Below are 61,352 nucleotides of genomic sequence, written 5' to 3' on the forward strand. Positions count from 1 at the left end.
TTTCGGTGAAGACGAGGACAAGGCGAGTGGCTGGCTACACCTGCGTTCGGAGGTCGCCAAGGATTCGAAAAAAAAGAGACTTTCGTTCCTCGGCAAGGTGGCTGCACTCGATCCGCGTTTCCGAAGCAAGAGGACAATTAAGCCTACAGCGCGAGCAAGCAAGTAAAGTCTCGCATTCGTGCCTTTGAAGTGGCGCGGGTCTTTGAAGTCGAACTGCTCCAAGGTAAAAATTACGCTGCCTTTTTCCTTTGCCCTTGAGTTGTCGTGGACATTGAGAAAGCATTCTGAACTGAACTGTCCGCGATTTAAAGACTTTTTAAGGAAACAAAAAAAGGGAAAGAAAATACTGAAATGAAACCGTGGACATTTTGTACTGCTATTGAATGGTTTTGAAATAATGGCTATTTTTGTTATTTGAAAATGTGTCTTTGTTTGTATCATGGTTGACAAAGGGGTTATGGTTACCGGTGTTTATGGTGTAGGCCTATGTGTTTATAATGGTTGAATGAAAGATGTGTGAATGAAGTTGAAGCACTTGAAATTTTGAAGCACTTTTCTTAAAAGAAAAAAAAAAGAAAATAATAAGAAAATTAAGCCCATCTTCAATTTAATTAATACAAAATTAAATGCTTACTTAATACAAAACACTACACAAACACTAGTCCACCATGATGGATTCACAAGAGACCACCACATTACCCCCTTCCAATGTTGATGCAATTCCTGATCCAGAAGAGGATGTTCTAGTGCCTGCCGAACATGAAGAAGCAAATGAACAAGATGAGGGGGCTCAGCAAGGTCAGCCTCAATCTCAAATTGAAGTTCCTGAAGTCAGAAGAGGTAGCCGCACACGAACCCTCTCAGAGAAAGGAAAAGCACTGCAAAGTGAGAAATTAAACCAATTACTTAAAGCCTTTGGGCGAATTTACAAAAGGTGGAAGTACCATGTAAATGGCTTGAAAAGGTCTCTGAAAGTCAAAGAAGACACTGATTTTATTAAAGAAAAATCATTAATGCCATTAATGCCACAATGAGAGAACTGAGCCAAGTATATGACAAAATCAGAGTGATTGCTGTCCCGGACCTGGAGATCAGAAGGAGAAACGATGCTTGTCTGGCAATCACCAGGACAGCCAATGAAAAGGCCCACTGTTTCATAAATTCAGAAGGCGACCCAGAAGATATTCCGTGGCCAGACTCCGAATCAGTATTCAATGCCACTGTATCTAGTATTACCTCCGCACAATCCATGCATATCTCCAGAGCATCAGGAAGAGCATCGCACAAGTCATCTGTGAAAAAACAACAGTCAGCTGCTGAATCGGCAGCAACGCATGAAGTGCTGAAAATAATGAAGACGCAACATCAGTGTGAGGAGGAAATAAGAGAGCTTGAGGCAGAGGACAAAATAAGGACTGCGGAGAGAGAAGTGGAAGAAAAGCAAATGGAAGCAGAATTTGCAAAGAAAAGAGCTCAGTTTGTGTCTGAAAGTTCTGCAAGAAAAAACAAAATCCAGGAGAAAGTCAAGGAAGTGGAGAGATTGGAGGGACTGAAAGAACACAATGCGGCTCAAGCTAAGCTGAAAGTTTACAGTGAAAGCATCTTTGATGACGAAGATGAAGTTGCTGCTGCTCCTCAAAGCCAACATGGAAATATCCCAACCTCTCTTACTCAGCCTGAAACATACACTGTAAAAAAAACCCTCTTCAACAAACTTGCTTCCACCTGCTCTTACTGCCCACGCCAGCGCACCTTCAGTGGTCATGTCTTCCTCTGCAGCCTCTAATGACCTCGTGAAAACTCTCGCTGAAGCCATAACGGCAAATAGACTCCCCATTCCCGAGCCTGCTGTGTTCTTCGGTGACCCCCTACAGTACACTGACTGGAAGTTATGTTTTCAAACCCTGATAGACCGTAAAAATCTTCCAATACAAGAAAAACTTTTCTTTTTACGCAAATATGTGGGGGGTCCAGCGAAAAAGTCCATCGAAGGGTACTCTTTAGTGGGTACTGAAAGTGCTTACCACGCTGCCTGGCGAACATTGGAAGAACGCTTTGGCAATTCCTTCCTCATAGGCAAGGCCTATCGTGACAAAATACAGGCATGGCACAAAATTTCCAACAAAGACAGCAGAGACCTCCGGGATTTCGTTGATTTCCTGACAAGTGTGGAGTCAGCCATGCCACATGTTCAAGGCCTACAAGTGTTGAGTGATTGTGTGGAAAATCAAAGGATAGTAGCAAAGTTGCCCGAGTGGCTGAGTTCACGATGGAACAGAACCGTCACTACGTTCCAGGAAGCTCATAATGCTTTCCCTGATTTTAAAGCTTTTATTAAGTTCTTAAACAAAGAGGCTAGAATAGCCTGCAATCCAATCACCTCCCTCCAAGCAATAAAGCCAGTCGATCATGATCAATCCAAGCCACACGACTACAGTCAAAAGTTTCAAAGAAATCGCAGTTCAGCTGCTAAGACCTTTACAACTAGCTCCACTGAAAGCCCAAACACTTGCATATTCTGTAAGAGGTATGGCCACACTCTTCATAAGTGTAGAAAGATTATGCAAAACCCAGTGGAAGAAAGAGTTAAGTTTGTACAATCAGAAAGATTGTGTTTCGGATGCCTCAAGCCTGGCCATAATTCTAAAAACTGCACTGCTCGGAGTGTCTGCGAGAAGTGTGGAAAAAGTCACCCAACCTGTTTGCATGCAGAGCGGGAAAGGAAGGACCAAGATCAAAGGCAACCAAAAGCAATACAAGTCGTTCATGGCAAGGTGGCTCCTCCAAGGACTCAGAATGAGACGCCAGAAGCAACATCCCTCAGGGTTGTTCAAGACCAAAAGAGCACTCATACGTCATCCATTCTTCCAGTCTATGTCTCCTCTCAAGCTAATCCAAATGATGAGATCTTGGTGTACGCTTTACTGGACACACAAAGTGACACCACCTTCATTTTAAAGGACGTCGCCAATGGACTGAACATTAAACAAGAACCAGTCAGTCTTCGAATCTCCACAATAACATCTAAAACTAAGGTCGTCTCCAGCCGCAAGTTGCAAGGTTTGCAAATAAGAGGCTTGATGTCAAGGGAAAGGGTTAAACTCCCCATCACATACACCAGAGAGTACATACCCGCAAATCGATCCCACATACCTACCTCTGCCACTGCAAGGAGTTGGCCTCATCTCCAACACCTGGCTGATGAAATGCCTCCTCTGCTGGACTGTGAAGTGGGATTACTGATTGGATATAACTGCCCCCAGGTCTTGCTCCCCAGAGAGGTGTTGAGTGGCGAAGAAAGCCAGCCATTTGCTCAAAAGTCAATTCTGGGTTGGAGCATCATCGGCTACAATAACCTTGCCACTGACCTGGAGGATGAGATCGGCATCAGTCATCGCATAATCTGTAAGCAAGTGGCACCTACCATCAAATCCACTCACAAACTCAAGTCAGAGGTCCACTATGTGCAGCGGAGCAAGGTAAAGGAGATTCTTAGTCCAGCGGATATGGTGAAAGTCTTCGAGTCCGACTTTACAGAGAGGCACGACGAAGAAGATCCCATGTCCCAAGAAGACGTGAGGTTTCTGAAAAGATTGAAGGAAGGCATCAAGCAAAGAGAGGATGGGCACTATGAGATGCCACTGCCGTTCAAGGAAAAGAGACCAACTTTGCCAGATAATAAAGCTTGCGCAGAACACAGACTGAATTGCCTGAAGAAGCGGCTTAAGAAGGATGATCGTTATCTCAAAGACTATGTGACCTTTATGAGTGATATAATTGCAAGAGGCGATGCAGTAAGAGTTCCTAAGCAAGAGCTTTGCAATCAGCCAGCCTGGTATATCCCTCATCATGGCGTTTACCATCCTCACAAGCCTGGAAAGATCAGAGTAGTTTTTGATTGTTCTGCAAGATTTCAAGGAACTTACCTGAATGAACATCTCCTGACAGGCCCGGACCTCACAAATACTCTTGTGGGTGTCTTGTGTCGGTTCCGCAAAGGGCAAGTAGCGTTCATGTGTGACGTGGAGCGCATGTTCCACCAGTTTCATGTCACACAAGAAGACCAAGACTACCTCCGCTTTTTGTGGTGGGAAGATGGTGAATTGGAAAGTCCACCAACTGTGTTCCGAATGAGGGTCCACCTGTTCGGAGCAGCCTCCTCTCCCGGGTGTGCAAACTTTGGCCTGAAGCATCTGGCCACCCAAGGTCAAGACAAGTTCAGTCAAGCTGCTGTGAGCTTTGTTCAACGCAACTTCTACGTCGATGATGGGTTGGCGAGTGTGAAGACAGAAGCAGAGGCCATCGAGCTGGTGAGAGAGGCCAGAGACCTCTGCAGTGCTGGGAAGCTACGCTTGCACAAGTTCATCTCAAACAACAAGAAGGTGGTTGCTACGATTCCAAAGACTGAATGCGCAGAAGGCGCAGCTGACCTTGACCTGGCATTAGGTGAGCCAAAGATCGAACGTGCCCTTGGGATACAGTGGTGCATTAGCTCTGACACATTCCAGTTCCGAGTGATCGTGAAGCAGAATCCCTTTACAAGAAGAGGAATTTTGTCCACGGTGGCCTCAATTTTTGACCCTCTGGGGTTCGTCGCACCCTTCATCTTAGTTGGGAAGAAGATACTGCAAAGCATGTGCCACGACAAGGTGGGCTGGGACGAACCACTTCCTGATGACCTCAGGCCGCATTGGGAAGCATGGCTTCGAGACCTCCCAGGCCTGTCTGCCATGAAGATTCCCCGCTGCTTTGTGCCACCAGACTTTCAAGAGGTACAGCAGCATGAACTACACAATTTTTCTGACGCTAGCCAGACGGGCTACGGCGTATGTTCATACTTAAGAGTCGTGTCCGTATCAGGCGAAGTGCACTGTAGCCTGGTTATGGGAAAAGCCAGGGTTGCTCCGACGAAAGTAACAACCATTCCAAGACTTGAGCTCTCAGCTGCTGTTGTGGCTACCAGGCTCGGCAAGCTGCTCAAGAAAGAGTTGGACCTGGATGGAATGCAAGAGTATTACTGGACGGACTCCAAGGTAGTCCTTGGATACATAAGCAATGAAGCAAGAAGGTTCCATGTCTTTGTGGCCAACAGAGTGGAGCAGATTAAGTCGAGCACACAGCCCAAGCAGTGGCGATATGTAGCAACTGAGCATAACCCAGCAGACCATGCTTCACGTGGACTTAGTGCCAAAGATCTCGGAAACTCCAACTGGTTCACAGGACCCAGTTTCCTATGGGAGAAAGAACTTCCAGAACAGGAGGAGTCTGTAATGGAAGGAATTGACACCGACCCTGAAGTCAAAAGAACACAAGTCCATACCATCAAGGTCAAGGAGCAGAAGTCTCTCCTACAAAGGCTGGAAAAGTTTTCTGACTGGAGGCGAGCGGTGCAGGCCATAGCGAGACTCAAGCGCTGTGCAAGGAGTGTTAAAGGTCTGAAGAAAGGTTGCGAAGACTCAACAACACTTGAAGAGAGGAAGGAAGCTGAGATGTTTATCATTCAGAAAGTACAAGAGGAGATCTTCAGTGGTGAAATAAGGTCTCTAAAGCAAAACAAAGATGTGCAAGCCAATCAGTCGACCAGGCTGTACAAGCTCAGCCCATTTGTCGATGCTCATGGTATCTTGAGGGTGGGAGGGAGACTCACACAAGCAGCACTCCATCCTCATGTCAAACACCCAGCCATCCTTCCAAGAGGTCATCACGTATCTCGTTTACTTGTAAGACACTGTCATGAAAAGGTATGCCATCAAGGTCGTGGAATGACTCAGAATGCAATTCGGTCCAATGGCTTGTGGATTGTAGGATGTAGTTCAGAAGTGTCGAAAGTCATCTACAGATGTGTTAATTGTCGCAAGTACCGTAAGGGTCCTCAAGGCCAGAAAATGGCTGACTTGCCCCCTGAGAGACTAGAGTCCACACCCCCATTCACATACGCAGGAATGGACTGCTTCGGGCCCTTCTACGTGAAGGAGGGTCGTAAGGAGCTGAAGAGATACGGGCTCTTGTTCACATGCATGTGCTCCCGAGCAGTTCATCTTGAAGTGTTGGATGACTTAAGCTCAGACGCCTTCATTAATGCACTGCGGTGCTTAATTGCCATTCGTGGAAATGTGAGACAGCTTTTCAGTGACCAAGGTACCAACTTTGTTGGTGCAAAGAATGAGTTCGCAGAGCTAATGAAGAACTTTGAGCCTGAATGTGTGAAAAAACTGGGCTGCAACTTTGTGATGAATCCACCTGCTTCCAGCCATATGGGTGGGGTCTGGGAGAGGCAGATCCGAAGCATCAGGAGTGTTCTGACATCAATCCTGGATCATTCTGCAAGAAGACTGGACAGTGCTTCATTAAGGACATTCATGTATGAAGCGATGGCAATTGTCAACAGTCGGCCTCTGTCAGTTGAGAACATCAATGATCCATTAGGACCAGAACCATTGACCCCTAACCATATACTTACCATGAAATCTACCATCATTGCACCCCCTCCTGGTGAGTTCAGACAAGAGGACCTCTACCTGCAAAAGAGGTGGAGAAGAGTTCAATTCCTGGCTAACGAGTTCTGGACCAGATGGAAAAAGGAATATCTCCTGAACCTGCAACAGAGGAAAAAGTGGGAAAAGAGCAGAAGGGATGCAAGGATAAATGACATTGTTCTACTCCAAGATGAGCTGGCCCCCCGTAGTCAGTGGAAGCTTGCCAAGGTTGTAGAAGTCTTCCCAGGAGCTGATGACAGGGTCAGAAAAGTGAAACTTCTGGTTAGTGACGCCACACTGAACAGTAAAGGCATACGCACACACAAGCCAGTTTACCTAGAAAGACCCATACACAAGACAATCTTAATACTTGAAAGTGATTAAGCAATTCACAAGTTTGGTTTTAAGGTAGTTTTAAAATAAAGAATTAAAGGTTACGTTTTAAGAGTGTGAATGACTGAGTGTGAGTGTATGAGTACTGTATGCATGAAATGTCTGTGCCCATTAATCACACGTAGTGTGATGGTGGGAGTGTGTTTGTGTTCACAAAGGGTCAAGAGGGAAATAAAAGAAATATTTATTTTTTGTACTTTTCATATTTAACATTTCTAAATCCATAATGTATTTCTATTTTGTGTTCATCCATATGCACTTTATTTTTTCTGTTATTTTGAGTTTCTGTATGGTACCTTTATTTTGACGTCGTCTTGTCTTACATGTTGATATATGTCACTTCCTGTTTGTAAGGAGAGGGATTTTCTGAATGGAAGCGGTAGCGTGCGAGCTTGTTGCTCCACGTTCAAGTTCAAGTTTTTGCTTGTGAAGTTAAGCGCAAGCGTTTTAAGTATCACTTTAAGAGAAGAAGAGTGACCCAAGTGATGAAATCCTTTCGTAGTCAACAAGCGGGAACAGTGGTATGTGTTACTTGTCTTTTGTCAGTTTGATTTTGTTCATGTCTTATTATTTTGGTGTTTGAGTTCATATGATTCAGCATTTGTTTTTGTTTGTCTTTTAGTTCTACGGTGTTTCAACGTCTGCCTATGTATGAATGAGTTGTGAAAATAAAACATCAGTAAACCGGGACCCTCGACTTTGCCTGTTGACTGGGGAAGGCATATATAGAGTTAATTCTTTCTCCCACTCTGCTTTGCATCTGTGCTCAGAAAAGCTGGTACCAGTCTAAGGTACCAGAGACCATACTAACCAACCACTCAGGTCTCTAATCAAGCCTGTCACTGGACTTGCAAATTTCTATACTGATATGTTCTCCAGGTATAAGACCATCATTATGTCCAGTTCATATCTGAATGTGATCTTGACCTTGCCTTTGACCTTCTCTTGGGATTTTATAGTCCCCTTCAAGTGAACCAAACTCAGTCCTCTTTAAATGGACCAAAAAGTGAACCGACAGCAAAAGGACTCAGTTCTTTATTTTGTTATTGTGAGTGTATTACAAAAAGAACTGTCTGCTCTTTCTTGTCCCGTTAGGCTTTCATGGTGTGTCCGTCCTCTTTTTGATCACACCCGGTCCTAGAACTCTCCTTAAGTGAATACACCTTGTCACAAGTGTAATTTGTCAGGAGTCAACCATACTGAGACCACACCAATAAAGGTTTTAATTAACAAGTTAATAAGTTAATTTTGGGCCGCTGTCAGTGCTGTCAGTGATTGGGCTCTTAGAGTCTATAACAAATCCCCCCCCCTCTCCTAGCAGCACCCATGGGTCTGGGTACACATTGGAGCGTTCTATATGCTCAGAAAATGCTGCGTCATAGGTCAGAGTTTGCTTATATGACCGAATGTGACCAGGTGTGAAAACACCTTCTACTTTATGTGACCATGTGTGATTAGACAGGCTGATGACCTTGAAAATCAACCAGAACAAAAAGACTCTTCTGGGTATCAAATCGCTCAGCAATATCTACAACAGACGTCACAGACAGTAGATGATTTTTACGAATTTCCTCTTTTCTGGTGTGAGTAAGGGTTCTGTCACCACTCTTACCGGGTGACTCGCCACTTATGGTGTATTCATTCACACATATTCCTGGAACCCGTCTGCTGATGCCTTCACAGGAAAACTCCATCTCCAAGCTGCCCTCATGATCCCTCTTCTTCAGCAGGATGATGTAAACAGTTACATGTTCCTGTCAGAAGTACAGCAGAACAGACACTTAAAAAAACACATAATTTATCTTTTTCTGAATTTATGGCCCTGAAATTGGTCAGTTTAAGGTACCACTTTCTGTTTCATGCTGAGTACCCTCTTACTGCAGATGGGGTCGCCGGCGGGCCTATTAACTACTTGCTGAAAATACTCAACTACATGACAACAACATTGCTATGACATTACAGAGAGCCGTAGCCTCTTACTGCAGATGGGGTTTCCGGCGGGCCTATTCACTATTTGCTGAAAATACTCATCTACATGATAACAACATTGCTCTGACAGTACAGAGAGCCATTAGTAGCAGATTAAGACATAGCCATTGCAATTTTGGTGACAGTAAGATTATAACATGGGCTCTGTGCTAAACAACACTATCAGAGAAGAAAACAAGACATTGTCATAGAGCAGCTTGTGTGCCTCTGTGCTATCTTCATATGGGTTTATAATGTCTAATTGCAGCCCCGTGTAGCCTATGAAGGTTATTTGCAGCTATCTCTGTCCTCGTTATAGCGCACAGACATGACCCACGGCAACATGTGGTGCAACTACAGGGTCTACAGTCAGCGAAAAAACGAAACCTCCTCGGCTCAGTTTGAGCTTTACCAGAAAATAAGCTATTTTCAAAACAGTATTTCGCACGCATTGTCTAACCAACTGCAGCAACACCCATAGCAAATTACCATAAACTTCCTGATCCAACTAATGCCGAAACTGAAGGAACTGAGTGTCTGATGTGAAAACAAATATCTCTATGGGACAATAAAGAATCTAATCTAATCTAATCTGAACTTCACTTGATTGGGTTTCAGTCTTTTGTTTTTATTTGCAAATCGGATGTTGGCTAACTTTCTTGGAGCTATCAGACTGGCTTGCACACCCAGACAACAGCACAACTCAACTCGTGCTAATAATAGTAAAGTCAGCTTCTCTAAATGTTGTATTTTGGGCAACTGATCTATTTTGCAACAGCAGGCAGGACAGCTTACTCCACTTTCTATCCCAAATGATGTCACCCACCAAAATGAACTGGTCAACAAGATTACAATACCTATACCCTAAAATAACACCCTTGAAAGAAACTTTGCAAAATTTCCCAATGTGTTACAAATTGCAGCTGTGTGTATTGGTCCTCCAGTTACATACCCCACACTGAATCCTCTCTGGCAGCACAGTCACACAAGACTGGAGGTTGGTGTGGGCTGAGACCAGGGGGGTGGTGGTGGTGGTAGAGGCCAAGGCATTGGAAGAGGTCGGGGCAGTAGTAGGCACACAAACAGGGACAGTAGCAGAGGTCGGGGAAATGACAGGCAAAGGTACAGGGACAGTGGCAAAGGTCTGGGCAGGAACCATGGCAGGCACAGGGACAGGGAGAGCAGCGGAGGGCGAGGCAATGGTAGTGGCCTTGACAGTGGCTGTGGCCGCGACACGAGTACTAACACCGTTCTCTTGGATGCTGTCCAGTGAAGAAAAGGCCATATCCTGCTCCGGCTGCTGCACCTCTTCCTCCTCCTCCACTACCTTCACCTCCTCCTCCTCCTCCTCTTCGTCTTCCTCTTCTGCTTGTCCATCAGGGGTCACCTCAGCCAGAGGGCCTGGTGATGGGGCCGAGTCCAAAGGGCTGAGTGGCGGGGGGAAGTCCTCATCTGGCAGAGGGGGCCAGAACTCCTCCTGGCTCAGCTGCACTACTTTGGAGCCTGAAACAGAAACATAAAAAAAACCATCAACTGCTAATATGAAAATGACATTTACCGGTAAGGCAACCAGGCGGACAAGCTTGAGTGGATCTGCTTCCTCCTTCTTCTCTGACTACTCTCGGGAGATTGAAAAAGAGCATTCAGTGATAAAGGGTTAGAAAGATCTACAGCCTCGTCCTCCTGTGATACAAGCATAATTCTCAAAGTTATCAAATCCAATTAATCTTTGTTTTGCTTTGCTACATACACTTAGTGGACCATTGTGCCTTCCTCTGCTACCTTAGTTGGCCAGGCAAACGCCATTACACGCTGAAGAAGGGCTCTGCCCGAAACATTCGTGGGCGAATAAACAAAGAAGAAATCCGAAGAGTGCTGTCCTTCGCTTCATTCGTGCCTTTGGCCAGGAACAGATGTCTTCAGGTGGCGTCCGACCTTCGCTATATGACCATACTAACATTTCATAGATCATCATCTTTCAGTTGAGGCCACATTTCGGTCAAGCTGCAAGCCTTGCTAGTTAGTTTTGAAAAAATGCTTGCATATATTTACGATGCATTACTTATATTTCTCTTAATATTATTATACATTATTATTATTATATTATTAAGCCATTGTTTAGTTTGCCTCTGTATAAGCATTGTCTCTGTGGATTATTATTTTTGGCCAACTGCAGAATAATGAAAAAGAGGAACATGCTTCTTCACGCATCCCTGACCCGCTACTCTGCACAAAAGCTGCTTCCATTTTTGTTTTCTGTTTCAAGTGAAGAATTCAACTCCGGGGCCCCATGCACATGTGACAATAGGATTCTGGACACATTTCTACCACATAAGAAACGGTGGCACATATGGCCAGCTTAAGTCTAAATCTTTGTCAAGAACTTCTCCACTGTACACTGTAGAGTGTAAATGGAGGAGAAGGTGATGAAGTTAGAGATACCAGAAATAAAGATGATTATCAGTCATGTTTAAAAGGGGAAATGAAGGATTGCTTTTAAAGGCTATAGTTTCACACTGTAAAGAATATTTTAAAATGCAGGGCCTACAGTATCAAGGTGTTTCAAACTGGTACAAGGAGCAGGTTTTTACTGAAACACTTTTAGCTATTCCATCAACGAGATTGGCATCAACTTGGAGTGAAATGAGGTAAATATGTTTACTATTGTGAGATTATTAAGGGGAAATGCTGAAGTGTGATCACAGATACATGCCATTTGGTTCTGTGGCCAGTGAACCATACGTGCTCAGCCGCCATGCAGTCCAGTCTTGAACATTTAAAATACAACACACCCTCACAAGTTCAATAATGAATACTGTGTAGGCTATGTGTTCACATCTCTACAAAGTGATTTCCACACACATATACGCACACGCACACACGCACACACACACACACACACACACACACACACACACACACACACACACTCACTAATTGCCTCCTGCACGGTGGAGACGTAAAAGACAGGCTCGTCCTCGACGTGAAGCTTCCTCCAGCTGTCCCAGTACTCAAAGTCGTCCGCGCCGACCTCGTCGTCAAAGACGCCGCACAGGAACACCACCACGGTGCTGGGAGGACTCAGGAGCCGGTGGAACTTCTCGTGAATCCCGGGCTCGCTCTGCAAGTCCAGCAGAACGGTGGACAGCAAGAGTAAAATGCACTTGGTGTCCGAGACGGCGGACAGGTCGAGGTCCGCGGCGGTGACCTTGCTGTCGACCAGGTGCAGGACGACGGAGTTCTTGGGGCACTTCCACGCTGACTGGAGGATGATCTGCAGATAGCTTGCCCACTGAGCAGCTTCGTCGGTGTGGACGATGGTCACCTCACTCATTCTGACAGGCCAGTGGATTTATAATGCTGTGAGTGGATGGAAAAAAACACACAAACAAACAAACAAAATGAACACAATAGACAGACGCACAATAGACACTTCTGTTTTTTCTCCTTTTTAGCACAGAAGTGAAATGCAGATTGTGTTGACCAAAGTCATTTCATTGGCTTGCTTCTGAACTTCCATTGGCCTGACTGACAGCAGCAAATACAGTACAGTCAGATGCAATGCCTCATTACAATAACCATTAACCTCTGGGCGTTTTATTAGCCTTCATAAAAACACAATTAATAACTGTGAATAGAGAAACAACTCGATTATTAACCGTAATCGCATACAACCCTTACAGTAAAGGACAGCTTTGTTCTCCTTAGTGGTTCCACAGTGAGCCACGGCCTTAAGACAACCATAACTGATGACTACGTGACTAATAGGTGAGTTTGTACATTACAAACTACAATGTAATGAATAGGAGGGTTGTTGGGACTGACATGACCTTCAATGGGAGACACACAACTCGGACCCATCTACAGATTAACCAAAATGGCTTTGGTTTCAGTCAACAGTAACACAAGGTCATTGCCCATGTTGTACTGTTTGCCCCTCTGAGTCAAAGGCTTTATCAGCGTCGTCCAGTTTCAGTGTAATTGAATGCAGCAAGTTACAAATGCAGGAGAGCTACTGTATAGGACGACAGCCTTTGGCCTTAACCCCCTTGTGCAGAGGCCATGTTATTATAACATTTCTATCACCACAATTGTGATGGCCAAGTCTTAATCTGTTACGTAACCCCTTGAGACACGGCATTATAAATTAGCTGTTACCAGAATGGCAATGACCAAGTCGTAATGTACTACTAAATGCCCCGTGCACTGTCGTAGTAGTGTAGTACTATAGTGGTTAACTTTCAATGTCTATTACAGCGAGCCACAGGAGGTACGGCGTGCATTAAGGGGCTACGGCTCTCTGTAATGTCATAGCAATGTTGTTATGATGTAGTCTTGTCAGCAATGAGTGACCGGGCCCGCGGGCGGGCCCATCTGCACAAAGAGGCTACTCCATTTCAATTCAGAGGCAGGGCACAACACCCTTCACAATAGCTCGCCTCATGACAACTAGCACGTTGAAATGTAATTACAGTAAGAGGTAGAGCAGTGTTTCCCAACCTTTTCTGACTCGCGTACCCCCTAAGCCTTTTTGTTGTACCATGAGTACCCCCTATCTCTTGCTCTCTATATATTCCTTTATTCCAGTATAACTATACTCTATTCAATTGTTATTATCACATTTTTCCACGTACCCCCTGAGGTGTGCTCGCGTATCCCTAGTGGTACACGTACCCCTGGTTGGGAAACACTGAGGTAGAGAATGAGGAGAAGAACAGGAAGAGGGGGTTGTGGTAGCCAGCAGCTTCCTCCTTCACAATGCAGCTCTCAAAAGCCGACTTCAGAAAGTTCATATCATGTTGAGAGAGACGGTTGCCTTTAACACACAGCCAGACAGTGTGACAGCCAGCAGGTCAAGTATTATCATTTCCATACTGGAAAAAAAGAAAGAAAAAAATCCTCACAACAACTTCAGTGGTGAGCATCTTTCTGCACTTTCACAAGTAAAATTAGTAAAATTGTTTTTTTTTTAAGTGTGTACATAGAACTTGGTCAAACACACTACAATTGAAGCTTAAACTCATCAATAGATAGACATAGCTAGCCTTCATTGTCCCCAAAGGGATATTCTTTTTCACCACCATCATAACTTGTTACAGCTAACATGAAGACATAAAGTATACAACCCAATACACAATACATGTACACAAGGTAATCAAGCACCTACATGCATACTCAGACACAAATACTGTCAGACAACATAAGCACATACTCACGCATACACACACACACACACACACACACACACACACACACACACACACACACACACACACACACACACACACACACACACAAGTGCACACTCAAACCCAAATACTGTCAGACAACATAAGCATATACTCTCACAGACACACACACACACTCATAAGTGCACACTGAGACCCCAATACTTTCAGACAACATAAGCATATACTCACACATACACAGACACAGACACAGACACACACACTGCACACTCAAACCCAAATACTGTCAGACAACATAAGCATATACTCTCTCTCTCACACACACACACACACACACACACACACACACACACACACACACACACACACACACACACACACACACACACACACATCAATACACACTCAAACCCAGAAACTGTCAGACCACATAAGCACATACTCACATAATAATAATAATAATAGAAAAAAACTCACTCAGTTGAAAGGGCCAGGCATCGGAGGGTACTATTCACAGCCGCACCTGCCACTCACTCATCCAAAACAAGGCTCATGCTGAGGCCAGGTGACGGTACGCGGCATCTGTTGCAGAGTGCATCTTTTGCTGTGACTGTGACTGTGACTGAGCGCTCTCTGCTCCCCCTCCTGTAGTCTAGCTCTACAGCTCAGGCGTGTTACACTGAGGCCGCTCATTTCCTTATACGCTGTATGCATTCCAATATGTGACCTTGCGTCCTCCACTTGTGCTTGTGGCCTCCCGCGGTCTGCCTAGCCACAACAATTTTTGGGGGGACTATTCTTCATTCCCCAACCAGTTTGCAAATGAAAAAAATGACTTTACAATTGAGCTTTTGTGAGATATTGAAATATAATGCTGTTGTCAGTGTTGTCAGTGACGACTTGTTACTTCCTGGTACGAGGCCAAAAGCACAAGTGGAGGTCGCAAGGTTGCATATTGGAACGCACACACGTGTGCTGATGCGGAGCGTCACTTCCTGAAAAGAAACGCCTCTGTACTTCACTTCAGGGTGAAACAAAACCCTCGTAATCAGGTCTACAGAGAGATGTGAGGGAGACTAAAAGTCCTGTGATCAAGACTGCAGTGTCAAAGACAGGACACGCCAACACACAAACACAGAGACACGCACACGCACACGCACACGCACACGCACACACACACACACACACGCACACAGACACACATAGACACGCGTGCACACACACGCGTGCACACACATGCGCGCGCACGCACGCACACACACACACACACACACACACACACACACACACACACACAGTCTCTCTCCCTCTCCCTCTCCCTGTCTCTCTCTCTCTCTCGCTCTCTCTCTCACACACACACACACACATACACACACACACACATTACACACAGACCAAGGTGACCTACATATCTCTATTTAGACCAAGGATGTATTGATGTAATGGAAAATGTTGGTGAGAAGGTACACACACACTAAGAAGATTTGCTGGATAGAGTTACATCGCATTCACCATCAAACACAAGTTCTTTTTTTTTAATAATTCAATTCCGTTCAGTTCAATTCTTCCCGGCAAACTATATCAACGTTTCTTGTCATTTAAAGAATGACTTAAACAACATTGTTTGTATTGTATTATTGGAAATGACTGCTCAGACATCCTCTCATCGATGTGTGAATTCTTGCCATTCAGATGTTTTGAGAACATACTATTTAAAACTATATAAAATGGATTTTGCGATGCAATACAATGCAATGCCCAATACAGAAATGTCAATTTCCCAAAAATGGACATAAATAATTTTGCCCACGAACCTCTTCAAATAAACGTACCACTTTCGATGAGATAGGAAGGCAGTACATGCTTAAAAGGAAAGTAATATCAGTAAGTTTGAAAACAGTACAGTGTAACTTTTCATCTTTCAAGCCAGATAAGATTTTCAGATCTTTGTTTTGCTATTTTAGAATCATCTAATTCTAAAACAAACCTCCTAACACACAACACACTCTACACATAGCACACAGACGCAGTGTGTGTATTCCTCAATAGGTGTATATCCTGCCACACACTACATATGTTTTGATCTGTCCACCACTCCAAACACCACTCCACTGTTTTTCTAGCCCAGTCACCCAGCAGTAGTTGTTTATATTTTTACCTGTGTGGCGGCGCACGTGACAACAAGCACCGCGTTCAGCAAGTGCATTGTGCCAGCTGGGAGGCGCTGGGCTGGTCCTATTTGAATGATAATGGCCTTAGGCCGTTAAAACACAGAGGGTGGAGGGCACAGTCGCGGCCGGACCCCTGCGTGTGGCGCACACCCCCCAGGGCTGGACAGGGGGAGAAATAGGGGCCCGGCACTTTTGGCTTAAAGGGCCCCCTCGTTATTAGCGGCGCAGAACTGGCTCACCGGTGGGGCACTGCACCCTCGTGATCCCCTATTTTCAGAAATGTTGAAAAAAAAAATGTAAAAACAATTGTATTGATCTTTTTGAAACATTTTTTTTTTTTTACATTTTTGAAAATAGGGGCCCACGAGGGTGCGGGCCCACCGGGAAATGCCCCGTATGCCAGATGGCCAGTCCAGCCCTGCACACCCCGCCGTGTCACGGCTGTCCTGTCCTGCTGACGGCAGCACCTTTTCCATTCTCATGACAATGCTCACGGGCGCCCGCCGCCACGTAAAAGGCAAAGGAGGGGTTGGAGCTGGCCTGTCTCGGCTGTCTATCACCATGGGCAAGGTAAGACAGGACTTTGGCACACTCATATCATATCAGCTCCTTCTTGCCTTGTACTGTAAATGTCACCTCCTTTTATGTCACTTGCCTTGGGTGTGGATAGAAAAGCACTGGCTTGATTGATTTTGAATGTACGTGTGCGTAATAGGAGGGACACACAGACAGTTTTCAGTTTCTGTTGTTGTTGCTCTTGTATGTAGGGGGGTTATGAGGCCACGCTGATTTTAACCAGATTTAACTGAAATGTTGGCTAATTGTGAACTTGATGGAAGCGGTGTTGATTTTGCATTTTACAAACTATCTTTACAACAATTTTTTAACAAAACCAGGTTTGTCATCTCTCAGAGAAACCTGCCAATCAGTGACCAGATATAACTATTCCCTAATAGAACTTTTGGTAACACTTTATAATAATGTCGGCTTATTAAGTACACTTTGTAAATATTGCACTAATGATAAATGAAACATTAACAAATGTTTGTAAATGATTGGGAAATGTTTTGGTAGATTAATAAAAATACTCTGTTAAAAGGTTTGTAAAATCTTGAACACATTATTTGTAAATATTTTATGAAGCATTAATAAAACTTTGTTAATAATAAAAAAACATTTGTTAATGTTTTGTTCATCATTAGTTCATTATTTACTAAGTCTTTACAAGCAGATATTGTTATAAAGTGTTACCGAACTTTTAAATGGAGCCCTCTTGTCATGTATAGGAATACCAAATTTCTCCATACAGAACTAAGATACACTAGTGACACAACATACAAAAATGTGTAGTACTTCATGAGGGATATAGCAGAGGTGTCCCAAATCCAGCTCCAAAGTAAAAACCATTACACAGTTTCTTTCCAACACAGGTGACTTGACTGAGTAGCTGTTTACACATATAGGATGTGGATCTTTTTGAAAACGCACTGGTTATGTTTACACGTAAACAGAGTTTTAAAATCTGCATATCAAAAATCTGGCTTTAAAAATATCCCATTTAGGGGGCTAAAACGCACCTGTTACAAACGAGTTTTTATTGTTATCCACATGTTACATTTACACGTACACAGATGAAAAAATATTTGTAATATTTAAAAATATTTGGATATGTGTAAACAGCACCTGAGAAGCTTACCTACCGTACATGTCTTGTGTACTTGTGTACATGATCACCTGATTGAGAGGTACTTGGATCGAATTTGTTGCAGGGCTTTTCACTTTCTGAGACCGAGATTGACACCTCTGATCTGAGAGAAAGCACCATGTCATCATCTCACCGGCCTACGCTCCTTTCTTTACCAGCGACTTTTGAGAGAGAAAGTGAGTTTGAGGAGGCTAATGTACCCTCAAACAACAAAACACCTGGTCTATTGAGTTGCTGTGAGATGAGAACTGTTGCCTGTCACTAGTGCGCCCATGTAACCATGAGCACTAGGGCTGTAACGATACACTAAACTCATGATTCAATTCGTTTCACGAATTCTGGGCCACGGTTCGATACCTCCCACGATTTCTGAAATGTTTTTCACTTGAAGCTTGGAAACACCATCACATCGTATTATTTTGTTGTTTTCTGGACTGAAGGATAACAAAACTTTGAAAGGGCGTATCACGATACTGCCTCCTTGTATCACGATACAGTATCGTGACTGAGAATCACGATTTCTCGGTTCGATCCAATATCGTTACAGCCCTAATGAGCACCTGGTTGCCTCTGGTTCAGATAATCTTCTACGAGGGCAGGAACTTCGAGGGCCGCCACTATGAGTGCAACAGCGACTGCTCGGACACACACACCCACTTCTCGCGCTGCAACTCCATCCGGGTGGACAGCGGCTGCTGGGTGGCCTACGAGAAGCCCAACTACAGCGGGTACCAGTACATGCTGACGCAGGGCAAGTACCCCAACCACCACCGCTGGGCCGGCTTCAACAACTGCATCCGCTCCTGTCGCATCATCCCCTCTGTAAGGACCACATCACACTGACACACTCGACAGACTCAAACACATTGAAAAAGAGGCAAATATTGTGTGGCTGTATACAATTCTATATAACTCACATTTCATTCAACAACTGCATCCGCTCCTGTCGCATCATCCCCTCTGTAAGGACCACATCGACACACTCAAAACACATTGGAAAAGAGGAAAATATTATGTGTTAAGGTGTTGCTGTATAGGGGCCTACTACATACTATATACTAACTCACATTTCACAGTGTGTGGATAATATTAAACCCATAACATTTTGCTGTGCAGCATTACTGTAGTTGGTTTTGTTTGAATGTTATGGTGTGAGATCTCTTCACAGCTCTTGAGGATGATATGACTCTTTAACTGTCATATCATCCTCAAGAGCCTGAAAGACATCTCACACCATAACATTCAAACAAAACCAACTACGAGAAGGTGGCATGTTGAAACTGAGAAAGAGATGAATGGGCAAAAAATAAATCTCATGTTATTGTTGTGGTATGCTTTAGACTAAGTAAGTTTAGACACTTTGTTTTATTAAGTGCCTTTGTACATAAAATGTCTATAATGTATCAATACATGAGCATTCATTTCAAAGGGAATACGTATGAAGTCCATGAGCTTGCAGGGAAAAGTATCATCTGATACAATACAATAGAATTGTGTCAAAACAACCTTGTCATTTATATTGTGATGTAACTTCCCCTGTTCTTCTGACTCTCTCCCTCCCCACAGTACAGCGGAACGTACCGGCTGAAGATCTTCGAGAGATCGGACTTCGCCGGCAAGATGATGGACCTGCGTGACGACTGCCCCAACCTCAGCGACAGCTTCCAGATGCGCAACATCGCCTCGTGCAGCGTGGTGGAGGGCTACTGGATCCTGCACGAGCACTCCCACTACCGCGGTCGCCAGTACATCCTGCGGCCCGGTTCCTACAGCCACCACGGGGACTGGGGCAGCGTCACCGCCAGCGTGGGCTCTGTGCGTCGCGTCACAGAGCTCAAGCAAACCTAGTCTGTAACCCTGTGTCTGTGTCACTTACAGCACGCTATGTGTGTGTCACTCGCTCACACTTATACCCCCATTTGTCCCCAATTTTTTTTGGTGCCTAATGGCTGCATGTCTTGGCTGGAGCATGACTAGGGTCTGACATATCAACTGATGTACTGAATGTGTAGAGGTTTAAAGCAACTCTAGGTCATTTTCAATCATTGAGTATAATGACTTTAAAATCATTTGATGGGGTTCATAAACTTGTAAAGCTGTTAATTTCGGAGGGGCCATATCTTTGTGGTTTCTAATCCAAATGTAGGATTACTGAATAATCACTTAGTGCTTCTTTAACAGCATTTGTTTTTGTCTCTGTGAGAATAGGGCATGAGGAACAACAAATGCTAGCAGTGCAGTTTGAATACAGTTCTAGGCACCACTGCAAGTGTTCCGTAGTGTGTGTCCCCTAAAGCCTTTGCACAGTTAGGGTGCGTTTCAATATGCGACCTTGCGTCCTCCACTTGTGCTTGTGGCCTCGTACCAGGAAGTAATACGATGTGATGACATCACTGACTACAGCATTATATTTAAATATCTCGCAAAAGCTCAATTGTAAAGTAATTTTCTCATTTGCAAACTGGATGGTGAATGAAGAATAGTCCCCCAAAAATTGTTTTGGCTAGACTGACAGCTGGGAAACTTTATTGTTTTCTCCATGGAGGCAGGGCCAGGAGGCGGGGCGAGGCCACAAGCACAAGTGGAGGAGGGGAGTGTGCATATTGGAATGCACCCCTAGTCTGTTGTCAGATCAGATAAATGGAACATGAAAATTCATCATACATCTACAATGTCAGAAACATTACAGCTTCTCCTCAGGAGAGTCCATGCTAAGATGACGACAGTATTGTATGAAGGTGATTTTTATGTCCCAAAGTTAAAAACAAGAGAGGGAAATGGGATTAAAACAACTGAACCACACTGACTCGTGGTTACATTTTAACACGGAAGATTTTCAATGTGAAACCGTTTTGTTACAGGGTACTGAATTTACATGATCAGTCAGCATCGTCATGTGATCTCTTTGAAAGTGCATCTTGCCTCCTGCCATCAACTCTCCAGTCCTGTTATGTAAAATCCATGACATGTTGATTTTAAAAAGCAGATATGTTTTCTATTGCCGAGTGTTAAATACCTTCTTGATTCTCTGATGTCTCTGTGTAAATCTTCAATCACATGTTTCCTTTTAAGAGTTCACTAACACGTAGTATACAACACTTCATAGGTCATTCAAGTTCAATAAACCTGAGTTACTCCATTTGTTAACATAAAGTAAAACACACTATCTCAGTCAAGTTCTTCACATTCCAGCTGCTATGCATCATCTACTGTATGCTTTACACCATTTCACCTCAAACACAAAACCTCCTGAGCAAAATGTGACCAGCTACTACAACTACAAAGATTACAATGCGTTGATAACAATTGCAATGCCACATCCGTTCATCAGTTAATGCTTACAACTGATATACAACCAACTATGCCTACAAGGTAAGTCATTAGAGCAGCAATAAAACTAAAAATTCATGTCACCCCTTGGCATGTTTGTGAATAAAAGAAACACTTTCAGTGAACCTTAGTTTCACTACACTTCTTGGACTGAAACAGCCGTCTGTAGTGTGGGAGAAGTTCACACACATCTGATGTGGAAGTGACACTGCATATGATAAAACCCTGCTAGTGTGCACACAGGTAATGGGACAAAGCAATGTACTGTACAGTTTACAGTATGCACACATAGCAATGCAACACAGAAGCCCTGCAGGTCATGCAAAGCAAGATGCTTTTTTGCTCGTTTACAGTCAATGCTCCTGATAAACTTGCTGTCATCCACCTGGAGATGATTGACTGCAACGTGATTACGAAATGAAGCAGAAATTTGTGATACTGTATTTTACTACTACGTTTACTTACTTACTTAATAATCCTCTTCTTCCCGGATGGGAAATAAGGCTTCGACGACTCAACGCCATTCATCTCGCTGCTGTGCTAGTCTCTGTGCCTCGCCCCATGTAAGCTTCATCTCCTTCAGCTCCCCTTCAGCTGTTTTCCGCCAGGTGTTCTTTGGCCTCCCAGGCTTACGTTTTCCCGGTGGTGTCCATCTTAACGCTACCTTTGGTATCCTCTCGTTTTCCATTCTTAGAACATGGCCTAGCCATCTGAGTCGCCGGAGTTTTATTTCAAGGACCACATCTCTGCATCCTGTTTTGGTGTACAGCTCCTTGTTGGTTATTTTGTTGGGCCAGAAGATTCGGCAGATTTTTCTAAGGCACCCATTGTGGAAGGCACTGATTTTATTCATGTCCCCTTTAACCACTCGCCAGCATTCAGAGCCGTACATAAGGACAGATTTCAAGCAGCTGTTGTAGAGATGAATCTTGGTTCTGAGATGGTACTGTCGGGACTTCCAGATTGGCTGTAGTCTTGCGAATGCTCCACGAGCTTTGGAGAGCCTTGCTTGAATGTCTTTTTTCGCTCCATTGTCCTTGCTGATGAGGCTCCCCAGGTATGTGAAGTCCTCTGCAAAATCGAGTGGCACGCCATTGATGGTGATAGGTGTAGGGTTGGTGGTGTTTATGCACATGACTTGTGTCTTTGAGGTGTTAATGTTCAGACCTGTCTGTTTTGCATATTTACTCAGCCTATCCGTTTTCTCTTGCAGGTGATCTCTCTTTGAGAACAAGACCGCTAGGTCGTCAGCAAAGTCGAGATCCTCTAAGTGGGAGAAATGCGTCCACTGAATTCCTCTGCACATGTCCGATGTAGTGTTACGCATGATCCAGTCGAGGGTAACTAGGAACAGAAAGGGGGAGAGGATGCAGCCCTGCCGTACACCTGATTCTACTGGAAACCATTCCGAGAGTGTCTTGTTGTTAATGATCACACTACATTCAAAGTGTTTGTAGAACAGGCTAATCAGGTTGATAATTTTGTCCGGGATTCCATATGACCTCAGGATGTTATAAGGGTCTCTCTGTGCACACTGTCAAAGGCCTTTTTGAAGTCTATGAAATTGATGTATAGGGGGACATTCCACGCAATGCACTGTTCAATGATGTTTCTTAGTGCAAAGATCTGATCAATGCATCCTCTGCCTATTCTGAATCCGGCTTGTTCTTCCCTCAGCTTGTTGTCAATTACTGGTTCAATCCGTTTGAGGAGCACTCTGCAGAAGATCTTGCTGGGGATGGAAAGTAGTGTAATACCACGACAGTTGTCACAGATCTGTAGGTTGCCTTTCTTGGGAAGTTTCACAATTAGTCCCTTATCCCAGTCACTTGGAATGGTGTCACTCTCCCAGGTGGTCCTGAAGAGTTTAACCAACGGCGATGTTGTGGTGACAGGGTCAGCCTTGAGCATCTCTGCTTCGATGGAGTCGATGCCTGCTGCTTTGCCACTCTTCATGGCTTTAAGAGCATCCTTGATCTCAGAGGCTGTAATTGGGCTAGTGTCGATGTCGAGGAGATCTATTGCTGGTTGAGGATTGGCTGGTGTGTCTGGTTTAGGGCAGTTTAGCACTTCCTGAAAGTGTTGGAGCCATCTTGCTGCTTGCTCTTTTTCAGTTGTTATAACGTTCCCGTTTTTACATCTGATGGGGGCTGACTGGCTGGTGTTTCTGCCACAGAGCTGTTTGGTGATCTTATAGACGGTCCCCAACTCTCCCCTGGCTGCGGCCTGCTCAGCTTCACACGCCATTTCCTCTACAAAAGACCGCTTGTCCTTCCTGGCACTCCTTTTGACCTCTATGTCCTTTGCCATATAGGCCTTTTGGACCTGTTCCTGGAGTCTTGGGGACTTGGTGCTTAGCAACTTTGCTTTCAGTTGTTTCCTCTCTTCAATTTTTTTGCCATGTACCAGGTGTTATCCATTTCTTGTTGTTTTTCTTCTTGTATCCCAAGATTTTAGTTGCTGCATCCACATAGGTATGCTTGATCACATCCCATTTGGTGTTAACTGGGGTACTATCCTCTGTCATATCGGCAAGTGCTTGGAAGCGATTCCTAATTTCTAGCACAAACTGCTGTTTCGTACTTGGACACTTAAGTTTGATGGTGTCGAGTTGTTTCCTTTGCTGACTCTGTTTCTTCACCCTGCGAAGTTTCAACTTCACTGTAGCTGTTATTAGGTGATGGTCACTGAAAGCATCAGCCCCTCGGAAAGCTCTAACATCTGTAAGTGACCGTCGCCATTTTGCATTGACGATGATATGGTCGATCTGGTTGAATGATCTACCACCTGGTGACCTCCATGTGAGCTTATGGATTGACTTGTGGGGGAAGATGGTACCTCCAATGACGCAGTTGTTGTTTAAACAGAAGTCTGCAAGACGTTCACCGTTGTTATTCATAACACCGCAACCGTGTTTCCCCATGGCCCTTTCGTAGTTGGTATTATCCTCTCCTACTTTCGCGTTCAGGTCTCCCGTGATCAAGAGCATGTCATGACGAGGGACTTTGGATATGACTTGGTTTAGATGTTCATACCATTCATCCTTTACCTCGTCATCGGCTTCATTTGTTGGCGCGTAACACTGGATGATGGTAAGCTTGCAGTGTTTTGAGTTGAAGCGAGGTCTTAACATTCGATCACTGATTGGCTCCGAATCCATCAAGGTGTTTACTTTCTCCTTGGCAATAATCAGGGAGAATTGGTGTGAGTCTTCTCATGTCCAGAGTACAGGATGGTCGGGCCATCGCTTATAATTTGGTGTCCGGATCCGGTCCAGCGGCACTCACTAACTCCAAGAATGTCGAGGTGGTACCTCCTCATTTAATTTACTACTTGAGCTGATTTTGTTGTCTCATACATGGTACGTACATTCCACGCTCCTAATCGAAGCTTGGCTTTGGGCCTGAGCAGACTTGCCATCGTATCACTAACTTCCTCCTGAGGGCTTTCATTAGGGATAGTCATTTCGCCAATTGACTGGCTCAAGTCTACTCTAGGTCCGGAGTATGTTTGGGTTGTTGTCGTCGTCGTTTCCGTAACAAAGTGTTTTTTTCTAGGGTGGGGTTGTTAACCCCACGCCCAACCCCCAACCTGGGGGATCAGGTGCTGACTTTTGTCTGGCCTCTACTCTGAAACCTGCCCGGCATGGTAGGACCTGCCGGGGGTTTGAACCCCCACCGGTATAGCTTTCAAGAGTCCTTGAGACACACAAGCCTCTCCACCACGGCAAGGTACCAGCACAGGGAGAAGAACTACGTTACTGGTCCTTATATGGCCCCTGGAACAAAACGAGTTTGACACCCCTGCCTAGGATGGAATACCTCCAGTATGACACTTAGTAGGGCTGGGTTCAAAAGATCGGATCGCGATCCAATATCGATTCATGTTCGAAAAGTGTGATATCGATTCAGAACTTGGTGGATCGATCTTTTGCATATGATTATAGGCACTATTTTCTCAAGCACATCCTGTAGCTCTCTTCCACATTTACGTAGGCTACCATGGTATTTCATGTTTTTGTGGGCATCAAAGGCTGAGATATTGCGGTTTTTATAGCCGGTCTTAGAATTCTAGGCATAAATGGGTTAAAGTAACAACCGAGCACAACAGAAGATCGATATCGAATCGAATCAGATCGGATCGTGAATCGAATTGAATCGTGACCTTCTGGATCAGAATCGAATCGATTCAGGAAATTTGGATTGATTCTCAGCCCTAACACTTAGGGTATCATGACTGTAAAAATGGCAACATATTCCTGAACCAAGAGATTATAAGATGCAGTGAGTGATCTACTGGAAATTAACATACAGTAGACCTACAGTTAGGGCCATAAATATTTGGACATCTGCACAATTTTTATCTTTTTGGCGCTGTACACCCTCTCAATGGATTTGAGATTAAAGAAATGAGATGTACATTAACAGCAGACTTTCAGCTTTAATGTGAGGGTGTTTGCGTCCAAATCGGGTGAACTGTGAGGGAATTATGACATTTTCTATCAATGCCTCCCAATTTTTAAGGGACCAAAAGTAATTGGACAGTCTAGTATTTATACATCAAACGTTCAATTTTTAATTATTTGGTTGCAAATACTTTCCAGTCAGTTACAGCCTGTAATTTGCAATCCATAGACATCAATAGACACTGGGTTTTATCCCTGGTGATGCTATAGTGAGCTCTCTATTACAACAGTCTTCAGTTCCTGCTTATTCTTAGGGTATTTTCCCTTCGGTTTGGCCTCCAGCAAGTGAAATGCTTGCTCAATAGTACTCAGGTGAGGTGATTGACTGGGCCATTGCATAATATTCCACTTTTTTGGGGTAGAAATGGCTTAGTGGCTTTCCCATGAAGCTTTGGGTCATTGTCCATCTGCACTGTGAATCATTGTCCAATGAGGTCAGAACCATTATGTTTAATATGACATGATAATGTAGCCTGAAAATCTTCAGAATTCATCCTGTGGCTTTTGTCGGTAGTTATCATCATCAATAAATACAAGGGGGAAATCGTATTGACAGATATGCATGCCCATACCATGACACTGCCACCACCATGATTCACTGATTGGGTGGTATGCTTTGAATCATGAGCAGTTCCTTTCCTTCTCTATACTCTTTTCTTCCCATTACTCTTGTACACAATTATTTTTGTCTCCTCTGTCCAAAGGATGTAGCTCAAGACCTATAAAGTCTTTTTTAGATGTTGTTTGGCAAAGCCGAATCTGGTATTGCTATTTCTGATGCAATCAATTATTTACATCTTTTAGTGAACCCTCTGTATTTCCTATGGTGAAGTGTTCCTTAATGTTCTTGATCTTTTTCTTGATTGTTGCCTTGGACATGTATCCACCGTCCTCTTGGACACTGCTGGGAGATGGGTTTTTGTTCACCACATACAGAATAATGTCTGTCATTCATAGCATTTGCTTTCCATGTCTGCCAGGTAATTTGGTGTTGCTCTGAAATTTCTTTTTTCCAATATTCTGAACTCTTGAATTGATCACATTCAATGTTTCCCCATCTCTCAAATGGGTTTCTTTTGATTTTTTTCAACCTTATGATGGCTTGCATCACTGATAGTGACAGGTGGACTTAGGACCTCATGGAGATTCCGTAAAAATATATGGAAATGCAAATGAAACACTTTAAATTAACTCTAGGACCTTTTGTTGACATCTTGGTGATGGTGTAGTAAGGGAATAACACACATCTGACTGGAGAATATCTGAGCAGCCTACTGTCCAATTACTTTTGATCCCTTGAAAAGTGGGCACCACACACAAAAAACGTTACTATTTCTTTCCTGTTAATGCGATTTGGATTTTAACACCCTCACATTAACGCTAAGAGTCTACAGTTAATGCACATCTTGTTTGTTATATTTCAAATTCATTGTGGTGGGGTATAGGGTGGAAAAGGATGAGAATTGTGTTGCTGTCCAAATATTTCTGGCCCTAACTGTACATGCCTGATATCATCAGTACAGTATTGAGTTTTCATATAAATAATATATAATGTACGTGTAGGCTATATAATGCAAATACTATACACAACATACATGGTTTGTTGTTTCTGTTGTTTATTGCTCACCATTATTTCTTCATTTATCATTTTTGTAACTCATTTTTTATTACAATTTGAATGAAAGAACAGGGGAAACAACATCAAGCAGCTCAACATTACAATCCCCAACCCATTCTCCCACCCCCCACATAGTCGCTTGCTTTGGTTAAAAGGATCTGCCAAATGCAATGCAATGTAATGTAATGTAACATGGAACCATCCACACAGCCAGAAAACAGCCAAATCAAAACCAAATGAGAGCTGAAAGAAGAAAAAAAAAACAGCAAAGTAAACATACAAAACACAATCACTCAGAGAGCATCTCCATCACCATATCTTTCTGACAGTGGATGCCTCTGCATGGTTAACTCCTGCAGATGACAGTTTCATATACTGTATCAGATGTTAAGCAGTGTGTTGATTGATTGTCATATCAATTACACTCCTTGCAAATCCAAGTATTATATCATACGATACGATAGGACCTTATTGTCAGCTTTCACAGAAATTGCATCCCTGAACAAGACTTGTTTAACACAGGACATACACATAACATCACAAGACTTTTGCACCTGTGCCATGCATGTTGAGCATAAGCACCAAGACATTACCATCATGGGGTGATAGCACTATACATACAGTCTTAAGAGTGATTCAACAGAAAAATTGATTGACGCATGAAGGAATGGTAAAGTCTGTTGCGGTTAAAGAAGAGAACTCTGAAACGCCTATTTGAGAGTAATAACTTATATTCTTGCTGAAGAATGTGTGTGATGTCAGCAGGGATGCATGTGGCCAGTCGGAGCATACAGAGCTTCCTGGAGTAGGTTTGCCATGGGGAGACCAATGATCTTAGAGCAGATTTTGATTTGATGTTGGAATTTAGCTTTATCTTTGACAGAGAGGCTGCTATACCAAGCTGTACTGTATAAAGCATAACACTCGACATCACAGAGGTAAAAAAACAAAAAAGATTATTTGGGCACACATACAGACGCACTTAAAATGACCTTGACATGTTCAGGACGCGGTTTGCAGCCAAGCAGAGCACCGGAAGTGATCATGCTGCCACCTATTCCATTTTTTTATTTTGCTGCTGCTGCCTTTTCACCTTTATTTAGACAGGACAGTGAAGAGTGGGACAGGAAATGAGTGGTAGAGATATGAAAGTGAAAGCGAAAGCCCAACTGGGAAACTCCAACTCTCATTGTCATTGTCTGCATATGGGAGAGGATCAAGAAATGACCTTGTGTCGGATATCGAACCCAGGTCCCCCGCTGCGTAGCAGTGCAGTGCCCAACTGTTTGAGCCAAGGCAGGGCCCACCTTTTCCATTTTAATGAGGGATCTACAGCAGCAGCAGCATCATAATGAGATACCGTATGAGGCCTGAGTGTGCATATCATGAATAACATGAATAACAGCATGGACAGCAATATCAAGGTCAACATACAGTACATAGCAGTCAGAGGTAGTGACTGTGTACCAAGGTCAACACACTCCCCATAATGTATGAAGTCATGAGCCTTTTCCCCCTCCTCACTTCTCCCCATGTTGTTTCTTCCTTTCACTTCTGGTGTGCCGCCAAGTGTGGCAGGAAGTCTGTACAGCTCTATTTGTGTAAACTGGCAGATATCTTAATGTCCTTCGGGATTAATACAAGTACTCTACTCTACTCTACAGCAGTGTGTCTAAGGGCGTTTTCACACCTGGGTCCCCTTTAAGTGAACTGAACTCAGTCCTCTTTAAGTGGACCAAAAAATGAACTGACAGCAAAATGACTCGGGTCTGTTTTTGTTCTTATTGTGGCTGTATTATGAAAAGAAATGGCTTCCCTTTCTGGTCCTCCTCTGCTTTTATGGTGTGTCAGTCCTCTTTTGATCACACCCGGTACGTCTAGAGCTTTCCTCAAGTGATTACAGCATATTCACAAGTGTAACTTGTCAGGACTCATGAGCGAACCATACTGAGACCACGTCAACAAAGGTCTCAGTACGGTTCACTTCCGAGGGGTCTGGGTACACTTTGGCACGTTCCCATATGCACAGAAAATGCTCAGTCACAGGTCTGAGTTCACATCAATGGCTGAAAGGGACCAGGTGTGAACTAAACCCAGTCCTCTTTAAGTGGTCCAAAGCGAACCGACAGCTGAAGGACTCAGTTCTGTTTTTGTTCATATTGTGAGTCTATTATAAAAAGAACCGGCTGCTCTGTCTGGTACCAGTGGGCTTTTATGGTGCGTCAGTCCTCCTTTTGATCATACCTGGTCCTCTAGAGCTCTCCTTCGGTGATTACACCTAGTCATAAGTGTAACTTGTCAGGACTCATAAGCTAACGGTATCAGTGCTGTTCACTTCCGAGGGGTCTGGGTACACTTTGGAGTGTTCACATATGCACAGAAAATCAAGAGTCACAGGTCTGAGTTTGTTTAAATGGCCGAAAAGGACCACGTCTGAAAACACCCTATGAAGATCCTCATTCATCCAGGTCGTGATATCCAGAGTTCAGCTGTAGGCATCTGGACTTCTTTTCTGAGCTGGAGAGACATCTTGCTCCCCATCCCAGAAGTTTCATCAGATCTGTTCTGACCAATGTAGTGGGAATGCTAGATGTGTCTAGGTCCGTCCCCTTCACAACTTGATATAGAGAGTAGTGTTTTTTCTCAGCCTAATGCTGCAGTGAAAGAAATCAAAGGGAACAGTGTAATCACGACACGACAGGTCATTGTTTTGATGCCACGTCAGGGCCAAAATGTCACCACTGGGCCAAACTTCTTTTCATGAATCAGCTGGCCCAGACTACCGTCCTCTTCGGAGTGCACAGGACTCCTGGCTTCCTCTTTAGAAGGCGTGGCAGCAGCGGCGGCAGCGGTCACCCGTTGTGAGTTGGAGCCCAGGAGGTGGATGACGCGCGAGTGGAGGCTGTTGGTGGAGCTGATGCTCTTGCTGATGCTCTCCTGCACGCGGAGCAGCTCCTCTGCCACCACTGCGGAGTTTGCCGTCTTCTCACCCAGCGTCGCCGCGATCTTGGCCACGCTGCGGCCGGACCTGCAGACCTCCGAGTAGAGCAGCTGGTTCTGATGCGCCAGTGAGCGGAAGCCCTCGCGGATGGCGGCGGTCTGCTCCCGGTGGAGGGCCAGGAGCTGCTCCTCGAAGGGGCTGAGCGAGGGGAGTCGGGAGGAGGAGACGCTGCATTCCCCTCCGCCTCCGCCACCCAGCTCATTGTGCTCAGGGGCCTCTGATTTGATGTTGACCAGGGGGTGTGGATGTGGTGGAGGTATGGAGGGGGGAGGAGGCCCTGGCGCTGCCCTGGAGGGTTGCTGCGAGTTCGGGTACTCCAGAGGGAACTGGCCTTGATCATCTGCAAACTGCAGACTCATGTTTTCTGGGGAAAACCACAAAAGACAGTTAATGCTCAGAAATGCTCTCTTTGGTACTCTATGGTAGTGTGGTAGTGGCCAGTGATGCGCGGGTCGACGAAAAAACAAGACACAACCGACTGCTTTTTCCCCTAGTCCGCCCGCTTGCCCTGCCCGCAAGAAATATTCATGAAAAATATTGACCCGGCCCGCTTCCCGACCCGCCTTTGAAAATAGTAGCCGTGCGTCTTTATGAACACCCTAGCGTCATTGGCAAAGCACAATCACGTCAATAAAGGTCTCAGCATGGTTCACTTCCGAGGGGTCTGGATACACTTCACATCACAGAAAATGCTGAGCTGCAGGTATAAGTTCGCTTAAATGGTTGATAGGGAACCATATGAAAACACTAGTGGCAATGTAGCCTACAACACTTTGTCTTCTTTTGGTTTGGTAGGCTACTCCTCTGCTCTGTCCTTTTCCTGAACTGAAATTGGTTTCGCTTTTTCCTATCCCGAAGTTGAGGGACAGGGTGCCAAGGCCACCCCCTCCTTCACCAGAGACCAAGCGGTTAATTTGGGAGTTTGGGAAAGATAATCGCGTCACATGTGTGTGCACAAACCACAAACGCAACCTGCGCCGCCTGGTGCCACTATAGGCAACGCTTGTCTTTCTAGCGCAAATGATCATTTAGCGCACCCAAAGCGTGAACTTCCGTAATCTTAGATGACTGCAATGTAAAGATCCATAGGCTGCAGAGCCCTTCTCAACTGATTGACAGTTGCACTCACGATGCTATAACGCGACATGCCCTGTCCAACAAAAAGTAGTCTATGTTGAATAGGCTAGATAACATTTTCTCACAAATTATTATTTTCTAATATGAGCATTTCGATCATAATGTTTGTCTCTTACCCAGACTACCAAGTTTGATCTTCATACAATGCTATTTTATTATTTAGGCTATTTATTAGCCTATTTATTTATTTTAAGTGGCGAGGACATTGTTCTTCCACTGTAGGCTAAATTACTCAAATGAGCACTGCATTCAAAGGGAATAGGCTAATAATTTGGACATTGTAGGCTATAGGCTATAGTAGCCTATTCTATTTCGACAATGTAGGCATAGCCACTCGAATCCCTACCTGTGGAGGAAATTAATCTGTAGGTTGGTGAGCAGACGGAGCCAGCCGTCAAGTGGATTGCCTCCTAGTCATGGTACGACACAGGAAATGAAAAAAAAACTCTGTAAGCAACACATGAGTGCGAAACCATTACAATTGTATAAGAAAATATGTAGGCTATATCCATCACTGCACTGTTTAGAGAGCACCCTCTGTGTTCTTCAAAATGCACTCAATGGTAGCCCCTGCTGCACAAGTTGCGCGCAGAAGATCTTCAGCCGACGCAGGAGCCTCATTAAGTCTCCTGCAGAGCGCGTGGCACCATCGTAGTTATTCAGCCATATAAACTTTGATCTATTTCGCAAAAAATGTCCCTGTCTGCTAAAGTAAACTATAGCCTATTGGCTAGCCTATAGCCTACTTTAAAATTCGGCATCATTTCAAAGGTCCTGACCGACCGCACCCGACCCGAATTTCATTAAAAATAATATTTCATAACCCGTGCCTGCGGTCGACCGCAGTTAATTGCAAGCGCCCGCTGCTTTCGGGTCAGCCCGCGCATCACTGGTAGTGGCCACCTCAAGTACAAATAGCACTAATCTGAAATCTTCTAACTTCACCGCTCACCATGCACATCAAAATATCTATAAGGCAAAGTGCACCCCCTAGTGTTCACTTGCTAAACTCACAACAGCATGAGCCTGGTCAATAAATACAGTAGTTTCTGAGAATTTCTGGTGGACTGTTCAGGTGGACAAATCCTGTAGGAAGTAGAACTATGCAATAGCAGTATCTAATCGACGTGATATATCTTCTTGTGTACGTATGAAACTATGGCTAATGCATGCTTCATAGGCCAAACCTGTTCATGTGTAAAAATCAGAAATAACAAGTCTTAGAAAAACAAAAAGATCCAGGCTTAATTATGGCCTGACTCTCACAGACCCTTGTGTATTTCCACTCAGCTTTGTGAGCTGAAACACCCTGCACTTAAAACTAAAATGCAGTTGCGGGATTATCAGATTTAAATGTAGTGGAGAAGAGAAAAATAAGTGAAATGCAACACTTGTTTCGGCAAGAATGGCCGCTCACATGGACTCAATCATTGACATTGATTGTAATTTAAACTGCATTTTTGTATGACAGCATATTTGTACACATTGTTCGTCTTCACTTGTTTACCTTCACTGGAATTGGAAGTTGCCTGACTGCTCTCATCACTCTTCACCACACAGGATAACAAAGCAGCAGTGTCATCGCTGTAATCAGTCTCATCCTCATCCTCATCCTCCTCAGGAGACAACAGGCTTTTGTAGTTCTTGACGGTCTTCTTCCGTTGACTCTTTCGCTGACCCGTTTGATCTTCTTTGAAGACTGTTTTCATTGAGCGGAACCCTTTCAGGGCAAGCCAGCGCTGTTTCACGTCCGCTATGGAGCGCTGTATCCCTGAGGTTTTCCGGAGTTGTTTGGTGATGTACAACCAGATCCTGTACGACTCCTTGAGGTCTTTACTGGTCAGGGCATCTTTATGTTCGGTGACCTCCTTCACAAGCACCTCGATTTCAGCATCGGTGAACTTGCTCTTGTGTTTACCCATGGTGTCTCCCTCAAGAACAAAAGCTGTAGAGAAGGGAAAAAGGGTTTTTTATTATCATGTTCAATAACTCTGCATCATTTTTTTACAAAACCAACTACCAAATACACTGTGTGCAGAATTATTAGGCAAACATGTTTTTGACCATATTGTCTTTTTTATGCATATTTTCCAACAGCAATCTATATGAACATGAAAACCTAAGCATTAAGTATTCCAGGTCATGCATATTTGTATAATAAGAGGGGGGTGTGGTCGAAGGTGCCCAACACCTTATATCAGGTGTGCATAATTATTAGGCATATTTGTTTTCTTCTGGGAAAATGGGCCACAAAATATATCTAACAAACTCTGAAATGTCTATAAACAATTTTGAAGTGTTCTAGAGGGATGTGGCTGTCTTGAAATGAGCAAGATGTTGATCACGTTCGCACAGAACTATCAGATGCATCGTTACAAAGTCATCAGTCTCTTAAGAAATGTTACTGCCAAACATTGAGAAGAATTTAACGTGAAACTACAAAAAAAATATTACCCTGCAGTCCTATCATATTCCAGAACAGAAACCAACATCGAGTGTCCAGAAGAACAGGGTATTGAGCACTCAGAGACATGGCCAAGGTAAGAAGGGATGACATCAGACAACCATTCAACAAGTTAATCAAGTCAAGACTGGGTCAAAATACCTGGGGACAGAGTTTTCAAAGGTATTATGGACTTGGGAAAGTGACTCTTGACAGACAGGGTGGATGAACCCATGGCTGCATCTTTTAGAGGGAGAAAATTGCATCTTTTACGAAGACAATGGTATTTATGCAGTAATCTGCTGGTATTTGAGTGGAACCCAGGAACTGATCTGAGCGTGCACATTACTGATCTAGCCATAGGCTCATCAACCTGGCCCATTAACAGTCACTTTCATTAGCTCATTAAACCATTGAAAAAAAACTGTCTAAAGACATTTCTTGACCCAGTCTTGACTTAGGTTTCTTGTTGAGTGGTCTTCGAGTTTCAGCCTGTTTTACCTTGGCCATGTCTCTGAGTGCTGAATACAATGTTCTTGTGGACACTTGATGTAGGTTTCAGTTCTGGAATATAACAGCACTGCAGGGTAATAGTTTTGTGGTAGTTTCATCTTCAATTCTTCTCAATCTGGCAGTTACTTTGTGAGCACATGTCATGTGACACTGATGGCTTGTAACGGTGCATTAGATGGATGTGACCAATATTTCAAGACAGCCACATCGCTCTAGAAGACTTCAAAATTGTTTATAGTCCTTACAGAGTTTGTTAGACCTCTTTTGTGGCGCATTGTCCCAAAGGAAAACAAAGTTGCCTAATAATTATGCACATTAATTTTGCCCTGATATAGGGTATTGGGCTCCTCCGATCACACCGTCTCTTATTATACCAATATGCATGACCTGGAATGCTTAAATCCAATAGGTGTTCATGTCCATAAAGGGTGGTGGCGGACAATATGCATAAAATGGACAATATTGTCAAAAAACTTGTTTGCCTAATAATTCTGCACACAGTGTACATTGTGTTGTACATTGTACATCCAAAACATTGAGCTTAATTTTCTGCCAATATGGTACTCAGTGCTCCATGATGTTTCCCAGAAGAACAAAGGCTGTGAAAGAGGTGTGATGTGAAGAGATGGGAAAGGCCTTTTTCCATCATTTCACCTGAATTTCTGGCTTTTCACCAGCTCCACATAATTTTACAAAACTAACACACAAAAAAAACATTGTGCTCAATTTTCTGCCAATACTGAGTTCAATGCTCTACTACCAGAGCATGACTAAATTTCAAACAGAAAACAGCAAAAACCCAATTCTGGCTATGTGAAGCCATCAGTTTGAAATTTACCAAAGTACAGTTTTGCCAAATTGAATTTTTGGCCTGTGCATGAACAATACAGAGTTGAAACATAACATACTGGTAACAAAATGCAAACAATGTAGAGAGCAAAGCAATCAACACGAATAAGGAGGCCTTAGCTATTTGGTGCATCACCTGTAGGCTAAAGGTCAGATTAGACTTCTGCAACTGCGCTCGTCAAAACTCGCGTGGGAGTGGCCACGAACCAACATTAGGTGAATACGAGTTCTATGCTGTCGATCAACATTGACGGAAGCACGTGAGCGAGAACTTGTTGTCACGATGTGGGTGTTATTAAATACAGCGCATTTGCAGTCGGCCACAAATATGAACGAGACGATGAGCTCGCACCGGTTTGCTCTACTAACACACCACGTGTGAGGAGTGGGGGGACAGGCAGTGAGGAGGAGCTGAAGTGGGGACCTGCGCAAACTTGTGTAGAGGTGTGAGACCAGAGCCATCTAATAACAGAGTTGCGCAAACCGGGGACCAGGAAGTCGGTTGGTGATGTGATTCGCGTAGATTAAAATTTCTTAACAGTAAACTTCTGTTCGTTGGAAACTAACACAGAACCATCACATACCAAACAAAGATTAAGTACAAACAAATTACATTACCTTTACCACATTTTCTGTGTTCTACGGCCACCTCCTGGAACTAAGAAACTTCTAATAGAACTAAAGTCAATGGGGATTTCCATGTTAACGCTCCGTGAGGCTCCATGAGAGCCGCCATTGCTGTGGAAAGATTGGTCCATAGAGGTCTATGGGAGTGGCGTAACTCTGATATTAGATGGCTCTGTGTGAGACAAGACCCATATACACACGTGAGTGAGTTGTTGACCAACCAGTTCATGGGCGCGTGACCTCGGAGGCAGTCCGCCGACGAGCGTTGAAGGGGACAGAAATGTTCTAAGCTATGAGATAGGCGTCTGTCATTGGCTCCCATTATAGCCCCGTTGGCGCACGCAGCCAAGTAAAAGATGAATGGGAGCCTATTGCAATAGAGTCCGGCAGCGTCCTGGAGAACAGGGGGCGTGTATTTAGAGGGGCGTGTATTTAGAGGGGCGTGTATTTAAGGCAGCCCTGATTGGTCCGATTCACGACGACGTCTGACGTCATTGACTGTCACGTGAAGAATGAAATATATAATACCTACCGGCGGTAGACGTTAACTTTAGCAGTTGGTGGCTAATGTTAGCTTAGCCTACTTAGTCAAACCGGGCTTTATGTTCCTCTCATTGCAACTTATAATGTTAGGGCTTACAATAGAGTTTTGGTACCGTTTTCTCTGCTCTTATCGGTATCCAGATACATTCAATACATTTAACTGCACCTTTGGGAATTTCGCGGCACTTTTGAAAATTATGCTCTGAGGGCAGCTTTACCGCATATCGGTAACGATATGACGCATTAACTCGTTGCTCTGAGGGCGTCTTTATTGTCTACATGGTAGCGCATGTAACCCTGCTCTTAGGGCACCTTTTCTGCAGGTTCAGGGCATATTTGATCCACACATGTACCGGTAATTCTGCTCTTAGAGCACATTACAGAGCGACCATGTAACAAACACTCTGTTCTGAGAGCAGCTTCGCAGGCTGCGCAGCACATAGATAGCGTTTTGTTTCCTTGGAAACGGACGCGGTTTATGTGTTACGCATAGGCCTACGCTATTTGACTCGGTTTTGCACTATTATGGATATATTTCTAATCTTGACATGTTAATGGACAATCTATGCGAATTTCATAATGTGTTTTATGTGATATGTGAGTAAATGTGTTTACATCCCGTCTGGGATTTGTTACACTAGTTAGCTAGCAAGTGCTAGGTCTCTACACTACATCATGTGTCAAAAGTGGAAAGATTTGCCGACACTCAAGGCTGTGGATATAATGAACTGGTCTGAATGTTTTCAAAATGTTTTGCTTTGACAAATTGCTGATATTAAACATCCAAATCCTGGTGTTTCTTTGTTTATGCTTGGGCCATTGACACAGATTGATTCTAATATCTATTACTTACTTGCTAGCTAACAAGCGGACTAGCTAACAAATCCCAGACGGGCGTACTGTTAACACATTTCATGTTACATAAAAACGCATTTTGAAACTCGCACAAATTGTGCATTAGAATGTCAAGATTAGAAATGCATCCATAATAATGCAAAACCGAGTCAAATGACATACATTTATCGCTTCGTCAGTCTATCTGGCTTCATCTCCGTTCCGTTTCCAAGGAAACAAAACGCTATCTTTAGAAAAGTAACCCCGCACTTAAAGTAGGCTACCTTCGGATTGGTAGATGCTAGGAAAATACCGTTTTCAGTTATGGAGAGCTGAGGTTCTCAGCTTTTAAACAAGACCCATGGTGTGTCTTTAGGTCTAATTAAAAAATATTCTGTGTCAGATCGAAAAAATGAAGTTTTGAATGGGTTTCAATGGCTCCAAGTCAGGGGTAGTCCACCAGCAGCGGTCGTCGTGAATCGGACCAATCAGGGCTGCCTTAAATACACGCCCCTCTAAATACACGCCCACCTAAAGACACGCCCCCTGTCCTCCAGGACGCAGCCGGACCCTTCTCGCCTATTGGGCTAAATGGCTCAGCAGGGATTTGTGACGATTCTGTTCTCTGGTTTGTAAAGATGTGTGCACATTCTGTACCTTATCATGGAAGTTGTATTAGAAGTGAAGTTAAAGGTTCCTGACATGGCTTTGTTCTCCCAAAGACGTGTTAGTTTTGTCCTGCAACACGCTAGCATTCGGCTAATACCTGCTGGCTGAGGAATCTCTGCGACTATTCACGACCAGAGCTGACGAGAGACGTACTCTGACTGATCCTCCTAGCAGAGACATCTACGGTCACACACATAGAGGTAGAAAATAACACTAGAGAGGACACAGCAATTTGCGACAGCACTGGGAAATGGCAGCTGGAGCTTCCCAACTTCCGTAGGTAGTGTAGGTACTTTCAGGCAATGCAAGTCAATGGAGAGCACGCCCACCCCTGTCAAGAAATTAACTAAAACTGTGTAAATATGAAGTAACACTTTAATCAAAGACCAGATTTGAAATGTCAGGCTAAATATCTACTTGAATCATATGAGTCGATAAAATACATTTAAAAATCAAATAATATATTTTATGAACATAGTTAGCAACACACTTCAACTATAGTCCTTGTATAGTGTGTTGATGGAAATTTTCACATGATTAAGCCATTTTTGACAGAGGTGAGCTTCGTTCTCCGTTAATTTCCATTTCTCTGATCTACCTACAGATAATGGCCGCTACAGATTGCCGTAAAAAGGGGGGCGGGGTCCTCTCTAGTGTTATTTTCTACCTCTATGGTCACACACCTCAACCCCCACCACCGTCCAACATGTTAATTGAAGGTGCCCAAATTCTTAAGGATGAGCGCAGTCATTTCCTTTACCCCATGTACACATGCCGCTTTTCCACCACCTTAAATGCAATAAATAACAGGTGTCCGCAACAATCCTAACATAACTTTAAACACATCGACATCTGAAGTCAGACTTAAAACTACAAAACAAATGGCGTAGTGCCGTAAAGTCGATTGTCACGTGTTATGTCATTGCTATAGTTGAAATAAGGGTCATTTTCACGAATCTAACACTTGCCAAGATGCAAACGTGTCGGCAAATGCTTTCACTTACTCATATCTATCGAACGCGACTTCATTGTTTCCAGGGAAAAAATCACACGGGCAGATAGTTCTAAGAGAAGCGTACAGCCCCATTGGCACCCATTCATTATTTACTTGGCTGCGATAACATAGCTGCAGTGCCACTCCTGGCCACACCAGCTAGTTGTCGTTCTTGTACAAGATTCCATTTTCTTTGAAGGGGATAACAGGGGGTGTTCACTCACGGAACTTCCTACTAGCCACAACTGGCTAACCCTAACCACGGGACAGTGCAAAATGAATGGGTGTCAATGGAGTTTTTTACCATTATAATTTTTGTGATTTTTTATAATTTTTTGTCCTGAAATATTATTATTAAGTTCGAAGCTAGAAATAATAAGACCCCATTTGAGTAGCGTTTCGATTATTTTGCGCCACTAGATTATATACTGGGTCACAAAGCTCAATTTTTATGGGGCCAAACCCATAAACATTAGCACGATGCTAGCGAGTAGGCCTACAGGTTGAAATCTTCTAACCTGCTGTAAAACTACACACCTGAACGATTTGTCAATACAGCCTATTGTTAAACAACAGTCATAGTGCTTACCAGGAATGTTTTGTTGATGATATTTGTGACTGGAAATCGCAGTAGCAATGTATTTAGCATGGGTTCCCCTTTCCATTCCATACATTTTCCCACATGAAGGACTGGCCTACGCTCGTTACTGCAGTATGCATGCAAAGCTAACTGGCTACAATGGGAACCAATGAGACTGAGCCTTCTCCCTGTGTTCTAATTTCTCTGGGGATAAGCAACTGCAGAGGTTGCAAGATCTGACTGCAGCCGCATTCATCCCGCGATAGTTTTACACCATGTGACATGTCACCTCGTCAACGCAACGTCGACGAAATTTCGAAGTTTGACAGGAAATCTAACCGTCATGCAGCATTTTGATCCAGGGTGCATTGCTGTCTTCATGCGCATATCTGCGTTGATGTCATGTCGAATGTACTTAATTCATGCATCTGCGAGTTCTGCGAGGTCCGAGGTCTCGTCGCGAGCCACATTTGAAATTGCGCGATAGGCTACTTTCACTACATTGTAAGCACTGCTGTCATTATTAAGCAATGTTGCTTTCTATCCCGGTTAGCTAGGTATTTTCACACAAATTGCAAAGGCAATGCACTGGTATCATTATTTGACATACCCAGTCTGTTTTCACGAGCAGAAAATGCAAGCATGTAAAGACAGTTGATTCTGCCGATGTGTGTTTACATTCGGTGGAGGAACGGTAGTAAAACCGCAGGCATTGTGCCACGAGTGTTCAACTGATGCATTGTTTGTTACTTAGCTTGTAGCTTCGTGTATTTACACACATTTACACATTTAGGCATTAATACAGTTTTTAACAGAATACAGCTCTGCTCTCGCAAACTACTGGCATTGCGCTGCCACAAGAACAGAACAAGGAAGTAGCGAGACGACCAATCATAGCGCCTTTTTGTCTGCGTACTCCGCGTCCGTCCGACGGATAGTTAGAATTTTTTCGAGGCGCTCGACGATGGGCCTAGAGCCTCTGAGAGGGGGGCGTGGACTCGCGTCCGAATCATAAATCTAGCTTTAAGGTCAGCTATTCAGTTCTGCCTGTGTTCATGTTTTGTTTTGTCGACAGGCCTTCAGCAACTATGTCCATCTTCAACAAATAAAAATAAACCTATTTACATTTAAAATGACAGTGTGCGATCACTGATTTAAAATATTGTAGGTTTATGTCTGAGTCTGTCTGTTGTGAGCATGCTACTTGCAAAGTTTTGTCTAACGGGAGAATGTACTCCTGCATGGGGAATTTGGATAAGTGCACACAAGAGCATGTGAACGGATTGGAGCGCCGCGCAATTCCTATCCTGCTCCCCGCTCAGGAGGATGTCCCCTTCGCTCCGCCATGCAAAGTTGCGCCACTCTCCGCGTGCCGCAAAACAAAAACCTGCCTCTCTGCGAATCACTCCACGCTCGCTCAAATTTTCAAGAGAAGGCATTTTCTGACATGTTTCCTTCATGTGATTATGCCAGGGCACTGGGACACACTGCGTTTGATTTAATGATGTGGCCGATACGATGTGTTGTCTATTAACTGCCTGTTAACATTATTACTCTGTGAACGTACACCTCGCTCCATTCATGTTATCCCACTTTTCCTATTTATTCATTATTAATTTATTTTACTAGACTACATTAAATTAGGCCTACTCACATTTTCTTGCATCCTCCTGGTGTTTGCGAACCACCTCGTCGTGTTTTCTCATGACATGTCTTCGCAGGTTATAATAAGAATCTTTACTCACAACGACTATGTCGCCACATTCTTCCTCATGCTCAACCTCTTCGTCTAGCGTCTTGACCTGAATTTTGCATTTATACGACCTATCACCTTGCTTTTCGCATTCGAAGTACTTCAGAAACATCATCTTCAGACCGACCCTCGCGGGCAAACGTGACTCAAATCGCGTTAACGCGGGGTCAATGGCTGATAATCCGAGATTTTTAATCGACTTTGTGAGCGCATCCGAGCTAACTGGAGAGGAGGGAAATCCTCGCTTGGTCTGAATGAAAAACCGCTCTGTGCTGTACAACTTTAATTGCGCTCCGCTCCACCGCTCGCTCCACGCTCCGCCCCGTTCACACGCACTAGTGCACACTTTCGTTCTTATCTGCAGCCCAAAAACAGCCTTTCCTGAGCTCGGCGCAGCTTCTTCTGCTGCTGCAGCATTTAACAGCTTTCAGTAGCCGCAACTTAAATGTTGCTTACTAAGGCAACTTCTCCATCTTAACTTGACTTGTCTCTTTCATCACTTGACCGTCTGTGAAAAGACTCGTGGGTCACAGACAACTGTGGATCAAACTGATACAAAGTAGCTGGCGTCCATTCTATTCCATAGCCTACCTCTTTTCAATGGGAAGAAGGTAAACAAAACTGCAAGCTGCGTTGCCACGGATTCCAAGCAATGCTTTTTAGGTGGCAAAAACAGTGAAGAACAAGCACAATCTACACTTAAGCTTTAGTAAGCCGTATACTATTGCACTACCACTAGTTTTTATATACTTCTTGGATATTTTAGACCAGCTGATCTTGTAACATGCAGGAAATCTGCACACACTCGATAGCGCACAAAAGCGCGGCTTCTTCTTCAATGGGTTTTTGCTACTTGACTAGAATCCAGCATGGCGCAGTACTGCCACCTACTGTTGTGGCGTGACCCTTGTTTGACTAAAATACAGTTTTATACGGGACTGACTGTAATGCTTATAACATGATCGCATGTCCTACTATGTAGAATAACAATTAAGTAGTGTTCTATTCGTAGACGCTATGTTATTCACAATATTGGGGTTATTATTTCGTCCCAATGTATTTCTTTCTGAGAAGAAATTGGCGTGTTGCTGACTCCTAGTGATGAGACTGCAGAAGTGCACCATCAAAAAAGCAACATGGCCTCCTCGTACAGCCAGGACTGGAGAGCTGTGTGCGACAAATTTCGTGATGCACAAACTCTGTCTGATGTGGAGTCAAGGAAGGACCCAGAGAACGACCCGTTTCGCTCTAAATACAAGGCCAGGGACCTACTGAAGGAAATACGCACGGTGTTAAAGAACTTGGATATAGGGGAGGCTGAGAACGATGACAACGATGCTGAGTGTCAGACTGAGGAGCCAGTTGACGGTGGGAGTGGGGAGGCCAGTTCTAGGCGCTGTCTTGGTGATTCCGATGCGGGCATACGAGCAGCTAAACTCGGGGTGATCGAATACCTCCTCGGTGTAAACCATGTGGAGACCGAAGAATTATCTGCGGGCGAAGAACACTTGATGAATTGCGTGAAACTACTGGACAGAATGACAATCACACAGGAAAATGTCTCTTTAAATATCCAGGCGAGGGTATGTGATCTTTCTCATCTTCTGTGTTAAATGGTGAAGCTAAACAGTTTCATCATGATATTCAAATCAATTAATTGTGTTTTCCCCTAACGTGTTCTCATTGTTGTTTTAATAGAATCAGCTTGGGATTCTGTGGGCGGGTAGAGATGAAATTGAGACAGCACAAGGGTTCTTGCAAGTGGCCGAACTAACATACATGCGATACATGAAAGAGGTGAGTAGCTTTTGATTATTTCAGTTCATGGTTTTGTTTTGTCCCTGTTTCAGGCAAAGACACTTGCCAAGATGGGGCCTTTTCTCTCCCCTTGTAGTCCACAAGGGGTTGTTTACATTTTGTAACAGCTGACGAGTTGGCCTGACTCACATAAAAATGGCTTCTTTGTAATTGTGACAGGATGGCCATCCGCCCATGGATCTCACAGAATTCTTTGTTGGAGAGGAAGATCAACTGCCCCAACAAGAGAGGACAAAAAGGTGATTGAACACAAAACATCCCTTTGTCCACCCCCCTACTACTGAGAGAGACCCTCATACTGCAACATGTATCCTCCATTACTTTTATTTCTACTTCCTTCATGACAGGAACGATGAAATCAAATATGGTGAACAAAATTGAAAATCAACTTTTCTAACATTCTCCCTGACAGGTTTGAGATGGCGTACACACACACCATGTACTATCTGGCACAGGTGTACAAGAACCTTGAGCTGTTCGAGCGGGCGGGGAAGTATTGCCACAGCACCTTGCAGAGACAGCTGGAGTTCAACCAGTTCGTGCCGCTGGAGTGGGCCATCAACGCTGCCACACTGTCCCAGTACTACATCACCAAGGTACACAGTCCCGTTAGGATAGTGTTTCTCAGCGGGGGCGCCACAGCACCCCTGGGGGCTTTGGGGGGGACCTAGGGCGGCGTTGAGAAGGAGACCGCTGAGAGGCGGTGCTTAGTTGTCTCTCTAGGTCGTCCTCAGACGAGCCTTCCATCGTTGCTTCCAGTCATCCTGATTCTCCATACATCTTTTCAGTTTGCTGGTACTCTGGGCTCCCGCGTCTTTCTTGAGTATGTCCACATATGTTAGTGTGGGACATACTCTTATCCGGCACCCTCGTGATGGTTCCCACAGCACCAGTTTGCTGGCTGGCAGTTCTTGGTGCCTTTGGCAATGTCCTGCAAGTCTCATTCTCCTTTAAGCAATCTTCTCACTCACCCTTGGTATTCCCTCATACAGGGTTTTGTTGGTTACATGTGCACTATTGCTGATGTTAAGCACTGCACAAAGCATCCTGGTGTCGCACCCATCAAGGGACTTCTCTAGGGTTGGCTTAAGGGTCCAGCATTCACTGCCATAAAGGAGAACTGACTCTACTGTCGCGTAGAAGAAGCTAAGTTTGATTTGACGGGGGAGATTGGAGTTCCATACACTGGCCATACCTTTCAGGGCCCTCCATGCAAGTGCCTTCCTCACATTTAGATCTTGCTCAGTTGAGTTGACCCATGAGCCCAGGTATTTGAAGTCGTCGACTTCTTTCAGCACAGTGCCTCCTGCTGTGGTCAGAGGTTGATGTTCTGGTGGAGTGTTGTAGGTAATGACCTCAGTTTTCTTGGCGTTTAGCCTGAGGTCGACCTTGGCGCACTCTAGCTCCACCCTGTTCAGTAGTGTTTCTGTCATTGGTAGGCATTAGTCCAGTATATTTTTTTATAAAATTGTGTTAGGTTAACACAAGTAGCAAGTAAATATTGTAACCAGTAACTTTATTCCTAACCACTGCTAGCAAAGTAAACTAGACGAAACCTCTATTTTTGCGTGGCACGTTTGTCTAGCCTCGTTCATTGTAGAATCACCACTACAGTCACCATCAGCCATACCCCAAAAACCGCAACACAAGTTTTTGTTTCCCTCTCTGTTTGAATCTTTGGGGTGGGCATTGATTGGTCATAGCTTTGGTCAAGGCAGTGCAAAAGCAATTTCAACCACAACAATGGGTTTGTTTTTGAAGGAGCAGTGATGCTTTTGCTATGCAGCCCGCAGGCGCACTTTGGTAACCAGAATGCATCAAATTGGCAAAGTGCGCATGCGCGCTGCATAGCAAAAGCGTCACTGCTTCATCACGAACGAGCCCAATGATTTGGTCCCAGCCACACAGACATCTGCTGTAGTCTTCTACGAGCGAACCCAGATGAAAGGTTTCACATGAGTCTGGCTTCACATGAGGTTAAACCACTACTACTACACTATCCTCCACATGTAAATAAAATAAATTAAGCACAACGTAGTTGCTGCACAGGCCAGTCAGATCAGCAGCATCAACAGAAACAGCCAGGGCAGCCGACAGAGGGGGGGGGGAAGGGGTCGATTGTACAGGGCCCAGGGAGAGACGGGCCCCAAAATTGTGTCCTCGTGTCATTTTATGTATTGGGTAGGGGGCCTTTTTGTATGACTTTGTCCTGGACCCAGTCAAAGCTATCAGCTGCCCTGGAAACTGCCGATGGTGTCCTGCAGGACAGAGGGGCAGTTTCTAGTGCCGGAAGAAATGCCAGTAGTCCACATGTCATCTCAGCACGCCTGTGGAGGACGGATTAAGAGGAAGAGGGAGGGAGGGAGAGATTAAGATGGATTGACAAATACACTGCTAACAGTAGTTTCTTTTTTTAGGGGCTTTTTGTGTCTTTTTTTGTGTGCTATCTTTTTTAGTTGATGGGATAGTCGAGAGTATGACGGAAAGAGAGTGGGAGAGAGCGTTGGGACATGACCCAGGCCGGCCTGGAACCTGGATCAAAGGATTTGTAATTGTGTTTCTCGCTGTCCCTTGCATTGATGTGCAAGATAAGGTATTATGTTGACGCAAGGCCGGACTCGAACCAGGCCAGACTCAAGTTCAACTTCAAGTTTTATTTTAGCCATATCAACAATATAAAATACAGTTGTTAGGAATGTTATTTGGTGTACTCACACATTCAACAATACAACTATAGACACAGAACACAGGGGGGCACAGGGGGGGGGTGTATGAAAGAAACAGGGGGTATATAAATAAATAAACAGGGAATGACATACAAAAACATTGGAGACATTGAAAAGTGCAGTTGAATGTTTAAAAGTGCATGGGTTGTACAGAATTTTTGTAACATTGTGCAAAGTAACCTGGGTCCCCCTGGGCTTGCAAGCCCTATGTGTGGGGGGCTTAGCATCCTGCACCACAGTGCCCCCCCATGGTAGTCTTGTGTGGAAGTGGAAATGAGAGTCAGTCCTGTTGGGTCACACAGGGCACATCAAAGAGATCATCACAGGATCCAACCTCTGCATTTTATCCCAGCAGACGGTCAGCAGGGGGCAGCCTTGGCCTCAGTGTTTGGAAAGCAGCATGTTGATGAGGTCACCTCAGTCACAGGGGAGGTTGGGGTAGATCGCTGCTCTGTCACTCCCTCCGTCCATCTGTGCACTATACACTGCAACCACTAGCCCACAACTGCTGCTGCTTTTGAGAAGCAGACGATGTGGACCCCTTTTTTTATGGGGTCATGACCAACCAGCTAATTCAGTAGAAACTACTACATGCGTCAAGATTCAAGAGTTCATTGATATTGTTAAAAAAGGCAACAAAATTGTGTTTGGGGTACTTAATACTTAGTCGCAGCAGGTTTTCAAGATGACCTTTCTCCACTTAATTTGTCTTGTTTTTAGTTTTCCAAAGCAAGGATCTGGCTTTCCTCTAAAAGAAATAAACTGTGCTGGTGTTCACCTCTTATTTATTCATGCCATTTGGGCATTGTGATGTGAGTGATTGTATTAGTATATGGCGTCAAAGCCATTGTATATGTGTCATATAGCCATTATCATTCTGAGAAGGCCCCTCCCCATTTCCTGTCTTATGTCAAAAATATGAAACAAAATCTGAAAGTCAGGGGGTTACTGAATTGTTTTTTTTCCAACTACGGTACAGGTAGAAAATAACCGTATAATACATGTAACCCTTGAATACATCCTTTCCATACATTGTTAGTAACACTATTCATTACATTTCCTGTGTTTTACATTAAAGTTTAGCAAAAATATGTTTTGCATTTGGAAAATGGGAGGTGGGGGGCTAAAAAACTATTGTTAGATTCAGAAGGTGGTCCCAGCAGAAAAAGTTTGGGAACCACTGCTGTGCAACATACCATCTATTCTTTCTGTTACATTGCCGCTGCTTATCTTGTTACTTGTTTTTTTCTTGAGATTATTCCCTATAGTTTGTTTTCTAGTTTTGTCTCTAAAGGTTCTTGCTGTTAACTAAGTTCTCCAACGTCATGTCCCTGTTTCCGTCCCACAGAGCCGCTACATGGAGGGACGCCACTGCCTCGCCGCGGCCAGCGTCATCGCAGGAATGGCTGCCCAAGAGAGTATGTCACAAAACACACCTATAGTGTTTAATGGGAAAGAACATTGAAGTCCACCTGGGAAACTCCCAACTACTCCCATTGTCATTGTGACACCACACTTCACAGCACACAGGTGCTCACTACACGCAACGAAATTACATTTATGCCTAACCCGTGCAAGGTGGCGGCCCCCAGTGGCACCCCAAGGGAGCAGTGCGGCGGGACAGAACCATGCTCCGGGTACCTCAGTCATGGAGGAGGATGGGTCAGAGCACTGGTTCATTACTCCCCCCACCAACCGTGGGGCCAAAAGTCTGACACTCTAACCGCTTACCCATGACTGCGCTTACCGCTTACTAATGGGGTACCTAAGTCTCCACCCCTTCCGGGCGGCTCATGGGGCTGTGAAAGCCAAAACTTTTGACTGGGCTGCAATGGACTGATCAAAGCTATTTTCCGATCCACATCGCATTCCCCCCTCGGTCACACATATGCTGTATTTCAGAATTAATGATAACCAATAGCCTAGAAATCTAGACGCCCCTAGCGACCGCAAATTGAATTTGCTCCCGGGGGCAGTCTAGCGGACCCCGGTCGTTTTGCGAGGCTGAAAGTTATCCGATGACAGGGCCAATCAAATCGCGAGGGGGGCCGGGCTACTTAGTAAACAGGAAACTTTCTAAGAAGAAGCATGGTGTCCGTCCGTGCTACGTACAGCACGAAAGTGCACTTAATTTAAAAAGCCTGGATGATAATACATTTCGTGTCTGACATGGACTGATGTAATAATACACCATGAACTTATCGGACACAAATAGATCACAACACAATTGATCATTCGATGTTTTAAACTAGCTCGGTAAGCTAAGTTGAGCATTTTACAGGACCAGATAGTCACACGCTATTATCAGACCACTACTGTAGGTGTAGAATGAAATTGCTGCCCCAATTTCTAATAAGACACGTGCCATTAAAAACGAGACATTTGGGAGCTTTGAAAGTCTTTGAGTAGCTTACTAAATAGATGGGAATGGCATAGTCTACCAAGCTAGTGGATAGCTAACCTGTCGTCAATAACACAGAGCTAGGTATCCAGTCTTAATATAACCATTTAACAAGCCCCAAATGGCTCAACATTTCGCTGGTTGATCAAGGAGGGCCATGTGGTTGAAAACGAGCCATTTTTGAACTGTACTATAAGTGAAAACACGATTTATTAGGACACTTGTTTGTGGCTGTGGTCATCACATGCATTCACTGCTACGACGGCTCGAATTTGCCGCTCCACCTACAAAGGGGCCCTCGCTGGCTAGCTAACCGGTCGCCAATAACACAGAGCTAGGTATCCAGCCTTGTATTATATGCCTGCCCCAAATTCTAATAAGATCCATGTCATTAAAAACGAGACATTTGGGAGCTTTGAAAGTCTGTAAGTCGCTTACTAAATAGATGGGAATGACACCTAGAGTCTACCGAGCTAGCGGCTAGCCAATCTGTCGTCAATTACACAGAGCTAATATCCAGCCGTGTATTAGTTATGGGTATACAGCTAGCTAGCTAACACCGAACATGCCATGTTGACAACAATCATAAATATAACCATTTAACAAGCCCCAAATTGCTCAACATTTCGCTGGATGATCAAGAAGGGCCGTGTGGTTGAAAACGAGGCATTTTTGAACTATGTAAGTGAAAACACGATTTATTAGGAAACTTGTTTGTGGCTGTGGTGATCACACGCATTCACTGCTACGACGGCTCGGAATTGCCGCTTCACAAGACAGCTGTGACGTTACACAGAAGTGTGTGGGGATTGGTTGTTTGCCATCCAATTGCGTGGCGTTGAGTGCTGAAGCAACCGTTTATCCCGCCCACACTGCTGCCCAGCCCTCCTAGACCCTGGTACAGCTTTTTGCTGTACGGGTCTGGCTCGCTAGGCTAGATAACCAATGGTGTGCTTGTCGATTTCACTTGGCAAGCGATTTTTGAGTTGTGTGCGTGCAAAAATATGTAATTATTTGGACAACACAACAAAAGTCGCATGTCTGAAATGCAGCTACTTCAGCTGCGTTGTAGCGGTAGGGCTGGCTGTGGAGCTTCAGCCTCGGTTCACATCAAATACGTGAGGCGCACGTTGTAGTCTCTAACACAGTTTTGCACAAAAGCTAAACTAACCTTTCTTGCGTGCCGAAACTGAGTGGTCTCACGACGCAAATGCAAACCTTTTAAATTCACTGCTATGCCATCATATGTGAAATCCAGAGCACATGCCAAACGGGATGAGGATTTAGCTTGACTCGCAGCTGCATCTTGCCCTTGAGCAAGGCACCTTACCCCACATTGCTCCAGGGACTGTAACCAATACTCTGTATCTAAATAACTAAGTTGCTTTGGATAAAAGTGTTAGTTAAGTCTAATGTAATGTACTGTATGTTTGTCTGAGGGACTTCTGTTGTGTGTGTGTGGTCTGGTCTTTTTGCAGCTGAAGAGGAGTGTGAGACGCGTGAACAGAAGACAGGGGAGATAGCCCGGTGTTGGATTAAATACTGCCTCAACCTGCTGCAGGACGGCAAGAAGCTCTTGGAGGTAATAATGCCACACAGCACCAAACAAGTCACTGCATATGACATTTACATGATCAGCATATATCAGGGAACACATGCAGTATGCACTGCACAGGAAACGGGGACTGTATGAGGTTTCATCTGGATTTAAAACCTGCTGTTGTCTAATTTCTTTCATGCTAATGCCAGGTTTTGGGTAAGAGCTCATACATCTGGCACAACTGCAAGCAACTAGGCCCACCATACAGAGACAGGAAACGGATGCAATGAAGCTACCCTGTTTAATATACTGTATATGAAGTACACAAAAAAAAGACCTCTGAGACAGTACATGTAGTATATTTATTTATTACATGACTTATGAAGGCAGTAAGAGCTGTTCAGAGATTGTGTAGGGTTTTCATGGCCCAGATCCTCTAATTATGTCCAGTTGATGTACTGTATAACAAGGTCTCGATGGTTTAATATGTATAGTATCATTATCATTGAAGTTCATCTGTTACTAGTGCTATACATTAGTTCTTGAATAATATGCATGCTGCCCAAAATCAAAAGAGGTTCGTACTCAAGTGAAGTTCGGAACGACACAATTGAATACCGTCTCTGTGTGGTACATGTAAGCACTGACAAATTACCTCCAAGTGAAACACATTTGATGAACTGCTACAATTTTAAAAGGAAGGGCAGTTACTATTCAAAGTTCACTAGCCTTCCTTTTGAATGCTTTGGGATTTGTAACCAAATTGTAGTTGCTTTGTCTGTAACCAAATTGTAATTGCTTTGACTGTAACCAAAACCTTGTACAATATCTGTAAGTCGCTTTGTAAAAGGTCGAAAGCTAAGTGTTATGCACTGTAATGTAATATGAAGCTTGTGACCTGCGGCGACCGATGCTTCCTTCCTGTCTTTTTTTGTAGGACGACATGGGGTAGCTGGACGTACTTCCAGACAGTTGGGCGTGGTATAGACCCCTTTACTGTTTGTACACAGATGTGACGTAATCAGGCTGTGCGCACTTTGTTGGGGGAAAAATGCACCGCAATGCACCGCACATTTGTAAAGAAACTAGCTAGGTGTTTTCACCAAAATAAGAAAATGGATGCTCACAATAGCTTCAGATATGAAGGTACCACAGACACGGGCATTCCTGATGGTGTCGGTACATTTCATTTCTTGTAACCACAGCTCCTATGCTTCTGGAACAGCCTCTTCCCTCTCGGAATAGCTTAACAAGTGTACTTCTCAGGATCTCTATTTTTACAAACGTACACACTTCAGGACGGCAGGTCTCTCTTTAGTGTCTGCACTGTCCGTTTGTGTATGTGTGTGTATTTGAGTCAGCAATGCGAGGACGTGGCTTCTAAACGGGTCAATAGAACGTTTATGACCTGCTGTGATCGATGTCTTCCTTGTCTTATTTTATTATCTGTTATCCGTTTATCATTTTGTAGCTTCTCTCATATACAATTAGCTGATATGCATAGTCATGTGGCCAGTCGATGGTGGGGATGAAAAATGCTGGCCCTCCTTATTCTGAAAGTTACCCATCCCTGATCATATGGCCTGCTGTGATGGATGTGTGTGTTCTTGTCTTCTTCTATTATCGATTATGTATTATATGTATTCTATAGGACAACACGGGGGAGCTGGATGTGGATCGACAGGTGGAGCTGCGTCGGGCCAGGCAGAAGGAGCAGGAGGAGCTGGAGAAGCAGAGGAAGAGCACAGTGCTGTTCAGCTCCACGTCCACCGACACATCCAACTCCATATGCGAACTGGAGGACAAGGTCAGTGGACACACACACACACACACACACACACACACACACACACACACACACACACACACACACACACACACACACACACTGCTATGCACACTACAGGCAGACAACTGTAGTTTCACTATGTATTGTACTTTTTAGTGTTTCTGCATGTGACAAATCCGCAGACACATCCAAATCCATATGTGAACTGGAGGAGAAGGCCAGCTGACTCCAGAACCTTACTCTCACACAGGGAAGCTGACAAGGGGGCACTAAGGGGTCAATTGTCTCGGGCCCAGGCATTGAGGGTAGATGCAGTGTTGTAGTTAGAGAGAAAAACACGCATATCCATCTCAAAAAGATTGGGTGCAGTTCCAGCAAAAATACCATGAAAAAACTGAAAGAAAAGTCCGTGACACCAAGCTCCTGTTGCTCTTTTTTAATGTTAGGTTTCGGGCAGCATGCCCTTCATCATACAAATCTTGTCTGATGAAGGGCATGCTGCCCGAAACGTAACATTAAAAAAAGAGCAACGGGAGCTTGGTGTCGCAGACTTTTATTTCAGTTTTTTCATGGTAGAGGCAGTGTTGCCAGATTGGGCGGCTTCCCGCCCAATTTGACTGCTTAGGAAGGACGTTGGCGGGTAAAAATGGGCAAAAGGGGCATTTCGGCCTCCAGGCCTTACCCTCTCACTAAAAAATAAATAAATCCATACAGTAATGGAATAAGATGTGGTTGCACCACTGTGAGATGTGCTACTAAAGCATCATTGACCCCCACCTACAGCATTCCCAGTACAGGCGGGCAAATATCCTGCATAGCGTTTCAACCCCTCCATGCATGTGACAAATGAATCTTCCCCTGGTGTCCCCGTAAGGTAAGCTGCCTGTTCCCGCTCGACTATGAGGAGGCGCGCAGCGTGTTCCTGATGGGCCAGACCTACGTGGCGGAGGCCAAGGAGTACTTCAAGATGGACGGCCACGTGACCGACCACATCGAGATCACGCAGGACCACAGCGCGCTCTTCAAGGTGTGTATGCTACCCTCTGTGGACAAATTGTCTCTATTGTGGCGAGAGTAGGTATTGTAACTGCTGCTCATTGAAACAGTGCTGCCTTTTGCCTTTGACCTTTTCATGAATATTTGCTAAGTAATAAACTTTATATATTTACTAGTATGACAAGTGCAGTAAATGTTGCTGCTGAAAATGTCTATTTCTGGAAATTCAAAATGGTGGACATGGACAAAATCCTCCTTTTCATATATGAAAAGTAAAATTTTTCCAGTCATCATTACTCAGAATTTGATGGGGGTGGTAAGTATTCATGAAAAGGGTAACATTTGTGAATGGGCCGCATGAATTCTGAAAAGAAACTGCTAAAAAAATATTACACAGTGCACCTTTAATAAAAAAGGCCGATCCTAAACGCAGGTGCTGGCGTTCTTCGAGGAGGACCTGGAGCGTCGCTGCAAGATGCACAAGCGTCGCGTGGACATGCTGGAGCCCATCTGCAAGGAGCTGAACCCCCAGTACTACCTGCTGGTGTGCCGCCAGCTGCAGTTCGAGCTGGCCGAGACCTACTACGAGCTCATGGACCTCAAGCTGGCGCTGGCCGACAGGCAGGACGACCTGGATGCACACACCGTCAAGAAGTTCAACACCCTGTGCAGCGCCTCCATGAGGTAAGTAGGTGTGTGTGTGTGTGTGTGTGTGCGTGTGTGTGTGTGCGAGCGCATGTGTTTGTGTGTCCACACTAAATTTGACCCCGTCTCTTTCTGCACAGTGGACTTCACTTTTTGCACCATTGGGTTGCTCTACGCTCTGTACCACTCAGCTATGACTTGTACCTTTTCCTCCTCTTTCACAGCTGTGTGCGTGTGTGCGGCCGTGTGGCCGTGCGGCCGTGCGAGCCAGTGATGAGTCTTGCCTATGGCTGAATGTCTGAATGCATATTATGAGATTAATCAATGTTACTCCACTGGGTTCTACGAGGCATTCCTGGACTCCTATGTTGTCTGTGGCTGAATGTATGTATTAATGTATGTACACACCGGTATTTAATAAATGGGATTAATAAATGTTACTCTAATCTGTTCTCTACTAGGTTCTACGAGGCGTTCCTGGACTCGGCGCGGAACCCCGAGGGAAAGTGGCCCGCCAAGCTGGAGGAGGAGATACTGCGTCCGGCGCTGGTGGCCAAGTTCCGCGTGGCGCGGCTGCAGTCCAAACTCATCTCCGCCAGCCCCACCGTGCAGCTCGACAACCTCGGACGCTCACTCGAGTCATACAGGTAACTTTTATGTTTACCTTTGGGCAGCCGTGGTCTAGTGAGTAAGGAGATGGGCTTGGGCTTTAGATTAGAGGGTTGCAGGTTCAAATCCCACCCATACCTCTCCCTACACCATCCAAAGATCCTATCAATTTCCTTTGAGATCAATAAAGTAATATTCCATTCTACTCTACTCTGCTCTTTACTCTACTCTACTCTACTCTACCCTACTCTGCTCTGATTTTCCTCTATGCTACTGTACTGTACTCTACTGTAAATTACTTTACTGTACCCTACTCTTCTCTACTCTACCCTATCCTGCTTTACTTAACTCTACTTCACTCTTTTCTGCTCTACCCTCTGCTACCCTACTCTACTTTACTCTGCACTCTACTCTACCCTGGTTTACTTTACTCTACCCTACCATTCCCCTTCTCTATTCTACTACGTACTCTACTCTACTCTGATCTACTTATCTCTACTCTACCCTATCCTGCTCTACTCTACTCTATTCTTCTCTACTCTACTCTAATCCACCCTACTCTACTCTACTCTACCCTACTCTTCTCTATTCTTCTCTACTCTTCTCTAATCTACTCTACCCTACGCTACTCTTCAGGTTCGTAGTGCAGTACTGCGAGGAGAACCCTGAGGCCAAGGCAGTGGTGGAGACGGAGCTGGAGCTGAGCGAGGAGATGGTCAACCTGCTGCCCATGAAGATGAACAGGATTCGCGCCAAGATGGCCGCCAAGTGAGGCAAGATGGCCACCAACTGAAGCACACATCATCGCTAGGGTAACATCATAGATATACTACGTAGGTTTCTTGTATACAAACATTTGCGCTGTGCGTGCAGTTGAGAATCACTTTTCAACCTCTGTTTGAAAACTGCTGTCACTCACTCCATATATGGGCTCACGTGATTGGCTGCTTAGCATCTTGCTTCTCCTCACAGCGCGATTGTACGCTTTATTATCATGGATGCATAAAAAGCATTAGACTTAGTAAATAGTAAACCAATGGTGAACAAAACATTAACAAGCGTTTTTATTATTTACCAAGTTATATTAATGCTTTACAAAATATCTACAAATAATATGTTCAAGATTTTACAAACCGTGTTTACAAACAGTGTTTTTTATTCATTATTTATTTTTTAAAAACGTACCTATAAATTGTCAACATAACATTTCCCACTCATTTACAAAAATGTGTTAGTGTTTTAATTATCATTAGGTAATTATTTACTAGGTTTTTATGATGTTTTTATGCATCCATTATTATAAAGTGTTACCCAGAAAACCTATGTGTTGAATACTGGGTGTTGAGTTCAGCCTTTTGGCATGCGTTAATACTGTGCGCTGCAATGATGGTGCAGGGTCACCAAAGATGTTATATTATATTGCCGGCACCTACAGGAGAGTTTGCACATCACCTTGCCGCCACGGTGACGATAATTTAAGCAGCGTCACCCCTGTATGAAGATGGCGGCACCCTGGATAAGCATATTCTTTTCAAAACACATCGGTAATCAAAGTCACTAGCCTGGCCGCGCCAAAAACCCCTTCATTTTGCGGCCACTAGGGGCGTCTAGATTTCTAGGCTACAAAGTCACATCTACTGTTCCATACCTGTGCCGTAACAACGTAGCCCAGACCTTGTCTCCCTCTTATGACTGGAAGCCAATGCTAATGTTTTAATTGTCCCTTTTGATTTTGATTGAGATTTTGTTGTGTTTTTTTGCACATGGGATGACTTATTTTGCACTGTTACCGTACGTTTTTTTTTGGTTGTGTGTGTGCACAAGTGTTCACACAGCTAATCCATGCTAACACTATGTCATCATCATCACCCTCTGCCTTCTTACCTCTGCTCTCCGATGACTGGTGCCCACTGACGTGCCGCCTGTGTCATTTTAACTGCCCGTCTGACTTTTAACACAGTTTCTCAATCTCCCTCATGCCTTTGTCAGCTTTGGACCAACGCAATATGAACTGGTAGTCATTTGGATACCCTGGTGTTTGCCAATGCATGACCTCTGTGTTTTTTCCAATGCTTGTTAAACTGCTAATAATAAACTATCCATTGACTGTATAATTTCAGAGAATTTTGTAAATGGTCGGGCGCCATGAACCTGTTTTTGTTGTAATTAAAGATATCTGTAAAGGAATGACTATGCCCCAATAAACCTTATAACCCTCTCAAGTTATCTTGGTTCATCTGTTATTCTTTAAGTTTGGCAGGTTAATAAGTTTAAATTCTGTGAGAAATCGTAATTCAAGTCCTTGAGAGGAAGTAAGCAATAGCCTACCTTCTACAAATTTTACATCATCTTAGAATCATACATTCTGGTAAACTGGAATTTAAAGAGATTTGTCATGACATTTACTTTGGAAATCTTCCATACAGACATTCCAAATAGTTCATGGCATAATTCTTAGAATGCAACTTTGATTGTGTTACACCTGGTTACAGTATGTCATAACTTCAGGATGGCAATTTATTACAAATGTCCTCACGTCAGTTCTGAGGTGCATCACATTTTGGTGAAGTAGATTATAATTCTTAACTATGATGACTTCCATCACCTGTAACGTTTGACGTTTGAATACAACACAATTGGCTAATTCCTTGCTGATTTTTTTTTTTTTTTTAAGAGATGTAGTTTTCTTATAGTTAGCGCTTTCTTCAGAGAGCCTTCAGTTTGTCACTGAGGGGGAACCTTTAAATCAGGGATGGGGAACCTATGTCTTGAGGGCTGTTTGCGCCCCTTGAGGCCGTTTCATCCGGCCCTCTATATTGTTTTTAATGTTATGCAGCTTCACATGAAATATGACATATTTTGTAAAGGAATCTTAGAAAATACATTTGCTATACAATGAAATTATATTCAGGGGACCTAGAGAAGGTGGGGTCTGTTTTCAAGGCGACTACCTTCAATATAGGCCTTAAAGGGATACTGTCCCATTTTTGGAAATAAGCTTATTTTACACCTCCCCTTGAGTTAAATAATAGGCTTTTACCGTTCTTCTGTAATTTCGACCGTTCTCTGAGTATGGCAGTGCAAATTTTACCCCCATGCTAGCAGTTAACATTGATTCCTATGAGACCAGTTCGCGGCTAACTGGTCTCATAGGACTCAATGTTAACTGTTAGCTTGGAGGTAAAATGTGCACTGCCATAACTAGAAAACGGTTGTGAATACAGGAGAAAGGTAAAAGCCTATTATTTAACTCAAGGGGAGATGTACAATAAGCTTATTTCCAAAAATGGGACAGTATCACTTTAAGTCCAGGGGGAAATCCTGGTTTGTGTTCATAGTATGGCCCTCGGAGGTACAGTGCCTTCAAAAAGTCTACAAACCCCTCCTCAAACATCAGGTTTTTGTGATGTAAAAAAATGACAGAAAGACAAATTAATTCACAGCTTTTCCTCCTTCAATCTAAACTATTAACCTGTACAATGCAATTGAGAAACAAGCATAAAGCTTTAAATGGAAGCAATAGAAAATAAAAAACGTCAATTAACATGGTTGCATAAATTTACACACCCTTAAATTAATACTTAGTTGCAGCACCTTTGGCTTGTCTGGGCCATTCCAAAACCTCAATATTATTCTGGTGAAGCCATTCTTTTGTAGATTTAGACGTGTGCTTACAGAAATTGTTGTTTTGAAAGATTAGTTCCTCTGCATCTTCACCTTTTTACCAGGGGAGGGCGAAGATTTTGTGCCACTACCACGGCCCCTGTGGAAATTTTCATAATTGCCTCCTCCCTAATGATGGCCCCAGTTACGGCTGAAGAAAAACAGCACAAAAGAAAAATGCTGCCACCACCATACTTCACGTTAGGTATGGTGTTATTGCGGTGATGTTTTGTGCCAAACATACCTTTTGGAATTATGTCCAAAACGTTCAACCTCAGTTTCACCTGACCATAACACATCTTCCCACATGCATTTGGGAGATTATTTACAGAAGTATTTTGTGCAAAATGTACCTCACCAAGATTTGAACTTTTTGGTCATAATTCAAATGGGTATGTTAAAAAAAAGTCTGATGTTTTTTTGAAGATTCCTCCAGTGGCAAACACAAGAACTTAAGATTATTTTTTTGTTTACAGTGTAGCATTGTGATATTGTGAACAGACAGCAGAGGGTGTGAGCACACAGTTGCCTGAGGACAAAGATGCCTGATGCTACGCAACACGTGAGAAGTATGATTGTAGAGTGGCCATTAGATGAGCAGTCCATTAAAGTAGGATGATTTTATATTTTGTTCTCCACCAATCCTGAGAGATCAAAAGACTGTAGGAATATAGCCTAGACAAAGCACTTCCGTAAGTGCTTCCACAGAAAACACTTGACACATGACCATCGCACAGAATTTTGGCAAAATCCGTGAAACTGACTCAGATTTCGTTTCTCAAAGGTCAGTGTCTGAGTTCATTCTCTTCCTCTTTTATTTCCCCCCAATGTCTTCAGTTAATGAAGTAATGCTGCTTTTAGAATTGACTTCTGTTGAAGTCGTGGTCTAGAGTTTCTGTGGAAATCACCTTAAGTTCCTGTTGCTACAGATGTCCATTGGTTTCAGCCATAACCGTCTCACCAACATGTTGTTACCATTTCTAGATATCTGATCTGTTTCGACCAGTCAAGCGTTGCTCAAATATTGTGCCTTGACTGTGTGTTAAGCTTTCATCAATTTTTCAGATATGCACTATATGTAGGCATACATGCTGTGAAAATGAAATACAATATTTCGTCTCTGACACATAAACACACACTCACACACACACACACACTTCTCTGCTTCACCTGTGACTGGAGCAAATGTGTAATGTTTCAAGGAATCACTTTTAAATCGTGTCATCAAAATAAAAAATATTTAAATTTCTTGCTTCTAATGTTCTAAATGTTTTGCATTTAATTCAATAACACTTCAGTACAACCACTCAGGGCTGCTGCAGACGTCATCTGTTTTATCTATTACAATTGGTCATACAGGCCTACTAATATATACGTATATCACCAACAAACATTTTCATTGATTTTTCCCCCCTATTTTTTATGGATAAATACAAACAAAATACCCAAGGACATGAATGCAGTTTGAGAACCCCTGGACATCAGAACTGGATCTTAAATTCAAAAGGACAGACCTTGTGAAAACACTTTTTTTTAAAAAACATGTATGAGCCTTAATTGCCATGGGCAAGCGGTTAGGGAGCAGGGTTTTCACTTTGATTCCCAGTGCTGTCCCACTTCTGTGACTGAGGGACCGTGAGTATGGTACAGTCCCACCGCACTGCTCTAGAGAGACAATTGGGCTGCCCCCTTGCACAGTTAGCCTGAATGCACTTTCGTTGTATGCTCTGTGCTGTGGTGTGCTGTGTCACAAACACAGTGGGAATTTCCCAAAAAGTCTTTCTTACTGTATTTATTCTCCTCTTTTTCCTTCAGTTTTATTGTTGACTTTCAGAAAGAGATGTTTGTATTTCATATTCTCTAATGACATCAAAAAACATGAAAAGTATAGCCTACAGCTTACCCAAATAAACTTCCCAATATGTGTATTATAGAATACATATTTTTTTCTGCACTTTTGTGTGTCTTTTTTCTAATGCAGTCATACCATATATACTGTACCTGCCACGCTGTAATGTAAATTAGCTTGGTTCTAAGGCAGTGGCTCTAACGGTAGGGAACTGGACTGCTATGCCGGTGACCCGAGTTCGACTCCGGCCCGGGTCATATACCAACCCCTCCCTATCTCTCTTCCCACTCACTTCCTATCAACCTCTCCTTCTGTCCTACCTTCAATAAAGTTGCATTAAAAAATAAAAAAGAGTATAGCCTATGTAGGCTACCGAAGCCTGATTTTTGAGGTTCTGCATAATACGGAATTATCTGCTTAAGATTTTGCCAAAACTGAATACCGAATACCACTTTGATCACTGAAACCGAGCCCCATCAAGGCTGAATCCGGCCAAAACCGAAATCTAATCTTGGATTCGGTACGTCCCTATTGTAAAGGGTAAGGGTTCAGAAATGTCTTCCAAGAGCACCCCATGTGTCCATGAGGAGGCTCTGAGATAGTGTGTGGAGGATCATGCCACCCCGACCAGACCACTTACACAACAATGCTGTCGGAATTAATGAGCAGTGCATTTCCTGATAACCCGGCGGAACATCGAGAGCTCATTACAACTTATCAGATCTGAGTTCATCTCACTTCCTCTCTTCAAGATAACTACACATAGCTGTGTGTGTGTTTCTCTCTTGTAGATAACAACACATACTGTAGCTCTGTGTGTGTGTGTGTGTGTGTGTGTGTGTGTGTGTGTGTGTGTGTGTGTGTGTGTGTGTGTGTGTGTGTGTGTGTGTGTGTGTGTGTGTGTGTGTGTGTGTGTGTGTGTGTGTGTGTGTGTGTGTTCTGCATGTGTGATTGCTTTTGATATTGGTCAAGATGAAGGGATGAACGCAGGCTTATACAACTTCTGCACTTTTTTTTAATCTCCCTTCTGCAACCAAAACTGCATGACTAAGCACACCAACCAGATAAAGGTGAATGGTAGCTTTCAGATGCCAAATTACAGGCTTCATGCATCTGCTGCTTCTGGCCCAAAATTGCAAGGCTTGCACAGAGGTATCCTACTGTATGTCTCTCTGTGTGTAGAGAGGTACATCCATCCAAATAATATTCTGTGTCTGTAACTGTAAGTCTATCAAAGAGACAAAAGACAAATTCTACACGATGCACATGTAGATTCATATCTGGGACATCATTCCACCAGGCAGACCGTCAAAACACGTTTGCATCGATACTGTTTGTCTTGTATGATATCACTTTAATTTCACTGCCAATTGTACTTTCATTTCATTTTTTGCCAGCACTTGAATGTTGATATACAGTACAATATGTTGACTGTGAATGTGAATAACTATCAAACTGTGACATTCTTTCTGTGACATTGTATCTAGACTTTCAAGGGCCATACACATTGTTATTAGCTTGTATTTTTTAAGCCTATAATAGTAAAATACAAGATACAGTTGAAGGAGGAAAAAAGACACGAAAACCCATGTTGGCTGCTGAGAGGTCACTGTCACTAACAGGAACTTGTGGTGGCCACAAACCTTTGCTGGCCCAAGAGGCGTTCACAACACACACTTATGGTGAAACCTTTGGGTGTGACCAAGACTTTGGCCAACTCTGCACAGCTCTGTCCTCCTCCCTGTCTGTCTTTATGTCAGGAAGAGCCATGCTATTGTATTACACATGTCGAGAATGAATACACCTGTAATACTGCATGTAGCAGCTAAAACATTGCAACATAATGTCTGTTTCACACAATGGTTATGATTACACATTTAGGTAAGACAGGGATGTGATTGCTACTAACTGTAGTGATTCAAAACATGCACATTAACCCACTGACGCTGGATGCTACGTACATAACCCAACCGCCTGAGGGACACCGCATTAAGGGTCATGAGATTTGAGATTTGTTAATAAAAATGTTGGTATGTTAGAGCTGCATGAGCACATTCT

General features: G+C 43.9%; 4 protein-coding genes across 4 annotated transcripts in view; 2 read left to right on the forward strand and 2 right to left on the reverse strand.

The window, feature by feature from the left end:
• pik3ap1 (phosphoinositide-3-kinase adaptor protein 1) overlaps nt 1-14,639 on the reverse strand; it is a 37,028-nt gene extending 22,389 nt beyond the window's left edge. Inside the window, exons 1-4 of the mRNA XM_063191980.1 lie at nt 14,504-14,639; nt 11,772-12,197; nt 9,790-10,340; nt 8,482-8,623 (exon numbers count right to left, since the gene is read on the reverse strand). Of these exons, the coding sequence (XP_063048050.1) occupies nt 8,482-8,623; nt 9,790-10,340; nt 11,772-12,171 (1,093 nt within the window). The 5' untranslated portion in view covers nt 12,172-12,197; nt 14,504-14,639. The remainder of the gene's footprint in view (nt 1-8,481; nt 8,624-9,789; nt 10,341-11,771; nt 12,198-14,503) is intronic.
• A 2,119-nt stretch (nt 14,640-16,758) lies between these two features.
• LOC134441715 (gamma-crystallin M2-like) lies at nt 16,759-19,750 on the forward strand. Its single transcript, XM_063192105.1, has 3 exons — nt 16,759-16,767; nt 18,482-18,724; nt 19,469-19,750. Exons 1-3 carry the CDS (start codon nt 16,759-16,761, stop codon nt 19,748-19,750), a joined length of 534 nt encoding a protein of 177 aa, XP_063048175.1.
• A 7,551-nt stretch (nt 19,751-27,301) lies between these two features.
• LOC134441593 (troponin I, cardiac muscle-like) lies at nt 27,302-42,047 on the reverse strand. Its single transcript, XM_063191969.1, has 3 exons — nt 41,850-42,047; nt 32,961-33,398; nt 27,302-30,680 (listed from the first exon to the last, which is right to left on the reverse strand). The coding sequence occupies exons 2-3, from the start codon at nt 33,373-33,375 to the stop codon at nt 30,037-30,039; spliced, it is 1,059 nt and encodes a 352-aa protein (XP_063048039.1). The 5' UTR covers nt 33,376-33,398; nt 41,850-42,047; the 3' UTR covers nt 27,302-30,036.
• Nucleotides 42,048-42,388: 341 nt separating this feature from the next.
• kifbp (kinesin family binding protein) lies at nt 42,389-55,334 on the forward strand. Its single transcript, XM_063191835.1, has 11 exons — nt 42,389-42,841; nt 42,957-43,055; nt 43,236-43,315; nt 43,489-43,672; nt 47,151-47,220; nt 49,682-49,785; nt 51,395-51,550; nt 52,407-52,559; nt 52,962-53,212; nt 53,635-53,820; nt 54,419-55,334. The coding sequence occupies exons 1-11, from the start codon at nt 42,395-42,397 to the stop codon at nt 54,552-54,554; spliced, it is 1,866 nt and encodes a 621-aa protein (XP_063047905.1). The 5' UTR covers nt 42,389-42,394; the 3' UTR covers nt 54,555-55,334.
• The last annotated feature ends 6,018 nt before the right edge of the window (nt 55,335-61,352 follow it).

This window comes from Engraulis encrasicolus, chromosome 24 (assembly GCF_034702125.1).
Source record: "Engraulis encrasicolus isolate BLACKSEA-1 chromosome 24, IST_EnEncr_1.0, whole genome shotgun sequence".
Classification (NCBI taxonomy): domain Eukaryota; kingdom Metazoa; phylum Chordata; class Actinopteri; order Clupeiformes; family Engraulidae; genus Engraulis; species Engraulis encrasicolus.

What these genes read in the sequence shown, in the direction of transcription:
- LOC134441715 (XM_063192105.1), top strand. An exon ending in CCTGTCGCATCATCCCCTCT is followed by an intron (nt 18,725 to 19,468) that starts GTAAGGACCACA and finishes CCCTCCCCACAG; the next exon opens with TACAGCGGAACGTACCGGCT.
- LOC134441593 (XM_063191969.1), bottom strand. Translation starts at nt 33,375, where the DNA reads ATGGGTAAACACAAGAGCAAGTTCACCGATGCTGAAATCGAGGTGCTT. An exon ending in AACTTCCAATTCCAGTGAAG is followed by an intron (nt 30,681 to 32,960) that starts GTAAACAAGTGA and finishes GGTTTTCCCCAG; the next exon opens with AAAACATGAGTCTGCAGTTT.
- kifbp (XM_063191835.1), top strand. Translation starts at nt 42,395, where the DNA reads ATGGCCTCCTCGTACAGCCAGGACTGGAGAGCTGTGTGCGACAAATTT. An exon ending in ACGGCAAGAAGCTCTTGGAG is followed by an intron (nt 49,786 to 51,394) that starts GTAATAATGCCA and finishes TGTATTCTATAG; the next exon opens with GACAACACGGGGGAGCTGGA. An exon ending in CTGTGCAGCGCCTCCATGAG is followed by an intron (nt 53,213 to 53,634) that starts GTAAGTAGGTGT and finishes GTTCTCTACTAG; the next exon opens with GTTCTACGAGGCGTTCCTGG.